General features: G+C 43.9%; 1 protein-coding gene across 1 annotated transcript; it reads left to right on the forward strand.

Annotated features, from left to right (window-relative positions):
• Positions 1 to 7015: 7015 nt before the first annotated feature.
• Positions 7016 to 49916, forward strand: LOC118247827 (neural-cadherin-like). The gene is made up of 33 exons (XM_035546127.1): positions 7016 to 7328; positions 12483 to 12677; positions 13107 to 13332; positions 14218 to 14422; positions 14806 to 14917; positions 17885 to 18134; positions 18326 to 18468; positions 19955 to 20127; positions 20446 to 20614; positions 21540 to 21710; positions 24717 to 24889; positions 25015 to 25182; positions 25858 to 26107; positions 28205 to 28332; positions 29202 to 29388; positions 29544 to 29687; positions 30415 to 30698; positions 31535 to 33152; positions 35044 to 35137; positions 35928 to 36112; positions 36722 to 36954; positions 37999 to 38276; positions 39290 to 39504; positions 39831 to 39958; positions 40813 to 40937; positions 41106 to 41238; positions 41321 to 41501; positions 44203 to 44369; positions 45122 to 45386; positions 46164 to 46344; positions 47741 to 47994; positions 48943 to 49097; positions 49515 to 49916. The coding sequence occupies exons 1-33, from the start codon at positions 7016 to 7018 to the stop codon at positions 49914 to 49916; spliced, it is 7905 nt and encodes a 2634-aa protein (XP_035402020.1).
• The last annotated feature ends 789 nt before the right edge of the window (positions 49917 to 50705 follow it).

Genomic DNA, 50705 nt, shown 5'->3' on the forward strand with positions numbered 1-50705 from the left:
TAAACCATTCTGCAAACGAAAGCTGCAAAACTCTCCCTACTGCATTTGTTGATAAAATGCGGCTTCAGAGATTTTGACTCTGACGTTATTAGGAATTGCAACATGTTGGTGTGTATGCATGATTTCTCTCTGCTCTATGCAGATATGTTTGTTTACTTTACACTAAGAGGTAGTGCTGAGGTTTTTTAAAATCTGTTATCACTGTTGGAGTGATTTAAAAGAGAAAAGCTTTATTGTTGTAAATGTCAACATGCCTGTAATCTGGTTTTTACTTTCAGTCATATTTTTAGGTCTGTGAGTCAGATGAATCCATTAAAAATATGGATGTGATCACTGAGAGAAACGTTTGTCAGTGTAACTGAGTTACAGGTTAAAAGTAAATATCCTTTTTGGGGATACAGCCACTGTGTTGAGGATAGCGTGTATGTCTCTCTGGCCAAGTGCAGTCTGCATTTATTTGCTTTTGCACGAGTGCATTTGTTTTACCGCACTGGACTTCAGTTAGAATATCAAAAGAGAAGCTAGTGTGTTAGCTTTGGCTATAGCAGGCATGCAGAAACCTTCTCTGTATGTGCTATAGGTTTAATATTTGGCAGTAATTGGAGAGTTTCATATACAATTTAAGTTCGTTTGAATTACTGTCAGGAATTACATGTCTGTGTGTCAGTCGTTTGCTCTCCTGGAGGTGATCGTTCACGAATATACCATTTCATAACAGCAATAAGGCGTTCCAGGTAGCAAATTTCAGGGTTACAGTTGCACTTGGGTGGATGAAGCCGCTTAGCTGCTGGCTTCCTGCCTTACAATGCCATGCCAAGATGCAATGCTTAACTATCCTGGACTGCCTGTTGTGTTTTACTGCAACGCTGGATGTATGTGTGACCACCCAGAACGTAGTTTGAATACTTAGACGTAGAGCACATATGTTAAGAAAAACACGAACGGGGCCATCTGTACATGGAAGGAAAACTCTGTTGTAGCACATTGGCCTTTATACATGTTTGAATGAACATGTTGAACTTTATTTGAACTATGACATAGTTATTATTAGTTCTGTCATAGTTTTAAAGACATATTCTTGATACTTCGATTGATTCTGCATTAGAAGAATCACGTAAGATTTTTAACTTGCTTTTTATATTAGAGAAAATTGTATAGCAGCATCATTGGCACAGCGGCCTTAAGTAACAGAGAGGAGCCTTTTAGTGGGAGCGACATTGCTGTCGTCCCAGTCAGAAGGCATCATTTTTAAACCAAGTGACTGGAAGATTCATATCTTACGAAGAAAATGATAAGCTTGAATTTCTTATCCAGTTATGGATTATCAAAAACATTGTCTGTTCTAATCTCTGTCTTCTGTGGGGAAAAAAAAGAAACAGACCATTTCATGATATCCCTCAGAAGGACAACAGTGGGGCATAATTACGTCCGACTTGTGCACACAACCCTACCTTGGTTTTCAACCCAGGTCACAGGTTTAAATCCCTGAGTGGGACGGTCGGGGGAATGTTTTGCAAGTTTTGATCTGTTTTGCTGTAGATGTTGCAGTTCAGTTGAAACATGTGCCTTGCAAGCTTTTATTAAACAAACAAAAAACTCAGTTGATGTTTCTTTTTGTGAAGATTCTTTTTTAAGAAATTCCTGTCCCTCCGACTTCTAGAGCTTCCGTTGTGTCCTCATACCCCTGCCTCCAAAGACGCTCATGCAGCAAGTGGGTGCAGCTAGGATGTATGCCAGCCGTCTTACTAACAGCTGTTCACGGGGAAGAATAAGAACTTGCATAGCAAATTGTGTTGTTATTTTGCTGGCATATTTCCTCCTTCGCCTTTCCAATTTCCGGTATACTTGGTTTTAGAAAATGCCAAAAATTACCTTGAAAGAATAGAATGAACATAGTATTTTCAGGCACTTGGCTGTTACCGTTAGACTTGTGGATTACAGTTTAATCAAACCACACTTAAACTGACATTTACAGTTTCGTCTTAATCTTTTGTCTTAAAAAACACTTTTTCACATGCTAAATTACCACACTTGAACGCAGTTGGTAGATTTGCAAGGAGGTATTTCAGACTAATTGAGTAAAGACTTTTCAGAACATAAGGGGTTCTGTTCATATTATCCTAAAAACGCTGTTTTCCTTTCTTCCCAAGAAAATGAAAATCTTAAATGCAATTTCCATTAGGAGTAGGGCAAGGGAAAATAAGTAAATTATTGAAGAAAGAGGGCCACGGTTTAATAGTTACTGAAAATTCTTCGAGGATATTTGCTCTGGTTGCATAACTGTTTACTGAAAGGTAGGAGGTTAGGGACCAAAGTTTGTTCTTACCACCTTATTTCTGATAAGTCATCTGCAAACACCCAAGTCGTGTGACCCTTCATCAGCTTTCCCGTGCAGTTCACATGAGTAGGAGCTGCAAGATCCAGTCGTAGGGATTGTAAAATGTCGTTGAAACACCTTCTAATGACTGTTGTTAATTAACTATAAGCTATCCTTCAACCAAAAGTCTAACAGGAGAAAGCATAAGCTGTTTGTGTGAGTGCGCGGGTGTGCATGTTGTGTTTGCATTTAGAGATGTCTGTTTTGCTGTTGTGTTTTGGAGATGTCACGAGAAGCTTCTGTTTATTGCTAGTGATGGTTGAGTCTGTATATCCCCTATATTTTGATGGACAGATGGACTCTACTATGGTATTAAAGATAAAAGAAAAGCTGAGTTTATTCCAGTACAAGCAATATTTCATGTGAGTAATACCTCAATGTCCGTATAATCATGCCTTTAGTACTCTTTTTAAAACTTCAGAAAAAAAAAAGTGAAAATTTTAAAACATGCAATGCATGTTATTTTAGTACTCATTTCTATTTTATCAGTACAGCTGAAATAAAATATCACCGTTATCTTGTTGCACTCTTCCTATGCCAAATGCGGGGCTTGCTATGCCTAAAGGCATTCTGAGTTGTTTGGTACCTCAGCTAGATGTCTAAATGTGTAATTAGATCTGGCAATGTTTTCGATTTCAGCGCAATTACATGTACGCAGTTCTGCCTTTCCAGTGATGCTTAAGAGTACCTATTTATTTGGTGGGAGAGAGGTGGGTGTTTAATGCCTTCCAAAGTTTCAAGCTCTGTTACTTCAGTAATGCGGAAGAATTATTGGTGATGCTGTACTTGTTAATGGTGACATTTAGTAGTAGCGTATATGGCATCTGGACATATCTATGTGCAGCTATTTAATAACGAATTGAAGGAATCCAATTCCTTTCATCCAGTTTGTTGTCTTGGACATATTTTTATCAAAATGATGTATAAATAGTACATATTTTTCTCCTGTGACAAACTTTTTCTGTGCAAAAAAAAAGTTGTAATAAAAGCCAAGTCCAGAAAGAATGGATTGGTTTGGGACAAACCGTTTTATGCTTTCTTTTGCAAACCCTGATACCCTTTCACAGGTGGGGGGAAGTTCATAGTTAATTAAATTCCTTTCTCTCTTGTGGTAATAAAACAATTTTTGTATTCTATTGTATTATTTGCATATGCAACGTTCAGTCAAGTTGAGACTTTATACCTCAGATATCTTGCCCAAAATATCTGTGCCCAAAATATGGGCAGAATAAACACTTTTTTACAACCCTTGAGGATTAGCAGCTCGTTCAGACTGAATCCACGTCATGCTGACTTTGACTACATGTTGAGACACGCCGGTATGAAGATGAGTGGCAGAACACCAGGTGCTTTGTATGGATTTATCGAAGTCTAACTTTCTTCCTAAAGATCCTCCCACAACAGGCATGTCAGCTGGAAATAAATTGCCATGTGACATCAGTGCTTAATGATTTAATTTTTTTAATCAACCAGTGTATCGTGTCTTGAATTTTTACAGATCACGATTACATGTATTGGAGCCTTCTTTCATTTTATAAGATGATAGCAGGAGTGAATGCTGACTATTTTGTAATAGTTCCCTATGTAATAATATGAAAACCTTGAGATTATTTTAGTTAAATTTCTAAAGTTGATAGAAATATCTGATGAAGTGCTTCTCAAAAAAAAATGGATCCCATGTCACCCAAAAATATGTATTTACATCTTTCATTCTTAATGTTTCCGAGTTCAAACAATTCTTCAGAATGTTTCCTGGCTCGTCTAAAAGGAATTTTAAAAGTTTATTTTTAAAAAGATGAAATGCACTGATGCTGACGTGTTCATGGTTAGCCGTGAATGCTTCAAGCACCCTAGGCTCTATGAAATGGGAATGGGGCTTTCTGGCACCATGAAATACATGCCGTTATTTCTGCACTCTTCCACATGTTTATCCAAAATAGATCGTGGTTACCAGCTGTGAGATGCAAAATATTCTATTATATATAGAATAGTATTTACATGTACATATAAATACATGTATATTTTTATATAAAGTGTTTGTGTATTTTATGTATGCACACGTGTATATATAACAGGATATATATTCTGATCCTAATCAGTGAGAGGAGTTAGGTAAAATTACTGTTGGTTTTATTTCATTTTGTTTCCTCTCCTTAAATGCTAGTTCTATAATCTGCCTCTAGGACCTAGTTTCCCAGATTTTCCAGTTTTTGCTGTGGCCCAGTCACGCACGCACTTCTATTCCTGTACACTTCCAGATTGCTTTGGTAACAAAGGTGTGGTAGACATTTTTGTAATAGTAATGAGCTGAGATGCATCTCATTTATTAAAATTCGTGTGTAAAATATAAAAATGTAAAGCAATATAGAATATTGTTGAATGGCTCACTAGGTTATGACACACCAGCAGTACATACATTCACCTACAGCATTCTGAACAGCTTCACAATGCCTTGGCATTTCTTTGGGTTTCAAAGTTTTGACTGCATGTTGACCATCAAGCTGATGTTACTATATTGACTGGTTGAAGACCAAAAACATGTTAAGGCTGACTTTTTGCTACACCGTTGCAATAAATACCAACCTTTTCTGTAAAGTGAAGATGAATATGAAATCCCTACGCCATTCTCCCCTCTGAAGAAGGTTGACAAAGGATGGGCAAGAATGAAGCTGTTTGGCCCTTCCAAGCCTGGCCACTGAAACTGTGGATACAGGAAAGAGCTCGTGTTGTTTCTTCAGCTGACCTAACATCAAATCTGGATAATAACGCACGGTTATACCGATTGCTTCAGCAGAAGTGATTGACCTGTTCGTACAGTTTTAGAAAAGTGAATCAAAACCAAGTATTGCTTTCATTTCATGATGTAAACTTACCTCGAAAGCATGCAGACACTAGCAGTGTAATTTAAATTTATTTCCACGTTACTAACGCTCGGATAAATGTACACTAGAGTAGAAGTCTTTGTTTTTTTAAAAAAAATAAAAATCAGGGGACTCATTTTGTAGTGATCTGAGCATTTCCCTGATGTGATGACCCCGTCCTGGGGCCTTGGTGCGGTCAGAGCAGGGCCGCTGGGCTTGCTGCTGGTTTGGCCTCACAACAGCAGGCCTTAGATTTACTGCTTGCGATCCGCGGTCCCCAGTTCACCCCATCAGGTTTGCTCGAGAAGAATCCTAAAAATGAGTTTCGCTGAAGCTGATGGTGTCTTGAAGATTTCTAAAGAGCTTGTTTAATATATTTCTATTTGGTTATTCTCTCCGTTGTTTCCTATCGGAGCCAAGAGCCACCTCCACTATTCCTGCTGGCGCTGCCTCTTTGATTAATGCTGGATCAGTCTCTGTGGTTTTTGCTTCAGTTTCACAGCAAGACTTGAGTTCCTTTGGAAAACGGGGCTATGTGGAAGGAGCCATCCAATTGTCTCGGCAGTGTCCTGCCCAGGAAACATAATAAACATAATACATTTCTGCCAACATGTGCCTAAATTTACATCATGAAAATCATGTTAGCAACATATTAAGAGTGCATGGGTTCACGCATGTGAGGGATTATTTGTCCCAGTAGTATGAATAAAATCCAGACCACGTCTTGATATGCTGTAGACAAAACTGTATGTTTCTAAATGTGCGTGAGAATATAAAAGACCAGAAAGTGTAGCGTGTCTTGCAATGTTACTAACATTGAGTACTTGATTCTCAGTGGGTTTTGCTTGTTAAGAGGTTGTGTGAGGCCAGTAGGATGCAAGGCATTAAAGAAGATGATCTGTCCATCTGTATCTCAGTTCTGACCTGAACTTTCCCTAAACTGCATGCTCACAGAATCACAGAATCCTTAAGGTTGGAAAAGACCACCAAGATCATTTTATGGTCCACTTATGGTTGGACCATAAACACCGGACCAGAAATTCCAGTGTTCTGGCTGGCTCAGGGTAGGTGTCATGATTTAATGATCTTTCCGGTGCCTTTAGGAGGTAGGGAATTATTCACATTTCATTTTTAGGTAGGGCACAAAGAGTAAAGGTGAGGTGTGAAAGCAAGTTAACCCTGCTTGGATCCTGATGGTGGTTTCCTGTTACTGGTAACACCCCAATGAGCAACGCTCAGGGTTTCCTTTCGGATGGGATGTGGCTCATCCCACCACCTTCCTTGGGGTAACGATGGGGGCCGAGAGCTTGCGGGAACAGGGTGCGATCTCCCCGTGCCCCGCCAGCTCCCAGCATGGCCTAGCAGTTGGCTGTCATCTTGATGTCTGCCCGTAATGCTCAACCAAAGCTGATCGGGATCGTTTTGGCCCTTCAGCAAAGTTTCCCTTCCAGCCCGGACGAGTTGTCACTGCGGTTATGGCACAGCTGCCTGGCCAACAGCCCCCTGGTAGACCACCGAAGCTGGGCTCAGCATGAGGAGCACTTCCAGCAGGAAAACCTCACCCCAGCTCGACCAGCGGGACGGATCGACTTGGCACAAGGGGGACCACGAGGGGGGATGCGGGCGGGCCGGGACTGGCACTGGGAGCACTGGGGACGCCACTAAGGGTGGCTTTGCCCAGCGCAGACCACCGGGGGTGCCCGCCCCTACCGGCCCTCATTGGCGGCGGGGGCGGGCTGGGGCTCCACGCAGAGGGAGCTCAGTGCCGAGCCGTGACATGCCGCGGGCTGCCGTGCTGCTGCTGCCGCCTCTGCTGGCCCTCTGCGGGGCCACCGAGGGGCTGGGGGGTCCCGGGCTGCCCCCCGGCCCCCGGCGGTACGCGGCCCGCCTGCCCCCGGGGGCGAGGGTGGGCGACACCGTGTTCACCCTGCCGCCGGGCCGGGAGGCGGGCGGCTGGTTCGAGATGGCGGCCCCCGGGCAGGCCCCGCTGGGGGTGGACAGGGCGTCGGGGCGCCTCTACCTCAGGGGGGAGCTGCCCGCGGGCGGCGGCGCCGAGGCGCTCGTCAAGGTGCACAGAGGAGGGGGACGAGGTAAGGGGGCGGCGGGGGGGGGCTCCGGGACCCTCGTCTGGGCGCTGCGGGGATGGGGATGGGGTCGGACAGGGGATGGGGATGGGGTCGGACAGGGGATCTGGGTGTACAGGGGATGGGGATGGGGTCGGACAGGGGATGGGGATGGGGTCAGACAGGGGATCTGGGTGTACAGGGGATGGGGTCTGACAGGGGATGGGGATGGGGTCGGACAGGGGATGGGGATGGGGTCGGACAGGGGATCTGGGTGTACAGGGGGTGGGGTCTGACAGGGGATGGGGATGGGGTCGGACAGGGGATGGGGATGGGGTCGGACAGGGGATCTGGGTGTACAGGGGATGGGGTCTGACAGGGGATGGGGTTGGACAGGGGATGGGGGTGCCACAGGCACCCCAAACCACACACGCACACATCCCCCGGAGCTGCTTTGCTCTTACTCGGAGTTTGTCTGACAGGGTCGCTGACAGTATTGGTGGATGTCATTTCTTTCTTTTTCTCGCACCGCTTCATTGCAGAGGGGGGTTGTAGGGCTTTCTGTAAATGTTTTATACAGCCTGTAATGGTCGGGAACTGTGTAACGTAGAGCTAGATGGAAAACAAATACATTGAAGCATGCTTGGGGCTGCGTGCTCCTTTCTGTCATGTGCAGGCTGCAAACCCCAGCGCTGTTTGGGAGACTTGTTCGTACAGGGGAGCGCTGGGCTGCGCAGCTGGGAAGCAGCACGGTGAAAATGCTGGGCAGTATTTCCAGCCCTGAACCTTAAAAAAAACCCTCTGACATTCAAGGCAGAACTTCTCAGTCAAGCCACAGACAAAGCCAGGAGGGTGTTGTGCTGCTTGACCGCCTTGCTTATCCCTAACGAAAGCAAATAACCTTGTGGGCAGTGTTGTATAAATCAGCCGTGCTGTCCTCTCCAATACAGTGCTGTACAATGTATTTTTTACTCCTGTCTGTGCACCGATAAAGTATTGACAAGAGATGAGCCTCAGGGAGAAAGGAATTCGATGATCAAGTGGGACAAGGTCATTTAGTTGCTCCTTTGAGCCACTTTTAAAATAAAAACTATCTCCTAAATGTGTACAGTAGTGAACTTGGGATCTCTTTCTAGCTGCTTATGAAGACAACTAAAGATTCAGAGGCTTCGAGCATCTTGTTCTCATTTGAAACAACTTGGTGAACTGTCTAAAGCCAAGCAGAATTAACTTGTGCCTGCTCCTCATTTCTCCTCATGCCACTTACCAAATATAATTAACAGTGGGTGACACAGCAGTCAATACTATGGGGCATGCGCCCAACTTTTTATCCTCTCATTAAACGAGAAACAAAGCCATCAGACCCTCACTAATTGCCATGTGTTACGTAAAAATGGTATGAGTGGAGATTTCGCGGGTGCTGCTTCTCCAGTGACGTTTGTGTGTTGGCTTTTTGTTTTCAAGGAAAAGGCGGTAACACAGAGCACTGTCTCACTGTAGTCCTAGAAGATGAGGTATTAGCGTTGAAATACTGAAATAAATGTGAGTGTGGAGTACTGCAGCCTCCTGAATCCTGACTTAGCAGTAGCAGGTGATGGGCATGGGATTGCCCTCATGGCTGAGAGGGCTCTGTGGACCCAATCCTCTGCAGGGGTGTCGTAGGCAGAGCCCGATAGGCAGCGAGCCGTGCGACTCACCGACAGCAAGCTACGTTTTTAAAAAGGCATCTTGCAAATCCTGAAGTTCCTGAAAATGCACCTAGACCACGTTGTGCTTTCAAACATCAAGCAGTTTGATTTCTTTTTGCTTTCTGACAGAAAAAACACATTCACCAGTATGCCCACCTGGAAGGGAAAACCATTTAATCCGCTTAATGCAGGTTCCGTAAAAGCTAATGAGTAACCTTGTACGTTGCCAGCTCTGATTTCCAGTGAAGATACAGCTTAGTTTTTTCATGCAAAAATGGCCCATTTCTTCCTGGCACCCCCTGACATTTTTAGAGCAAACCAAACCTGAGACCAGAAGCAGAAACCTGACCTGGCAGCCAGGACTGGAGGTCACGCTGCTGGTTTCTCTTCCCTCTATCGGACTGATTAAAGCCATATGTGGATGCCACTGCTATGCCTTCAAGTTCAGGTGCCAGCAGAGGAAAAGCTTGATTTGCTTGAACTGTAAAACCATTTTAATGGCCAGGGATCATTAGACAAAACAGCAAGCTCCAGGATGAAGGTTATTGTGTTACCCTGTCTGTCTGTATCTCTGGAAGAATCTCACGGTAAAAATATATAGTGACCCAGAGGCAATAAATAAGTGGTAAGAATGTGGGGTAATGTCTATAGATCAGAAACAAGCAAAAAACTTCAAAAGTGAAGAGGTAAATGTAAAGTTTGTTACTAGTATTCCTAGCAAGGTGCATAAGGATTTCTCGTCACTTAAATAGATGCCTTGTTGTAACAAGATAAAGAGAAGAGCAGAGCTCTCCAAAGGAAAATATGCAGCCCTTTATCCTTAACACCAGCCTGGTAACTCTCTTTATACAGCCTAGGATTTCATATTTCTGAAAAGTCAGTGTATTAAAGCAACAGGAAGGCACTTAAAATTTGTTTCAGACCCAGATCAAAGCTGCACCTTGCCAGAAATATCCCTGCATGCCCTCACCATTGCCTCACACCCCACAAGCACAGCGTGTGGCTGATGTTGGTGCTGCAGGATGGGATGCCCCAAATCCAGTTTGCACAGGTAGTTTGCCCGTTCCTTTGTACCTAGGCAAGTGTGCAAACAGATTTTGCTTTTGGAAATACAGTCCTGAAGCGGAGCTGATCTTCATCCCATCCACGCCTCTCTGCTCCCCTTTGAAGGCTGTCCTCACTCATGTGCTGGTGGCTTCCATGCAGGCGTTTCAGTGCAGGCATCAATGTTTCGGTGCCAGCACAGCAATTGGTGCATAAAAATTTAAGAAGCAACGTTTAAAAACATCACCTTAGGAAATGGGCTGGTGGAAAGGAGGAGGTTCTGCTCCTGTAACTGTGCTCTTCTTGCTTGCACACTGCTGATGGAAGGACCTGACAACAGCACTTGGTGCCAGCAGAGTAAGGAGTGCTTTGTGCCTACAACTACGGATGTATTTGCTTCACATCAGGTGGGTTGGCGAAGGTTTTGGCCGAGGAAACAAATGCTGTGTGTACGGAACAGACATCTGTTCCGATGGTAAGGCTATTGCCCTGCCTTCGAGATATGGCCATACCTACTTACTGCAATGGAGCCCAGTAGGTGTGGTAGTGTGTCGCGGGGGATATGATACCCCTGAGCGCTGTACCCAAACCTTAGGAGTATTTCTGAGGCACCAATCTCTTCACTAACAGAACTTTCACCCTCTACAATCTCTCATCAGTGTTCGGTGTGGAGCTGACCCGTCATTTTCGTGACGCACTGGAACTGCACCAGTCTGCTCATCGAGACCACGTGAAAACTGATTTCTCTTTTCCTTTCCCTCAGAGCGAACCATTATCTGGGATCCCTGCTGGCTTTCCTGAGGCTTGTAGGAACAAATCAGCCACTGGATTCAAAGGCCATTGGGGCAGGAGAGAGTGGGCACAGCTGGCAGCATGACTGTGTAAATACCATTTCTGTGGGCCCACAAGCATTTGTAAAACCAGCGATGAATGCTAGTTAAAGATTAATTATTCCTATAAGACATCTGTTATAAGTTTAAATACTCTTTAAATGCATTATTCCTATGTATATTGAAATTTGGGGGGAAATTTCTGAAAGGCACAAAAATACACATTGAAGAGTCTTCACAAGCCATGTCCGTATGTGTCTTAATTTTTTTCAGATCCAGAGCTTTTCTTCTAGGATGCTGTGTAGTTGGTGAGGACTGGGCTGCAGGTGTTTTGGTGCTAAGGGCTGTTTTAGAGCTGCTTTATGAGAATCTGACACCCATGCTTGGTCCATCCTTAGGTAGTACTGGAGTACCTGGGACCGATCATAACTGAAAAGCAAGGACTGGAGTGTTCAAAAGCAGCTGGAATGGTAAAAACAAACCAAACAAACAAACAAACAAACAAAAAAAACAATCTCTGTTGTTAGTCAAGGCTAACGACTAGAAACTGGGACACAGGAGTGGCTTGCAGCCATACAACATCTAGTTAGGAAAAAGTCTGCTAGGCCTGAGAAATCTGATTTATGATTTCCTAGGTGGTTTATGAGGAAGATGTATTACCAAATCTGAGTGAGAGAAGTGAACAGTGCTTGAAAGAGGGGAATAAAAAAAAAAACAAAAAACAAGGAGGATCTTGGAAATAGGCAGCAATTCCCCCCAGTCTTTGTGGTGATGTGTAATGTTAAAGACAAACAGGTTTTGTGCAAGCTGCCTGCCCGCCAGGCATTTTACCTTGCTGCCTCAGTAACTGCTGTGTCTGCAGGGAGGTCTACAACCTCAAGGCAACTTAAACCTAAAGAAATGAGCCCCCCCCTCGGTTTTTTTTCCTTTTTGTTTCTACCAAAACACACTGATCTTTTCATAGTTTTCAGTCGATTTGATTACATTTTAAAAAATTACTCTTGTAAAATGTGATTCATAAGGAAAATTGCAAATTTATAGCACAAGAATTTAGGGGCTTTCTAGAACCACTATTTTTTGGTATGATATTTGAGATGGAAGCTTATTAATTTATTCAGTGCACCGGGTGTTTCCTGGCAATTACTTCTTTTAATTTGAGGAAAAAACAGGTAATTAGAAACTAATTTTGTGTTTCAGTCTTGAAGATTACAAGACTTCCTTAGCCACGATTTGGAGGCTGACAGGAACTGCTTCTCGGGCACAGATTCCCTGGGCAGGGTTGAGCGGTGGGTTGGAGCTGCTGGCCCTGCCCTGCCCCTGTAACTCCTGCACCGAGAGCCCAGCGCGGCGCTGTGTGAGCATCCAGCCTTGGTGCCGTGGAACCGAGTGCTTCGGAAACATCCTCACATGCCGTGCTCTCTCTTCCACATTCATATGGTTTTGCCAGAGGGGATGTAAACAAAATAACCGCCATTATTTCCCAGGTGTGATCTTTAGGCATGTTTTTTGCTTCTCAGCTTCCCAAAGGTTTCCATTATAAACCCACTTCGGTCAGTGCAGTTCGAGTCCTCGTCTTGGGTCTGCGAACAAGCTGCCAGCAGCGTGTGCATCTCTTGCAGACAACGACTGGTACCTCTGCCACGTCACCCTGCTGGCCCCAGAGGAGGAGCTCCTGTCCTGGGCCATGTACCCGTACCCCTACCTGGCACGCGTTGATCCAGACGCCCGCAAAGGCACCCTCGTCTACCAGCTCGCTGCACGATACAGTACCAGCGAAAACACCAGCGCTGGCCTAACTTACACACTAGTTGCAGGTAGGTCCAAGCTGAAAAAATGGCAAGCATCTGCCAAGTTGCAGATTTTTCTTATCAGTTTCCCATTTTATGAGTTCAATCGATAGGTTTTATCCATTGTGGGGGGGACACAAGATACAGCGAAGGTGGGAGGCTTTAGGTAAAATAGATATGTGGAGGGGAATCTTCTTTCTGCCCCTCGCTTTGCTTTACTTCTGTTTTGAAATTGGTTGCAGCCTTACAGTTAGCTTAAGGCTCTGGTTTTTGTACGGTCTTGTCTCTTTTACTCTGCACCAGCCAACAGCACAGTGTAAGAGATAAGGAAAGGGAAAAATAAGCACATGCAAGGTTATAGGTAGACGATTTGAGGATAGCTCACCGTAAAACACTGAAGATGCAAACGCTCTTGCTGCGGGGCATGTTTCACACCAGCTTTGCGTACGTTGGCAGGTGGTGAGGAGCGATTTCAGGTAGATGCAGACACCGGGGTTATCAGGACGACGGGCCTGCCTCTGGCGTGGAACAAGGAGTACGTGGTCACCGTGCAAGCCTCGGATGAGTATGGCAGCAAGAGCCCCTATGCCTCCATCTCCGTCCTGGCAGGCTCCCGGCCTCCGCAGTTCACTAACATGTCCTACAGCGTGTTTGTCCCCGAAAATACTCCGGCGGGAGAAAAGTAAGTCCTGCTTTGTCAGGTGACCTCCCTCACCACTGTCTGGGAGGATCTTTACGGAGCCCAATAAAGGGATGTTTCCTGTTTTTACTTCTCAGGGCTATGCGTGTGCGTTTGTGTATTACAATATAATAAATGTGATGTGCTTTCTAAAATAAATGATCTTTTTTCTGGTGTTTGAGGGTCTGTTCAGCTGCTTGAGAGCAGCACGGGGTTTTAAGGTACCGAGCTGCAGGTGGAGCTGCACTGTAGGGCATTTAAGGAATAAGAAATCTCCAATTAAGCTGGTGAAATAGGAAAAGCTGCTGTAGATGTGCCACTTGCTCCTTAAAAGAGACCAAATGGGGTGGAGAGAAATCTGTCTCCCTCCCTGGAGCTTTCGCTAAGGCGGCCTTAGAGTGTTTTGTCATGCTGGCCAGAGACTTGTGAGAGATGAAGCTTCCGAGCATAAGTCATGGTAGAAAGACAAGCATTTATTTCATTGCCTGTGAGGGGGACACAGCAGCATATCTGGAAAGGCCCCGTGCTTACTGTTTTTCCTATCCATCTGAACCAACTCCTTTTCTTAATCTAAAGCTTCAGAGAAAGTCAGAAGTGTAGCAGTTATCTATACAACTGAAGCAGAACAGTAACTCCTGTAAAGCCCTGGAAAGAGTACATAGGGGAAGAAAAGGGGATTTCGTGTTAAAAGGGGGATTGAAAAGCATTTTATCCCAGCTCTGCTGTGTTAGGGATCAGCTTGGTGAGAGATGAGGGGGCTTCCTGTAGCACAGGCGCTTCCAGCCTGAATCCACCTTTTACCATCCACTCCTCACTCTTCTAGCTACCCACCTTACCCATCTTTCCTTGTAGTGTTGAAGCGAGGGATTATTCTCTCCCTCTTTACAGAATAGCAGTGGTCGAGGCTGTTTCCTTCCAGAGCCAGCCCCTTTCGTACTCGCTGCTGACGAACCCCAGCGGGCTGTTCAGCGTCAGGCAGGGGAGCGGGGAGCTCCACCTGAGCCAGCCTGTGGACTACGAGGGCGAGCACCACCTCTACCACCTCCTCCTGAAAGCCACGGAAGCTGAGAGCGAGCTGAGCAGCGTGACCGAGGTATGGGAATCGCTTCACGTGCCACCCGCTGTCCTGTCCAGCTCCATCACCTTATGAGCTGAATGAGTTACACGCGTGGATAGTCCAGAAAATTCATGAAGAGAGATGCTGCTCTGGAGGGAGGATGTCTTATGATCAAGGCAGAAGTCTGGGCTCTGATCTGGGGTCATTTAGGCTAAATGAAATACTTGTTTGGCTTTGGCTTTGCCTCCCATCAGCTTGGAAGTGGAGGAGATGACATTTCTCTGTGTTGTAGTGTGAGAAAATGCTTAATGTCCCATCCTTATACCTCCAGTGAATGCCCAGCCTATATCCAGGGTGAGGTGCGCATTTTCCTGAGCGTAGAAACCAATATTCCTTCTCAAGGTGGCCTTTTGTCTCAGGTTGTGGTCCATATCACGGATGAAAACGACTGTTCTCCTGAGTTCCAGCACTCCATTTACACCAGGGACAACATTCCTGAAACCGTTCCTGTCGGCACGTCTCTTCTGCAAGGTGAGCACCTTCCCGGTACCTCTCGCTTCACTCTTGTCTCAGTCCCATTAGCTGGTGTTACAGGTTCACATTTCCTCCATGAGAAAATGCTCTTCCACGGCGAGCTTTGTAAAATGTAGACTTTACTTGGTAAAATGTAGACTTCCCTGGGGTCTGTAGATGGCTTTTTTAGGTATCCTGGAAGTAGATTTGTAAGTGTCTTAAGGGGAGGATGGAGTTGAATGCATTGGTCCAGGGGCAGCTGCTGCAATCGGTGTGGGTAAGGGTCACGAGGCAGAGCAGCACCAGAGAGAGCTGGTGATGCAGCGAGATGCAGGGAGCCCTGAGCTGGTGCATCTGCACAAGGGGGGCAGAGATGCTGCTTTGGGAGCAACCTGGCCTTGAACACCTCCAGGATGGGGCATCCACAGCTTCTCTGGGCAACCTGTGCCAGTGCCCCACCGCCCTCTGAGCAAAGAGTTTCTTCCTTGTATCTAATCCAAACCCACCCTCTTTCAGAATATTATCCACTTGAAAAAATGGAGCTGTTGGAAATAATTTTAAACCCCAAGTTCCAACCAAAACTTCACAGTCACTTTCAAAATCCTGTGGCTGCACAAATAAGGACTGAACTTGGATGGCATTGCACCTTTTGTCTCACTTTATGGAGTCCAACAAAAATAGGAATAAAAGTCCATTTTCCAACCTGTTTTTCTGTTTCTCATCTTTGAAGATGTCTCCAGGTCTGACATAGCCCATCATGATGTGACAGGTGACACAGATGTGCTCTGCCTAAAACCAGGAAAACGCACGTGTGCTCGCTGTCAGTGTTCAAATCAAAGCACGGGCAGGTGCCAGGTAACGGGAGTGCAGGCTGAGACCTCACGGTGGTGATGAACTCTGTAAAATGGGTGAGCGCCAAGGCAAAACTTAGTGAAAATGTTCACATCTAGGACGTGTCTTTTGAAGACAAGGATGTAAGTTTCCTGAATTTGAAGCTGAACGTGTGCAGGACACAGGGGTGATAAGAAGCTTAGCTTCCCCTGCGTGGCGACATGCTGATAGCAGGGCTGCAGGGACTGCTTTCCCTGCAAACTTATCAAGAGAGCTCACCGCTTGCTGCAGCTCATTTTTTGGTTTAATGGCTGATGGGAAGAAATAAGTTGCCAGTTGATCAGAACAATTAACTGCTAGAAGTTCCCAAGCATGTGATTTTCTTTGAAAAGACGAATGCTGTTCTCTCCGTGAGACTTGTAAAGCTGATTAAAACTCACCCAACTGCGGGAAAAAAATGTGTGCCCCACATCCAAATCAAGCAGAATGGCAAAGCTCTGCAGTAAGGTTTATAAGCGCATCCAGCTTGGTTGTCTTGCCATACCGGGTAAATTATGGGGTATATTATGGTAAATACTGGGTAAAACAGTGATCTATGCCACTTGTTAAACCTGCGGATGATGTAAACGCAGGGTTTGGTCATCAAACATTTTTATTTCAGCACACTGGAAGGCTGGCTTGTGTGGTGTTTGTAGTGTTGATGCTCTGCTAACACAGTCAGTCTGTCTGCTTAGTCACTACAGGCAGATTGACGCTCACTGCACGTGCTTTAGGATGCCTGGATACAAACGAGGATGCTCTGAAAAGCACAGAGGTTTGTGTTCAGCAGGGGACAGTGAACTTCTTCAGCTGCGCCAGCAAAGCAAGGCTTAGAGTTGTAGCTGGCAAGTGTGTGTGGAAATACCAGGCTTTGGACTGTAGTTAGCTTGCACTGAGATAGCTCAGAGCACGGGCAGAGCTAGCACAGACCTGCTTGCGCTTGCTGTATGAGCCTCAAAATGCGTTTGCAGTGCAGGTCAGTTTGCAGGATGGAATGGAATGGGAATGGAACTCCCAGTTGCTATTGGGAAGCAAGGGATGGCTGTGTAACGTGCAAGCATCACATTCCCTATTTGTCAGGGGGAAAAAAAAAGATAAAAAAAGGTATGATCATTGAGCATGTAAAATGTGCTTTTGTAAATGGATTTGGAGATGTTAAACAGGAAATTAGAACCACAAGAATGACCTTTTATACTGAGATGAGTAACTTTCCAAAAGCAGAGGTAGTTGTTTTTTTGTTGCTGTGGGTTGTTGTTTGTTTGTTTGTTTCCTGAGTAACTAACACAGTATTTCACTGCTCTTTTTGAAATCTTGCTCTTCTCCCTTCCTATTTTGAGTTAGTATTCTGATAATTATGGGTCACTGATTCTTCACCTCATAGAGCTGTCTGTCAGGTTGTCCATGTGCTTGTTACATGCGCTGGCATCACTTCTGTGCCTTCCACAAGACTAATTTAGTGCTGAGATGGCCCTAATTGTATCCTCCTGGTCAAATGAGGAAGTGGTTTAATACCGGTATGAGGCGAAGCCTCGCTGTCTGGCTAGAAAAGTGGCAGGGTAATTGAAAAGGTGAGCTCCTGCTCTTCAAATCACTTTTGATGCAACATGTAAGCTCTCGCTCTTTGTTCTGCTGCTTTGCTGCTCTGGAGCAGATGGCACACCGTGGGTACTGAGCAAACACTTGTCGGGGAGGAATGTTTAAGCACTCTATACCTTGAAGCGCCAGGTAATTAGAAAGTACTTCAGCTATAACGTCCCCAGAGAGGGCGAGGACACAATTTGTGACTGATAATGCTCGAACAATGTGCATATCGATTGTGTGTTAATTACCAGTGCTGACTGCTGTTTGCACGAAGCAGGTTGCAGTGCTGGGATTGCCGTGCTCTTTCTTAGGGCACTGCAGCGAGCAGCCAGGCCGGGGTGGTGCTGTCTTGCTTGTTTTGTCCCAGGTTCCTGCCGAGTTCCCAGCCTCCTACTGCAAATAAGGCTTTTATGATGGCTTTTTACGAAATTTTGCATGATGTCTGTTCCAAAAAAAAACCTATCTGAAGTTTACTAGGTAGGAAATAGCATAACCAAAGCCCTGCTGCAGCATGTTAAATGTGTTCCCTAACAGTTCTTGCCACAGACTGCGACTCTGGCTCCAACTCAGAGATCTCCTACTTCGTCCAGAGCACTGATTTTTCCATCACGCACCACGGGGTCATCAATTCTAACCAGAGGCTGAACTTTGAGCGAGCAAACCATATGTATGAGTTCGTGGTGATAGCTGTCGATAAAGGACATCCCCCTCGGACAGGAACCGCGTCCGTGCGCGTTCGAATGGCCAACGTGAATGACGAGGCTCCTGTGTTCTCCCAGCCCGTGTAAGCCACCTTGAATGCCTGCTTTGCTTTTTACAGATTCAGTGTGTAACCTTGATAACACTTGGCTAAAGGTTTTTGGTTTTTTTTTTGTACATCGGTAAGCCCAAGTAAGACCAGAGGGTAATGTGTATGAAGAAAGGCTTTAGAAGCTGGAACTAAATGCCCTCCAATTTCTCCCTTCCGTGCACCAGTTACAGAACCTTCATCTCAGAAGACGCTGGTCCCAGTACCTTGGTGGCCACTGTCCAGGCCAAAGACCCTGATGGAGATGGGGTGCTGTACCTAATTGCTGGAGGTAACGAGGAGGGCAATTTTGAACTGGATAGTCAGAAAGGTAAGAAAGGTTTTACGACAGTTATAAGTGAATGCAAGTCTCTGGTTTATCTTCAGGTTACTCTCAGGCAGAGATTCAGAACAACTTTTAAAATTCCATTGTTAATTTTCCTGTAACTTTTTTTCTAAGTGCATGCCCTTTTTTCTGTCCCTTTTACAGCATTGGTCTACAGCAATTGCCTCATATATACAAATTTGGAAGATAAAATTGTATGTATTAATTCTAAGCAATCTCTTCTATTTTAATTTCCATACACCAAATTCAAGTTCAGCATGGGATAAAATGGATCCTAAAAAGAGAATGGCTTTTACTTAAACTAAATACAATACAGGGCTGCCAAGTGAGTACAGTCTAGTTTCTACTGTCTCGTAATAAATGGCATCTTACCTCAGCAGTAGTGCTGAAGCCACTTAGATCTTTGCATTTATTCATGAAGCATGGTACTACTCAATAAAAGAGAAGTAACTGACTGGCTTTTCTTTGCAGGTACATTTGTTGAATGCACAAAGCAAACACATTTTAAAAACACTGAGGGGAAAAATATTTTTTCACTACCTTTTCTAGCTATAACACTGGTTCTTAAACATGAGGACAGCCCCACTTGGCAACGTGGAATGTGTTCAGGGAAGACAAGATACCACAGAAAAACTCCACCTGGCCTCTGTCTCCCTCCTTTTATGTCCATTCTTCTCCTCCAAAGTTCTCTCCCCTGGCAGCCACACGAAGGGTGCAACATTTTCTTTCCTACAAAGAAAGGCTGAGAGAGCTGAGGTTGCTCAGCCTGGACAAAAGAAGGTGCTGGGGAGACCTTATAGCGGCCTTCCAGTACTGGAAGGGGGCTTATAAGATGAAGAGAGACTTTTTACAGGTCCTGTAGTGGTGGGACAAGGGGTAATGATTTTAAACTGAAAGAGGATAGATTTAGATTAGATATAAGGGGGAAATTCTTCAGTCAGAGGGCAGTGAGGCCGTGGCACAGGCTGCCCAGAGAAGCTGTGGATGCCCCATCCCTGGAGGTGCTCAAGGCCAGGCTGGATGGGGCTTTGGGCAACCTGGTCTGGTGGGAGGTGTCCCTGCCCATGGCAGGGGGCTGGGTTTAGGTGATCTTTAAGGTCCCTTCCAACCCAAACCACTCTGTGATTCTATGATACTGTCTAGTCTGTATTTACAGCTTCACCTGTATGTCAAAAGTCATATGGAATCACCATATTCATATAATCTGCAAGTGCAGATGCTTCGTATCAGCTAAAATTACCTCTTTGATATTCGCGGTTGACTTGAATATCACCAACATTTGGTGCCCTGGTCCCAGGACTGTGCGATCTGATGTGATGACTGATGTGATTTAGTGAAGACTGAATCCTGTACTTTGCAACCAAAATACAAACTGAACCAAAAACACAGTGGCAGAGAAATGTGATGCTCTCTTGATTTTGTTGGTTTGTTTGCATGGTAAAACAAAATTGCACTTTGCTTCCGAATTCAGGTATCATTAAGCTCCGCCGAAGCCCGCTGCCCAGCCTGAAAGGGCCGCAGTACGTACTGAACATCACTGCCATAGATGACAACATCTCAGGGGGGCCCACCCCTCTCAGCAGTTTTGCTGAGGTTATTGTAGGAGTTAATGACGTAAATAACAACAAGCCTGTCTTCAGAGAGGTAAGATGTCTTTCTGCAGATATTCTTTTCCCATCATAGCTGGACTTATAAATCCTTCTTGGCTCCCTATGATAGCTGGTGGGCTGAAGGGACTCTGTAAGGCTGAATGAATCTGTAATTGAACACATTTCTTCATGCTTAAAGAGCAAAGTCTTCATTCTCTTTTTTCCATCCTCTTTCTCCCTTAGAGCTTGAATTCTTTGTGACTATAAGTAATAGAAGTGATTTTCTTCAGAGTTCCCCGACGTGCTGCCACTGTGCAGCTAATTCACGCGGCTTGGTGTAATACATAGGACTGGATTTTGGGTTTATTTTTAGTGCACTTACTACAGTGACAGCACCTGGGTTCTGGAGAACCAGCCTCCAGGGACGTACGTGCTGCAGGTGAAAGCCTACGATGCAGACCTCGGCGTTAATGGAGAGGTGAAGTACGGGCTCATGCACCGCGACGGAGCTTCCCTGGGCTTCAGCATTGACCCAGACACAGGTCAGTGGCTTCCAGGTTACTGAGGTAAAATGAAAATGCTGTTGTATTCTAGTGAGAGTGCTGCTGTAGGTTAGCCATAAGAGCTTATAAAATAAATACTGAAAAAAAAAAATAGAGTAAGTGGGTAACCATGCATATAGATTCAGTTAAGACGATAGTGACTTAGATGGCAAATTGAGTAGGGTAACAAATCCCAGTTCAATGTGAAGGTAAAAAGCTATTCTGAGGACAGTGACAGTCTTGATGCATCTCAGATGAAGGAGCTATAAGAGTTGCTGATGTTCCTGTAGTCAAAACAGTCAAGTGGGATATTTGCGTGTTGGTGTCCAGGACTCCCCAGTAGACTGGAGGAGCCAGCAATAGGGAAGCAGAGTCCTCGTCTCGAGCATAGTGCAGACGGAGGTCTGGAAGGGGCCCCAAAAAGGCCGCTTCAAAGTCTCACAACCAGAAGAAAGAGGTGAGACAGGGAGAGACTTGGTAGTTAGAGAGAAAAAGCTGAAGACAGGGAGAAAGATGTTCGATTTATTAACTGAGCTACATGATTCTACCCTGTTTTAATCTGTTCAACAAGACAGTCTCTGGTTCCCGCTGTGGGGATGGCTTTGACTACATCACTTAAGACTCCTGTGGTGTGACTCTTCCCCAGAGCAATAATGAGCTATCTTTCAAATACTCAGTTACTTGGACTAGCAGTGCAATAGCCCTAAGAGATGTCTCTGGAGAAGGTTGCTGACCGCTGGTGCTGTCTGGCAAGCGAAGAGAGGAGAGGCAGGACTTGTAGTTGGTCTGGTCCGAGCCCTGCCTTGCAGGGTTGGCCAGGGATTGAGCTTTAGGGTTGTGCTGCGTGCAGTTGTAGCTCCCTCCTGAGCGGGAGCAGCGCTGGTCCCTTTCTGCAGGCTCAGTCCCGAGGTGTCTGTGTCCCCAGGGGTCATCACCACCACGCAGAGCTTTGACCGCGAGAAGCAGAGAGAGCACACACTGTCTGTTACCGCCACCGACCAAGCGCAGGAGCCGCTGATCGGCGTCTGTCAGATCACCATCTTTATCGCTGACGTCAATGACAACGATCCCAAGTTTGAGAACAGTCGCTATCAGTGTGAGTGATGTTTTTCCCACTACCACAACGGGAACCTGTTTAGTAGTTCCTAATAATGACGGTCAGTTTTTAGGTGACCAATCTTTGCTGCTGGCTAAGCCAGTTACTGCTTATCTCATTGTCAGTGGAAGAATGCAGAATTAATCAATGTCATCAGTGTCTTATTTATTGCAATACTCTTAGAAACACTGGCAGTTTACAGTCCTACGAACCAGGCAGATCTGATCCCTTTCTTTTGTGGCTTTTCCCTGCCCCATTTTTCTGCACTCTGAATTTTTATTCAGCATCCCCCGAAACAAAACATGACAAAAGCTGGGAATTCAACGACCCTGGTGAGAAGAGCAGTCATCATCTATGTCTCTTTGATACAGTGCCCCAGGTCAAATAGGTTGGAGTTGTGTTTATCTCTTGTCAAACAGCCTGAAATCCTTGGCTTATAGCCTGCAGTTGGCAGTGAGCCCTGATTCCCCTCTGTGCTCCTGAGCTAGTTTTTCCCATCTGCCCTGGTGCCATTCCCTTTTTCATCCCCATACGATGTGCTTTTCAACAGTCTTTGATTTGCCCTGCTGCTTCTCCAGTAGAGTCCTGCACTTCGGTACATTTCATGTCATCCACAAATGACAAGCGTACTTCCTAGCTGATGAACTGTGACAGGCTTTTCTTGCATAATTGCCTCGCCAAAAATGGCAAAAAATGGCTGATGACTTGTGTGACAGCAAGTCCATTTTGGAGGTTTTGACTGTTCAGTGGAAATGTCACATAGGGCAAAGCAGTGACCAATGTCTTATTAAAATGAAGAGGACTCATAAGTGTGCTGTCTCTAGCATCACAGGCCAGCATTTAAGGATTCAAAAAGAGGTTGGATGCTTGTACAGTGGGACTTTAGCTTGGAGAAGTGACCTACTAGGAAATAAATATATGCCTGTGCATTAGAGGTACACACAAAGACAGAAATGAATTTGTTTTACACCTGTTAGAGTGTCTTATAGTGACTAACATCAAGCACCAAATTGGTTAAAATGTGCCAACTGGGAATAGCAATTTCTGCATTTCCACCAGTGATTTCTGTAAACCTGGCTGTAGCAGCACGGAGAATTCAGGTGGGAGTGGTCTTTGCTGGGGAGGAACAGAGCAGAGAAGTTTCTGAGACAAAAGTAGTGTTTGTGCAAAGATGAACCTTTCTACTGTATCTTCAAGTATGTTCTTCAGGTGAAGCCGCCTGTGATTGTTTTCAAAAGAAGTGAAGCTGAAAGGTTGCATTTGGTAGTTACGATGACTTTGGGATTTCCAAGGAATAGGTGGATTTTTGTGGGATTTTTTCATGAACGCAGGAAACCTGCAAAGGTCCTATAGCATAGGCAGCCCTTTGGGATAGGGAAAATGCAGATAATGAGGTCACTTTATGTGTGGCACTTTTCCAGCATGTATACGTAAGTAATCAATGTTTGTACATCACAGAATTAAAAATAGCTTCCTCTCTAAGGAGATCAAACGCCATTAGTCATAGGTTCCTGTTCTTCTTGGAAACCGCTGGTTCTTGATTCCTGTGCACTAGGATGTTGGTCAAATCCCACATTTAAGCCATATATTTTATAATCTGCATGGAAAGCAGGCACTAAACAACTGCTTATCTCTATGCACGGATGGCATAGTAATTGCTAGTTATGCCAGCAGCAAGTAGAAGTACATGAAATAAGAGAGAATGACCCTTCCAAGTAATTGTGAATGTTTTGTTGTTTTTTTTTTTCACAATGTGATTTAACAGGATTTGACTATAAAAGTATAAATTTAAACACAACGAAAGGATATTTTACAGTGTTTCTTAGCAATAAATTCCATTTTCATTAATCTATTTTAATGCCAGTAAATCTCTTCTGAGAGTAGCTTTGGCTGTACTGACATGCCTGGGACATGAATCCTAGGCCAATTAAATGTCATGGGAATAAGAGAAGCTAATTAAAGCTCAACTTTGTGTTCACGGAGTTGTGGTGGTTTGCAGTTTTACTGCCCCGTTGCCACAGATTGTAGATATTAAGGGAGAAAAAACAGAAGACACGAGCAGAGCACTTTATAAATAGTGTGAAATGCTGATTTTCCCACCTCAAAAATGCTGAAGTAGAACTGCTCACTATTTCTCATGATTTTGTTGGCGTCCTTGCTAGGAATCAAGAAGACAAAATGAGTTACTCCTCTGGGCACTGAATACTTCAACTGTGTAGCTTTTTTGCTGGCTCTAACAGCAGGTTCAGTGAAGGGTTGGTCTGCCTAGGACCACAGAGTGAGACCTCAGGACCCAAGGCTTTATGCTCCGTGATCACCTCCTGCCTCCCCGTGGGGATGCTGTCGCTCACCTTCAGCATTGATCCTGATCATACAGAACCCCTCGTGATGCCAGACGTGGTCGCAGAGGGACAGCAGCACCCAGAAGCTGTCAGGGTGACAGTCCCCAGCTCTGCCCTGTTAGAGGCTAGCGGGGACGTGGAGCTGACGTGGTCATGGATGGCCTGCACCAAAAGATAAATTAAATGCCAGCAATTACTTAGCCATCTCCTGATGAGCATAATCTCTCTTGGCAAAACAACCTGGCATGGAAGGGGAACCTGAAAGAAAGAAAGAAGAATGTAGACGCTCTGTTAGTGACAATACTTCGTAACCTGCCTTGCTACAGAAACGTTTAATCTCCTGTGATGGGAATTATGAGGTTTTGTGTGTTACCCTGATTGAGAAAGCACTGGGAGAACCTGGCTTTGCTGTGAAATGAACTGCTCTGAAATGCTAGTTTGAGCGAGGAAGTGGCACAGGGAGGCCCACGTCCTCGGTCTCTTCCAGATTACCACTAAAACCTGAGATGAGAGTTATCTAAAGGGCAGCACTGTGCCGTACGTTTGGCATTGACCTGTGAAGATCTCTCTCACGTTTATTGATTGTTATGTGCAGGAGTGTTTCTGTTAAACAGCTCAGTAAATCACAACCAGACCTGCTGACAATAACTTTGTCTTCTCAAAGATTTCCTCAGCGAAGACACTCCAGTGGGGACGAGTTTCCTCCGTATTGCAGCTCATGACAGTGACCAAGGTGTGAACGCGGCCGTCACTTATTCAATGTTGGAGCATCAAGTGGAGTACTTCCAGATCAACCCCAGCACGGGCTGGGTGTATGTGAACCGCCTGATCTCCCAGGTAATGTCCCTGCCTGCTGGAACTGAGCAGCCCCAACCGCTCACACCCGTCACAGAGGGTTCATTGCAGTCTCTTGATTTGTACAAAATGCTTTGCAAATATCCTCGATTTTCTTTGTTTCATAGGCCACTCGCATTAGTTGCTATGTTGTAGCAACAGATGGAGGCAACAGAAGCAGCACTGTGGAGCTGACCGTAACCATCACCAGTGTGCTCAGCCAGCTGCCCCGGTGGGAGCGGAGCAGATACTGGGTAACAATCCCCGAAAACACCATCCGTGACACCAGGATAGTGGTACGTTAAAAGTATGACTAATTCCCTCCCTCCTAAGTTTGTTTCATCTTCTTCCTCTGTTGTGTTTTCTCTGTGTCTGCATTGGAACCACAGACCCACAGAATGGTTTGGGTTGGAAGGGACCTTAAAGCCCACCCAGTGCCACCCCCTGCCATGGGCGGGGACACCTCCCACCAGACCAGGTTGCCCAAAGCCCCATCCAGCCTGGCCTTGAGCACCTCCAGGGATGGGGCATCCACAGCTTCCCTGGGCAGCCTGTGCCACGGCCTCACCATCCTCTGAGTGAAGAATTTTTTTCTAATATCTAATGTAACTCTCCCTTCTTTTAGTTTAAAGCCATTCCCCCTTGTCCTATCCCTACACCCCCTGACAAAGAGTCCCTCCCCAGCTTTCCTGTAGCCCCCATTAGGCACTGGAAGGCCGCTGTAAGGTCTGCCCGGGGCCTTCTCTTCTCCAGGCCAAATGTTACAGGCAGGTAAATTTGCTGTCAGTTAAAGAGCTGCAGCAAGCCTAAATGTTGTACAAGGAAACTCAGCTCTTCAGAATGGAAGTAAACTGTTTGTCTCTTGTCTGTTATCATAGCCATGCATGCACTGTTCTTCCCATCAAACTGAACACTGCACACTTGCAACCCTGCGCTTCATCACCATATGTGGTGGCTCTTTTCTCCTTCAGACCATCAAAGCCACATCCCCTCTTGGTGATCCCAGGGTTACGTATAACCTGGAGGAGGGTCAAGTTCCAGAGACAAACATGCCAGTTCGTTTCTACCTGAAGCCAAACAGAGCCGATGGATCTGCTTCTATTCTGGTCGCTGAACCACTTGACTTCGAGACAACCAAGTTCTTCACCCTGCGAGTCTGGGCACAAAACGTAGCGATGATGCCTCTAGCTTCCTTCACCACTGTTTGTGTTAATGTAACAGGTAAGCCCTGCTGTTGTTAGAACAGCTCATTCAGAGCAGTACTGTTGTTATTTTTACTGTAACACCATGAATTAAGGTAACGTCCATGAAATTACAAAACACCTATAAACTCTTTGTGCATTTCTGTGCTGCAAAAGGAAGTTGTATGGTCATTAAAAAGTCTGTTTGAGACAGTTTCTAAGTATAACTAGGAAATGTGGAAATGTGATATTGTAAAAATGCGCTGTGTGAATGTTTACACAATCCTAGTACCTGCTTTTATAAACATAAAAACGAAGATTTCATTTTGATAGGAGGAGAAATCTAGTAAATGTCCCCAGGCTATGGAAAGGAGATGTGTATCACTGGAAATTTTCTGTGCTATAGAAAGAGAAACAGTACAGATAGCTTGTTTTTGTGGTTGATATGTTTAGGGTTTTTTTGTTATGTTCAGAATTTTCTATTTAACATTGAGGTAAAAACCGTAGGAATGAAAATGTTCTTACAACAGGTAGAATTTTCTAAGATTTGACCTAACTCACCTTCCAGTGAAATCTCTTTGTAAGGCTCTACTCCTGTAGAACCATATAAATAAAAGTCCAAATTTAATCTCTGCCTTTTGAAGCATTAGTGGAATTTCTGTGATACGTTGTAGTCATTTAGGATCAATATAAGAATAAGTGAAGTCTTTGGCAAAAACATTTGTCTCTGTCACCACCATTGAAATGAAAGACCTAAGTGGTAATTTGAATAGGAATCTAACGCTTTTGCTTCACTTTACCACAGCGTTGTCCTGTCCTCCACAGTCCACTAATGCAAAAACCCTTCTGTGAGGCAGGAGTGCTTAAAGACAGGGCCTGAGCCTCGTTGTAGATTGTGGACCCTGTCCCAGAATATTTTTCAGACAGCGCTGTTATTGGTAGCAGAATTTATTAGAAACTTTGTTCTACTCACAAGCAAGAATGCTTCTTAAAATGTGGCTGTTAAGGAAAAGTGCAAAAAGGTTTAGGGGAATATGTAACATTTCTGGGTGTAATTCTCTTACAAAGAGTAACACCAGTTGGATTTGTCGTGGGTTGACCAAGTCAGTGCTGTCATAGATCCCCTGCCTGTTTCTTGTGCTCACCTCTTCCTACACAACATTTCTAGGGAGAAAATGCATCAAAAGCTGGCCCGTCAAATTACTGAACGTATCTTCTCCAGTTTAGCTCTCTCCAAGGGTCAGGCAAGGAAGAAAAGCAAGACCAGCACTGATAAAAAGACAATGCAGCTTTGCTTTGTGTCCAATCTGATCTGGCTGCAGATGACCACTACCAGGGCAGCCCTTTCTTTTCTCCAGGCTCCTTGCCACTCTTCCGGCACTGGATCCAGTGATTAGCTGCTACAGTTTGTTAGCTCACCTAGCCCCATTCTCTCCAGAAAGTCAGTTTTCTGTCAGAGCCACAAAACAAGCACTGTCAGCACACGATGCAGCTGATGGGAGGGAGCATCCCACTGCTTAGAGCAGGATGACAAGAGTGAGAAGATCAGCATTGGTCCTGTGAACATCAGCCAGTGCTTAGGTGAGGGGAGGCTAATGTGCAGCTGCCTCCTAAATAAACATTAGATCCTACAGCTTAACACAGCTCTGGCTGTCCTGCCCCGCAAAGACCAAGAAAGACTGTCTGACACACATTCTTTGTCAACACTAGACTCTGCAATTTGAATTTTCTTTGTATGTCAATCAACACATAATAAAATGCTGAAATTAACTACTCTGAGTGGTTCTGCTGTAGGTTTCAGTAGATAACCAGCTCTTTACAGACTGGGAACAAAAGGCCTCCTGGTCCTGGCATTCATGGATTTATTATAGTAAGACTGCTGGTCAAATTGTTAGCTAGTATCTTATCTGAGATTAGGCCAGTCTCTCTCAGAAATCGCTCAATGTCTGTAAAATGCCTTCTGACAGCTGCCATGAAAATGGGAAGAGCAAAAGTAGGATTGCTTCTTACTATGAACAATGTGAGTTCTTTTTCTAAGCAAAATTATGGCTGTGGGAAAAAACAGAATAAACAAAGATGTTGTTCTAAAAGCCTTCAAACATTTCCTCACCGTGGTCCCAATCATCTTCTTTTGCAGATGTCAACGATAACGTGCCATTCTTCATGTCTTCCAGCTACGAGGTGTCCGTGCCAGAAGGAGCTGATGTTGGCACATCTGTGGTTCAGGTTTTAGCTACAGACTTGGATTCTGGTCTACACGGAGAGGTTTGACCTCACATCCAATTCTTTTCCTCCCAGTAGGCAAGTTTTAGTATAGTAATCAGTGAGAGTGCACAGTCAGCAGATGACAGGGAACCTCATTGTCGCATTTGGCCATCATTGTTACAGTGACCTGGCCCTAGAAAAAAGCAGTGTTATGAAGGAATCATGCATTTTCAGTGCATTTTCCTAAGCCTTTTCCAAAAATCCTATAAAATCTTCTGAGAGAGAATTCTGGATGGTAGAGATCTGCTGGTTTGTAACTAATTTTGCAGCTCCTATGGAGTAACCTATGTGGTGGAACTGTGCCTGGGTGGAAATGTTTTGGTTTTTTTTATCAGAGGAAGAAGCCAAACCTTTGCTAAAGGGGAAAAAATGGACAGCTTTCATCAGTGAAGGTCTTGATTTGTTCATGTTTGAGGGGTTTTTTTTGTGGTGGTGGGGTGATGAGGCAGAATAACCTGTTGAACAGGACCCAAACTGTTCTATCAGTTAGCCCCACTTCTTTGCCATCAGAAGCACAGTGGGTTGCTAGAAGATGGGGAGGCAACAGGGACCCCCAGGTCATTCCCCACTTTCTCTGTCTTCATGATCTTTTTGAGCTGTCTCCTACTGACCACAGTTGGAGATGAGATACTGGTTTGATGGGATTTGATATGACTGGTCTGGCTGTTCTTTTGTTTGAGAATTCTGTTTGTTTTTATTTTGAAATGGGCAAACAACTCCAAAAATTCTGTCCAGACAAACTTCCTTCCTAAGAGTGTTGCCACCTTGTGGAGAGGCCCAGGAGGCTACTGGGGAAGGGAGAGGTCGCAGCACTCGGCCATACAAATGAAAGAGGAAAATGCAACCTCCCTTACCTATTTACCTTTTAGGTTCACTACTTTATATTGAAAGATGCTAGTGAGGACTACAGGTTCTTCACCATTGAGCGCAAAACAGGAATTATTTCCACACATGCGTCTTTTGACAGAGAGGAAAGAGCGTCCTACTTGATTGAAGTTCAGTCTCAGGACTCTTCAGAATCTGCTAGGCCTGGTGTCCATGGGCAGCCCAATACAGGTAAAACTAGTAACAAATTATGTATTTGGTAAAAGATATCAGAGACTGAATTCCTTAACTTTTCTAGACTTGGGGATGCGTCAGCTGTCTGGAATATGATAAGGTGTTCCACCCTTGCCATTTTTAGTCTACATGTTTGTCTTGCATCTCCTTAGACACAGCCTACGTAAGGATTTTTGTCAGTGATGTGAATGACAACACCCCGGCATTTCCTCAGTCGGTGTATGAGATCAGCATAGATGAGGACAGGGACGTTGGAAGTCCTGTTGTGACGGCAACAGCAAATGATCAAGATGAAGGTGAGCTGACCTGCCCTCCATGTCTTTCTTTGTAAGTCCTCTTATTATCCCTGTGTGTTGTATGTACGGTTACCTCCCTCTTGGGCAAACAAATCTCTGCGTTCAGGAGACAACTGAGCACTTCAAACGTTTGTAGAAGTGAACAGAGAAGTAAACCTGAAGCACCAAATGATTTTCTTTTTTATTCCTAAACATTTTTCAGCAAACAACTACTATTGTACAGGGAGAATATTCTTCTCAGACGGATTCTCTTGAAGTAGAGCAATGCTGTTATATTTTAGCACCATCCAGTGGTAAAAAACTTAATAAAATAAAAAGTTAAGGAATGTTGGCATTTGAGGAAGGAGGTTTAGGAAACACAAAGTAAAAATAGCTTTTAATATTTTAATAGTATGTTACTTTTTTATTGTTAGCAAGTGAATGCACAATATATAAGTTAAAGGCACACGATTCCCTCATTACCAATAAACAGGGATTTGTCTGTGACTACGAATTATATTTGTGGACACAAATGCAGACCCTATGCCCAATCTACCATAAACAAACCCGTCAAATTACATATACGGCTCATTCGGTTTGTATATGTGTCTGTTTTATCTCCTACACGTCGTAACAGCCTGCTCTGTTCCTGGTGAATAAGGTTGCTCTTGGATACATGTCCACCATGTACAAGTGAATTGAACATTCAGGGAGCGTGCAGGTTGTGGTCATTTGCTTTCTCTTGTAGGTGCAAACGCCAAACTCAGGTACCAGATCACATCAGGAAATGCGGAAGGAGTTTTTGATGTGGAACCTGAGGCTGGAACTGTCTTCATTGTTCAGTCACTGGATTATGAACAAGAACAACGTTATGAGCTCCGGCTTGTAGCATCTGATGGAAAGTGGGAAAATCACACTCTTATCATCATCAATGTTGTGAATAAGAACGATGAAGCACCAGTCTTCACTCAGAATGAGTATTATGGCAGTGTCCTGGAGGAACTCACAGATCTGCCTGCGTTTGTTCTAAAGGTAAAGTGCTTTTCATGCAGCAGAGAAAAACCTGATTTTTTAATTTTTTTCGCAGGATTGAGCCACCCACGCACACAGAATGGCTCAGTCCCGTCCATGCACACAAATCCAAGGAGACAGTATCATCAGAGTGGGTAAGCCCTGGTATTAGGATTTGCTAGCAACTTTCTGTAAAGAAGAGAATAGAGTCTGGCTGAATTTGTGTGATGGACTCCCTTGACCAGCAGAAATGTTGAACAGTAAGTTAGCTTCCCTCTACAAAGCAAGGGAAAGTGTATTTGAGGAATTGTATACAAATAGTGTGGTTAGCATCTGTACTTCATGTGTTTAAGTTCACAGACTCTTCGGCTACGCTTATACTACCAAATAAAAATAATCAGGGATGCTCTTTGACTGTGGAGCTGGGAGTCCTCTGTCCCGTGCTGATAATCAGCTTGGATATATGGCCACCCTGTTCCCACAGCCTCCTGTCCACTCTGAGAGAAAGTCCCTCTTTGTCTTTGTATTACAGCTCTGAAGAGTTTCATAAGAAACATATGCTCAGCAGATCTGTTGTTATTATTCCCACTTGCTTCTTTCTGAAGTTATTTCCTCTTCCCAAAATATAATGGGAAGAAGAATATATTAGCCTGTCTAAACATGATCTTTCTGTTTCTCTAGGCTGTGCATTGATGTTTATTGAGAGTACTTGACCTGAGTGACTGAAACCAAGAGATGTTTGTTGTTAAATTTCATGCTATTTTTGTAGCCTGCACAATACCAGCTGACATCAGTAAAAGAACAGCATTTTCCTGGTTTCCGTTGCATAAACACTTCCCTGATGTGGTTTCTTCTAGGTTTCTGCAACAGACCCCGACCAAGCAGCTGATCAAAATGCCATTAGCTATTCCCTGCACGGACAGGGGGCCGGTAGCGAATTCAGCATCAACGAGAACACGGGCGAGATCAGCACAAGCAGAAGGTTGGACCGCGAGAAGCGATCAACATGGCGCTTCCTCGTTCTAGCAACAGATGAGAGTGGAGAGGGACTGACTGGCTTCGCAGATGTTATCATAGAAGTGAGGGACGTGAACGACAACGCGCCCCTTTTCCTCTGTGTCTCGGATAGTTGTTTCACGGGTCACATCCCTGAGGATTCCCCAGCAGACACGGCTGTTATGGACATGACCGCAGTGGACTTTGATGACCCAAAAGCTGGCACGAATGCTGTACTAACCTACAGAATCGTTCAGAACGTCCAAAATGAAATTAACCTGAACTTGTTCTCAATTAACTCCGTTAGCGGCACCATCTATACCATGCTTGGCTCCCTGGACCGGGAGAAGGAAGACAGGTACATACTGGTGGTGGAGGCCAAAGACGGAGGAGGGCTCACTGGGACAGGCACCGCCACTATTTTGGTGACTGATGTGAACGACCATGCTCCGGTCTTCCTGCAAAGAATCTACACGGCATTTGTCTCCGAGAACGCGAGCATTAACACCGAGGTCGCAGTGGTGTCTGCCGTGGACAGAGATGAGGGGGAAAATGCCGTGGTGACATTCAGCATCCTCGACGGCGACAACGACCGCAAGTTCTCCATGGAGACAGATAAAGTCAACAACTGCGGGTTCATCCGGCTGCGAAAGCGGATTGACTTTGAGAAGCCTCACGAGAGGGTGTTCAATTTGACTCTGAAAGCAGAGGACATGGATTTCTTCAGCATCGCTCACTGTGTGATCTACGTGGAGGATGCCAATGACCATGCTCCGGTCTTCTACCCCCAATTCTATGAAGTGGCTGCTCTGGGGGAAGACGTGCCTGTAGGCACCAAAGTTGTTCAGGTGTCTGCTGTTGACTTGGATTCTGGCCTGAACGGAAGGTTTTCTTTCCACCTGCTGAACAAGTCTGACCCAGGTGGCCAGTTCTCTGTGGCTAGTGATGGCTGGGTGGTGGTTGCAGGACTGCTGGATTATGAGGCAGTGACGCGGTACCAGCTCATCGTTATTGCCACAGATATGGGGCAGCCCCCTCTGGCAGGCAGTGCCACTGTTCTAGTGACTCTGCGGGATGTAAATGACAACGGGCCAGAGTTTGAGGCTCATTATAACCCAGTGGTCTGGGAAAACACAGCTTCTCCTCAGGTAGTCCAAATGAATGAGACGTCTGCTTTGCTGTATGCTAAGGACCGAGACACTGCTGCTAACGGAGCACCCTTCTCCTTCCATTTACTCAGCAATTTTGATAGTCTGGATAACTTCCACTTGCAGGATTTCCATAATGGAAGTGCCCAGCTCACTGCATTGCGTACCTTTGACAGGGAAATGCACAAGGTCTTCTACCTGCCCATCCTGATCACAGACAGCGGGATTCCACCGATGAGCTCCACCAACACATTAACTGTGAATATTGGGGACCAGAACGACCACCCGCATTCTGCTGGTTACATGGAGTGCCTCATCTACAGCTACGATGGTAAGGCGCTCTCTGATGCTTGCTTCCAGGTGTTACGGTAAGGCCAAAGGAACAGCTGTGAGATTCACAAGAGGGCTCTGGCCTCTTCCACATAAGATCTCAGTAGAAGTGCTACTGAAGTTTGCTCGAGCCCGCACAAAGAACAGTAGGTGTGCAAGGCAAAGGACTCTGGGCTACTTGGTTTGTGGAAGAAGCTGAGGCAGCCTTGAATTAAGAGGATAGCTGCCTGCTATTCTATGCATGTTTCTGCCAAACTTGAGTAATGATCCCTTGTTTTCAGATGCGGTTTTCCAGCAAAGTTAACATTCCAGGGGAAAAGAAGAGAAAAGAACAGAATTCAGAATGTTGCTGTGCTGAACCTGAGTTACTCAGAGAACCTTGTTCCCTGCACAGACTGAATTGAATAGTCAATTTGGTATCAATGAATACTCTTAACTTGAACTTGTGTAAATTGTCTGAGACATTCATATCAGCCTTCAGCTGACAAACGCTGTTCTGGAGGGATTTTCTGTGAACGCTGGCTGCAGCAGTGAGAGATGCCACGTTTCCCTCCTTGCTTTGGAAATTAGCTAGCAGTTCTCTTGTGATCCGGTGCCCAACAGCAAATTAAACCACACAGGTAAAAAGCTTTTAGGTTGCTTACATCATTTAGGCTCAGGTAATTTCTTCCTCCTATTTTTCTTTGCCATATAACCAGTGGTTCAGTAACACATTAAATAGCATGTCTGTTGTGGGACACTAGAAACTATTTCTATGTACATGCTGTTGACCATCTGTTTGTGTTGAAACATTCTGCCTGTTTTGTGCTCACTCTCAAGTTCAGACCTTGCTGCTTTTTGCTGAGAAACTCTAGCCAAGTACTGAGAACCTCTGCCTGAGTACAAACTAGCCTAAGTACCAGATCTTTTTATAAAGTCTGAATTCTCTTTTAGTTGCTTTTTTAAAGGTTGAAGTCATCTGTCCTGCTAATTTCTGGGAGGGAATAGCAAGTGTTTTTAAGGTAACAGAATCAGAAGTCTACCAGTGTGTTGTGTGCTACATTCATATGATATAAGAGTCAAACACCAGGGCATCCCGCATGCAACAAAATATCAGATGAATGTTGTCCCAGCTGCAGGACACATACAGTTGTCTCTCCTTGTTGCATGCAGCCCTCAGATGTCAGGGTTTGTGCTGTTCCCTTTCACAAGGTGAAAGCACAGCTTTTGCTCCTTGTGTATCCTTGATTCTTTACTCAGTAGATATATGAATCGAGATACCTGTGGATCTTTCCTTCAGAAATAGCTTTTGGTTAAAAACAAGCAAATAACAACACTTATTTTTGAGTTTTTCTCAGAGCGTTTAAAAACAGCAGAATACATGCTGCTTTCCCTCTCACCCCAAAGTCTCACCACCTTCTCCAAATAAGCCTGGTTATTGTGTTTTGGACATCCTCTCTATCTTGCTGTAACTTCCTCCAAATTGCTATTGTTTTTTGCCCTTTGTCATCCAGTCAATATTTTGGTTGTTCTGCCAAACCTCAACCCCTGTCTAAACCACTCTGTAAGTTGGTTGGGCACGGCAGCTAAAATAATGGGAAGAATTATTCTGGCATTGTTTCTGAATTTCTTTTATCTTTCTTCAGAGGTGGCTAGCTTTTTCCTTCCTGACTGCTCTTCCATGCAGCCTCTGGTTGAGTTTAATCTCTGCAGCCATACAGCAAACACCCATTATTACCCACGTAGGACAGCATGTGGTATTTACAAACTGGTGCACATCTTCTGTAAAGAATCATCACAACTATTTCTGTAGAGGTTTTAGGTTTAAGGCAAACCAGTAAAACTGGAATGGCTGACCTGTTTGCGTAATGGTATTGTTCTGACTATGCCACTTACATGCTATGTTGTTTTAGGTATCCTACCCATGACCATCCTGGGACAAGTCCGTGCCCCTGATAATGATGATTGGGATCGCAAAATCTACCAATTTGAAGGAAAAACATCAAGGTATTTAGAGAGAAAAATGGATATTGGGTAAAATGTGTGGAAAACTTGCCTGGATGCTAACACACGGAATGTACTTAAACTGTCTTGTTTTGAAAACAAGTGTGCAAAAGCATGTTGTTGGTTAGATGCTTGTGCGTAGCTCTCCAAAAACCTCTCTGAGTGTGAAATGACAGTAAATAATGCTGAATGCCAAACTGATCCATTTCCCATTGCCTCATAGAGTGCCCTATCTACTGGGACACCATTCACAGTTGCCCGTTTATAGTCATATCCATAATATCAATGGCCCACTACAGAAAAAATACCCACTGACTTCCATCCTCTTTCCTCCAAGCTCCTGGAACTTGGTATTTCAGTGTCACCACTGTTTTTAAAATGTTATGTGTATTGGAAGTGTTCCCACCACAGTGTCTGGATTATGAGCGGGGTTGAGATTTACATATGCCATTCGGAGGTGGGTTGTGCCTGCTCTGTCACTCTTGATGAATGTATTTGAACTAGGAGTTCACACGGTTTCCAAAGTTATGCCTGTAGTAGCCTGAGTCTTTCTACATAGTTTCTATGGCATAGAAATAGGAAGAAAACTCAATATACTGGTGGAGAGTCATCAGGAGCCAACAGGCAATGTGAAAATGATCTGTTCTGCACTGTCCCTTCATGAGGGACCACATCTGCTGTCTTTGGTAGCTTTCCCAAAATAAAGTGGATCAGAGGAACTACCAGTGATAATAATTACTTCTTAGCTCTTTAACTTCTCATAGCTTGTTCCTTGGCTTAACTCTTATTACAGGTACTTTATCCTTAATGATAACTCAGGTTTGCTGACTATTAAAGAAGGAACCCCACCAGGAACATACAACATAAGAGTTAGAGTCATTGATGGAGTCTGGCCAGACGTTGTCTCAACCGTAAAGGTTACGGTGAAGGAGATCAAAGATGATGCCCTCCGTAATGCTGGTTCTATACGAATAAAAGGTAAGCAAGGTGATGAAGTATGTTAGAATCGTAATACTGAAATCTACTTCTTTAATGTTACTACTGTGTTACTTAGAATTCTAATGCTCTTAAACTTAGGAGCTAATGGCCTGATAGATAAAGGTTTGAAAATGCATCTTCATTTGCGCGGTCCTCTGACATGTCCTTACTGCATGTAAGGCACATGTCTGGAGAAAAGTCGGCAAGAAATGCTTGTCTGATGCTGAAGAGAAGATACAAGATTTCTACACCGACTTTTCGACAAAACAGCAATTTATGTTTCGGAAAAAATCCTTATTTGAACAACTGGTTCCCTGAAATTCACCAGATTGTTTCAATCTTTGTGAAAAAATAAAATCTTAACCATGTTTCTGATTTAAAAGAATGAAAAAAAAAAAAAGAAATGAATAAGAATCAAAAAGCTTAATTACACAAATCCTAAGAAGAAGCCAGCATGGAAAATTTCAGAGCCTAAAAATGAAAACACTCATAAATTTACAATTGAGTGCATTTTCTGCAGCCTTAATATTTGTTCTGTCCTGCTCCCCTTTTCTATTGCTACAACAGTTGCAAGATAAGTGTTTGTCAGGTTTTTAAATTCTGTTACAGGTATCACCCCAGAGGAGTTCATATCCCAATCCCCTGAAAAAGAGAGTAAATACAACCAGATGAAGAAGCTGCTTTCAGAAATCATGTCTGCCCCATTTGAAAATGTTCACATTTTCAGTGTGTTAAATAGCCCAAGTCAAACCCAAGGCGTTGATGTTTGGTTTGCAGTTTATGGTCCACCCTATTATAAAGCAGAAAAACTTAATGGCAACGTTGCAGCCTCCAGAGCGTGGGTAAGTGTATGTATACTACATATGAAAGCACAGCATCTTCGCACTGTGGCTACTCAGATAATATCCACTGCCTAGTGAATGTGCATATTTAGAATGACTAAAGGAATAATGTGTGAGAAAAACGGATAATTTTAATCAGTAAAGTCAAATAGTCCTTTAACATTTATATTTAAAGTTTCAAATGTGAATGCTTTAGAAGCCAGCCTGTAAATACAAATTGAATCACCCAAACACAACGAGCAAACTTTTAGGAATGTAAACATGTTTTTCCTATTGAAGAGGCTGTAAAATCCTGTATAAAGGATGTGTTTGGCTGTTACCTTTGTACATGGGGTCTTAATATTTCAGTTTATATTCTCTTACACAGAAATGTTCTGTAGCTGAAGCTCAGAAACCTGTGTTCACTCAACAGTTCCAGCTTTCTGAGTTAAGAGGGCAAAGCAGTAAAATAACCATTACCCAGTGGAGAAACAGGTTAGAAATGTGCATTTAAAATCTTACAAAGTTTGTGTCCTCTTGCAGGAAAAAAAAATAAAATTCTGCTATGATTTAAATGACTTGCTCTGTTGGAAATGACTCTGTTCTTACATGTAGGCTGACTCTGTTCTTACACGTTTATAATCAGTGCTGCAGTAATAACTCACTGTTGCCAGAAAAGGTATTTCTTCATTGCCAAGGCCAGTTCACCCTTCTCAGTATTAAGGCACAAGTCCAGATGAAAAGTACAGCTCAGATTCTATGTAAAATAGTCCATCAGAACTATAAGTGAATAAAACTTATCCACTTAATGTATGATGAATATGACAATATTTTTGTCTTCTAAATACTCACTCACACTATAAATGACTTTATATAACAAGGCTTTTGCCTTAACAGATACCAGGCTGAACTGCCTTTGACTGGACAGAGTGAGGTAAATGTTGGAAGGAAATGGCACAGCAACCAGTTTTGAGAATAAATAAGACTTGGGCTTTTCACGTCTGTCATCTGTGAGCTTCCCCTTTGTGGAAAAGTCAGATGAATGCAACTAATTGTTCTCCACAGCTGGAAAACATCTTGGATATAAATATCACCCAGATTGGCATTGACGAATGTGTGACTGCAAACTGCACTCATAGCAGCGGATGCATCAGCAAGTATGAGCAGAGTCATGTGCCAACGATAACCACAGCTGGAAGTGTTTCGCTGGTGTCTGTGACAGTCCTGAGCAGTGCCCTGTGTGGCTGTGCAGCTCGGGAGAGTTCCCATCTCTCCTGCTCCTCATACAAGACGAACCCTTGTCTCAACGGTGGCACGTGTGTGGATACTGATTTGGGCTACAGGTTGGTGGGGCTTTGCCTGGGGTGCAGGCAGAGTGCTTCTGCTCGGTCTGTGGGGAGGAGGACAGGAAGGTTGGGGAGTGTCATTGCATGGCTTCTCACTGTGGCAGGTCTGACTGTTGTTGTACTTCACACAGGTCCTGCAAATAAACCTCTGTTTTCAAATAGGTACTTTGGTTTGTCGTAGTCTCCAGGAAAACCTTGGGAATTTTGCAGGCAGTCATGGTTCCTTTAATGTCGCCCTGCAAAATGTCTTTGTTTTGCGCAGCCTACCTCAATGTTATTAAACATTTTAATCATGTCCCCATGTTCCTTGCCTTGATTTTTTTTCTCCAAAAATTACATCTCGTAGAGAAAATAGCATGAAGATGAAAAAAATAGTGGGACTGTGCTAGCTCAGAATGAACCTAGTACCCTTCCAGAAGGGAAACCTTAGGCATGTTTGCTTGAAAGCGGCCATCCCAGCATAGGAAGGCAGAAACAACTAGCCAGCCTCTTCTGAGGAGCTCTTCTCTGAAGAGCCTTGACAGGGGAGGTAGGACTCAGACTGAAACTGCAGAAGCCCTGCTGACAGTGAAGACCTGAGCCTGACAGTGCTGCTCAGGTGTAATCAGGTAGGGAAATTTTGGTGCCCGGGAATACTGTTATCCTTGGTAGCGCTCTGCCATGTATTATCTGCTCAGTTCTGAGGCTCCTTTACTTCTGCTCCATTTTCACTGGTTTTGTGAGGGGTCTTTTAGGAAGGCTCCTTCATTTACACACATAATTATCTTGCTTAATATTAGGCAATTAATCTTACCTTATACGATTTAGATCTAAAGATAAATTGTGTTTGTACAAACAAGTAAATGGAGTACATTTTATAATGGAAGTTTTGCTAGTGCTTATTCAACTGTCACAATGGCCAAGGCATCAGAGGCTCCTATGATCAGATTGGAGAGTCCTGCTGTAGGATGAGCCCTTAGCCAGTTCTGCTTGCATGGTGGATTTTTTTTCTTATTTTTTATTTTTAATAGATGCAAATGCTCTCCTAATTTCCACGGACCAGACTGCCAGCAGACAAAACACAGCTTCAGAGGCCACGGTTACGCCTGGTTCCCTCCTCTCAAGCCTTGCTTTGAGAGCCGCATCTCCTTGGAGTTTATCACCGAAGTCCCCGACGGCCTTCTGTTGTACCAGGGACCAGTAGCACGAGGGCAGCCTGGAGAGCTGAAAGATTTCGTGGCGTTGGGTTGGTAACTTCACGGGTACTTGTTCTGTGTGGTTGCGTAAACATGAATTACTTGCAGTTAGTAGTATTGGTGGCTTTTTTTTTTCCATTTAAAAAATAAAAAGGTTCAGAAAGTTACTTTTGGAGGATAAGGAGAATGCAGACCAATTTGCCACCATGCCCGGTGTGTGTCCCGTCACCGTGTTAGAAGCTGGACATTTTAAAACTAAGTTCCCTCCACTGGCTAAAGAGCTCCTCAGACTAAAGTTTGAGGGTGACACAGGGTTCAGCTGGGTGCGTATAGGAACAAGGTGGGTGCTTATCCAGTAACGGTCTTTTTTCTGCAGAGCTTTCTGGTGGTGTCCCATCGCTGACTGTCAGCCATGGCTCTGGCGAGCTTTTCCTGCAGCTGTCCCCAAAAGTTAATGTCGCAGATCGTCGCTGGCACAATATAAAAATTATAAATGATGGAAAGGCAAGTGTAAATATGGGCAATCCTGGTAAAGCACTAATTCCTGTATCTAGAACCCCTTCAGAACCCCTTTTTGTGCCTGTAGAGATTTTTCAACAATCATCCCATCACTGCAAGGGCAGGGACTGAAGTTTGTCAGCTCAGATATCCCTTTAGTCTTGAGGCAGTCAATCAGAACAAGGCCTTGAGAGGTCTGACCCAACTTTGACGTGGGCCCTGCTGTTTTCTTTGTTTAATGATCTATTATCTATTATTATTATTATTATTATTATTAATTATCTATTAATGATCTATTGCTTAGACCTTGGATTTATGATAATCCAGGGGACGAGATGCTTCCTGGGCTGATGAAGTGAAATATCCTTAATTTCTTGGAGTGGGAAACCCTGCCCCACCAGGTGACTCACAAAGAAGATAGAAATGCTTTTGTGTAAGGGGAACTTCTTGCTGATGTAACACTGGTGAGGCCATCTCCTAGGTTGCCCTTTTCTCTCCCCCATAACAGAAAGCAGTGAGCATGTCAGGATCTGGAACAGGGAACCTGGCAGACCGTCTGCTCTGCTAGCTTGTCTCTTTGGGTTCTGATTTGGCAGCACACTCCAAGAAAATACTGTCTTCTCTCTGCCCTGTCAGAGACTTGGCCTGGTCATGGTAGAGTCAGATTTTTCTTTTGTATGGCTCCTTAGTTATATGCCAACTCTCCAGATTAGTGTATAGAACTGTTTTAGTATTTTAATGAAGTCTCCTACAATGTAATCACTAGTTAACATCCCCCTTCTGCTAAGTGAAAGAAAATGTGTAATTAAAATGTACGCGTGTCTCCAGATGCAATTGTTTTAAATAATACCTTTCTCCAGAAAGTGAAGCTGGTTCTTGACCACTGCGTAAACATCATTAGAGATAGCAACAGCGTTGTTAAGAAGATGTCCCCAGTGGATCTGTCTGCCTGTGAAGCCTCTGAAGAGACTGTGGAAACTTGGAGGTAAAAAAAAACAAACAATCAAACAAACAAAACAAACAAACAAAAAGCAAAGTGGAAACATAATAGCTCAGAAGATCTAAGGAGAAGGAAGGGAGAGGAGGAAAAGAAAATTTAGCAGATTGTATTCTTTCTTTCCACTAATTCTCTCTTTCTCTGTCTTCCCCTCAACATGGGTAGGCTCTTCAGTGGCCATCAGCCCCTACAGCTGGGGGGCGTTAAGAAGACTTTGCCTTACCACACCTCACAAAAGCACTTCAAAGGGTTTGTTGGCTGCATTCGCAACGTTGTCGTTGACAGTAAGGTAGGGCTGCTAAAACTGATCTTGGATCTACCAGTGTCAACTGTGGACACCTGATGTGATGCTTCTCGTTGTCCTTGCCTAGGTCTATGATTTAGAGCACCCTGCAGAGTCCTTGAACAGCGCTCCCGGGTGCGTCCTTACGGATGAAATGTGTCAGAGCGCTGGGGTGGCCTCCTGTGGTGTCCATGGCAAGTGCGTTGGTGGCTGGGACTTCTTTCGCTGTGACTGCTCCCCAGGATATGCTGGCCCAGCATGTGACAAAGGTACTGCAAGTTCTAGGGAGAAATTCATGCAAGGATCTGTGGGAATAGTATCAAAGACACAGCTCTGTTTGCCACCACTTTGAACTGAGGAACTTAATAAGACCATGCTGCTTTCTGGGAATGATTTAGATCTGCAGCAATGTAACTATCCTTCTTACTCTTGTTGAATAAAGGTGACGTCACAGATGGGGATCTTGATGAGACCTGCTTTACTTTGTGAAGGAGGCAAGTGGTCACACGGGCTGATTTGCCTTTTTTTACACAACACCTTATTTCTCAGTGGAGAAAGATGAAACATTTTGCATTGTGCATTCTTCCTCTGACCATACTGATCAAAAAAGTCAGTTTAATGAATATGGTGCTGTTCGTCATCTTGCAGTAGTCTTAAGAGTGATTAGGTGCCAGCTTGGTATCTTCTGTCTGTAAAACCTGGGGACACAACCCTCAAGTCCTCAGGTCCAATTTTCTATCCATAAAAGGGGGATAATTACATTTCCCTCTGCCACTGGAATGAATTGAAGGTTGTGCAATGCCCTTAAACTGCAGCGGTGGGTTCATGTGGGGACATAACATGAGGCCAGCTCTGGCAAATGTGTTATCCTGTGCAAAATCAGCATGAAATGTGCATCAGAGAACAAAAGCATGCAAGGGGCTGTAATGAAAACCTCAGAGGCATTGTAAGAAATTACAAAGTTTTAGCACAATTCAAAAATCTAAGAAATAAGTTCTTTAATGTGTGAAGCGCTCCTAGTTGCCCGCAGCCCTGTTCAGGGCACACATGCTTGAAGTTGGCTCTGGCCTGCATATACCTTCAGCAGCCTGTGCTCAGAAGCAGAAAGCAGACACAAGTTACAGGTGTTTACTGGGACTTTACCTGCCCTGAGTCTGCTTGATCCCTCTAGGTACAAGGTAGGAATGATGGGGTTGGTTGTAACAGACTATGAGTACCAATGCCCCATAACATCTGGGGCTTTGCGTAGCGTGAGAGGAGAATTTGCTCCCTCAACCCCTTAATTTGAGTGAGCTACGGGAGTGGATGAGCAGCAGTGATCAGTTGGAAAGGAGCACGTGCTAGGTAGCATTGAATCAATGCGTTGTGATTAATAGACACAACTGGTGGCGTACTGCACATATCCTTTCAGCTTAATGCTCTTACTTGTCCATCTTGCATACAGAACAATAACACCCTGCAAGCAGCCAGACCCTTTCTTTCTTCCTCCGTCTCCCACACAAGACTTGAAAGGTGACATTAAATTACCCAGTGGAAGCCTGTCTGCTGTGGTGAGGACTGGAATCACAATTGGCACATTCTAGGCCTGGAGCCTTCATTGTTTAAGTGTTTATAATGACCACGTAAGTGGTCAATATAGCTCAGTTATTTGTATTAATGTTCTGCAGACAGATGATGCTGGTTTATAAACATCTGCCTATATTTAAGTCTTATTCTGGTTTGCATTATCTTGGGATGCTGGTTCATAAGCCCAGCTGCTTATTTGGGACAACTGTATTGATTCCTACCCCACACCACTGTGTGAGAAACCAAGTGCTCAGAAACTAAAATCCACAAGTCACATCCTGCTGTATTAGGAAAACTCCGATGGGTTCCGGTTTCTTCTAATATTTTGGGCTGTAGATACTGGTGTTGAGCTGATGCTTTACAAATGGCAGAGCCACACTCACAGCAAGGAGCAGACAGCTAGGGTCAGGAATCACTGTAGTGTCCCAAGAAAGTCCATCCCTGCTCATCAGTTCGAGCCTGTTGCTTCAGGGATATTGAGCAAAAGAGAACAGTGGGGTAGGAAGAATAATATGAGGCAATAAGTTAAAGGAGAAAAGAAAATTAACTTTAGGAAAGAAAGAGATAGGAGAAACAGTGAGAGAGAAAGAGAATGCAGAAATTAAGTCTCTATCATATGATGTTTCATGTCCTGGGAACCAGCCTAAGTGCCCCACCACCCACTTTTTGGCACTTTTTGGATTTTTATTTAAGTGACTCTGACCTCAGCTTAGGTGTTGGTGACTCAGCATTCTTCCTGTATAGCCATGAACTTGGATTATATCTTTACTTGGTTGGAAGAAATTTCTTTTTTCAACTAGGCTGTGTCCAGAACAAGGAGACCTAGGACTGCTGTCAGGTAATGAGACTAAAGTGGGAACCTGCTGCATAAAAGCACCAGGCTCTGGGTTTAGTGATAGCTGATCTCCACAAAAATGGAAACAACTTCATCAAAGACTTCTGCTGGAAGGCTCTCAAGTGGATTCCCCAAGGTGATAGGAAAATAAGGATTTTTGTCTTCGGATCATTTCCAACTACTTTACTGGAAGAAATGTTTTAGTTTTAAAAACAAACAGACAAAAAAAAGAGGTTTGGGGCTCAGTGTAGGAATGATTGGGTAGAATGTGTAGCCTGTGATGAGCAGAATGTCGAATTGTCCCTTTGCTACCTAAATTCTGTATTCTTGGTTTGTTCTTTCTCTCATAATTTCCTTAATTAAGGGGGGTGCATGCATATGTGGATTTAATTTATTAAATTCTTTGTGTGGGGTGAGTGCTTTCCATGATGCTTCACTATGTTGTCAAAGTTTCTTAAGAACTAAAACTCCGACGTTCAGAACTGGTTAATTCTCAAGCAAGGGAGATCTGAGGGAGCAGCTAGTTCTGAGATTTCCTCCTTGGTTTTGTGTGTGTGTGTTGTGCTTAGTTCTTCCAGAGTGGGCTTTTGGAAGGGACAGCTGGATCCACTACGAGCCGAGGAGCACTCGCAGCACTCGGAGCACTCGGATCCGGCTGATGGTGCGCACCCGCATCTCCCGCAGCACCCTGCTCAGCTTGGCCTCTGCAGATGGGAGCGGGTACCTGCGGCTGGAGGTGGGTGCCCCAAAAGCTGTTCTGCTTCAGTCTTCTTCATTTGTCATGGAGTATCCCAACAGGAGATGTAGATGCAGTTCCTGGTTAAGGACGCCTGTTTTTAACTTAATAAAGAGCAAGAATTCACCACATGAGGGCAACTGCTCTTATTTGCGTTGTCCTTCCTGAAAATAAAGCACAGCCAGAGCAGTGTTGCTTAGTGGTGAGACAATACAGCATAAAGTCTAGTTGTTTCACTGCCAGTAAAAGTACTGGTGAGCACACGTGATACACGTGAATGGGGAAGATTGTTTTGTCCTGTTTGCCTTTTCCCTTTGCTTTTATCTGTCTCCGGCAATAAAGCTTCCCTCTACATTTTTGTTTTTTGCTAAAAAAAAAAAAAAAAAAAAAAAAGCTGTCTGGATTATATTAGCCAGGCAGAGGCTAACTATTCCAGTTGTAAGGGCAGGGTCAGATGGGAAGACAGAGATCGGTATCACCAGGGAGAAGACCGATAAAAAGGTTCATCTGAGTTAGGAGAGAGTGGCCTGCAAAAAAAGGAACTGATAATTCCTGGACCTGAAGTTTTCTCGTGGCAATTTTCATCTGTGAATAAAGACTTTTTCACACCCTTAAAAGCACGAGTGACATTTCAGTTTTAAAAGCTCAGGTCTGTGTTGGTTTTTTTTTGGCTTGGTTTGGTTTTGAGGCAGGACAGTGCAATAACACTCACGGGTGCATTTCTGTTACTAAAGGTCTTTATTGTCTTTTAGGTGGATGGGGGGTTTTTTTGCGTTAACATCAGCTTGGGGGACAAAAATCACTCTCTGAGAATGAAGACGTTACGTATAAATAGCGGCCAGTGGGTTCTGCTGACCATGGAGCGCTACAACAACGAATTTACTCTGCGTGTTAACAGTGGTGGAGGTGATCAAGAAGTGACCTCTGTTTTGGGCACGAACAGATGGTTTGAAATGGATTGGGCAAGCGTTGTGCTAGGAAACCGCTTTCCCAGTCATTCAGAGAGCGATTTCCAAGGTAAGTGATGTGATGAACTCTCAAAAAGAAGGCAATTACAACCTAAAGGTGTCATCTTTGAGTACAATGGAGAGTCTAAAACACAAGTAAGAACTCCCACACGGACTACTGTGCCCATGAAATCTCACTTCCTCTGCTAGGGAAGTCAGAGCTAGTGTTCATCTCTTTATATACCACTGTATCTGCTCCTAGTGAAGATGTAGAGCCCCTGTAGCACTTTGTATTTTCATTTCCAATGGCAAATGTTGCAAGTAGGGAAATCGTGCTGTGATCTTCAATCACTTTACCCCGTGGATGGGTTTAAGGAACAGACACATGTCCTGGAAGGAAGAGAAAGACTTGGGAGGCAATATGTGGTGCTGTCTCTGTTTCCTGGGGCAGGGGTGCTAGGACTTTGAGACTGTGCCTCTCTAAAAGACTGCTTTTTCCAGTGTGTTGCTTCTCATTCAGCTCCACATCTAAGATTTTAAGTCTAGATTAATTTAGGGGAGCTGTTCTGGTCCATAGCACAGCTCTGATAAATTGTTACATTGGTACAATCAAGCTGTTCTGGAGAAGTATTGTCAATCTCCAGAGGGACTAGGGCACATGGGCCCATGTCCTGTATCTTTTCTAAAATAAAACAGATAAGTCATCTAAGGATCATTATAAAATTTGTTATTTTTTCTCTATATTTCAGCATGCCTTAAGGTCTCCTGCATACAAGTTGAGGGCAAGGAAGGTAGGGAAGTTGCTAACTCAACGTATTCCTATGTGCATTCCCCTTCTTTAATGCAGGTTGTTTACGTGATGTCCAGCTGAATGGTCAGCCACTTCTCGTGGAAGGCAAGAGCACAGAGTTTGGCTTAATTCTGAGGCGGCAGGGTGTCACGATGGGATGCCATTCCAGTGCCTGCAGCAGCCAGCCCTGTTACAGCCCTTTCCTTTGTGTAGACCTGTGGAGAAAATACGAATGCCGGTACATGCAGCTTTTGGTTTTTTTCCACCCGGGGTGGTTGGGAAGCTCTTTTTTTCCACCCTAGGTCGGGCAAATTGCTTTTAACAGTGAAACTCCCTGCTGCTTCTGACCAGAGGGGGCATCCCAAGCACATATCCTGCTCTTCATCTCATCTCCTACTGCGGGCCAAACTTGCCTTTTCCTGCAAGTCTGACGTGGGACCAACCTACTTATTCTACCATTTTTTTCCCATGGTGAGAAAATCACAGGCCAGTGTGGAAATGAAATGCCCTTTGATAAAATCTGGACTGCAAAAGCTTTGTTTTCTGCCAGCCTGTGTGAAAATATGTATTGTATTAATACAATGTATATATAATGTGTATACATTATATATAGAGAGAATATATGATATATATGTTTTGTAAAGAAGCTGAAGTTGGTCATACTTTGTATGAGGCAATGAGACTTTCAAGATCAGACTGTCACAAAACTGAGTTCTAAAATTGGCTGCCAAGTGTCAGAACCAAAGCCCACCAGCCTGGTATCCCATGCAGTTAGTTCCTTGCAAAAGAGTCAGCTCTTAAAGAAAATATCCAAAAATTACATTAAAATGTGCAAATCAAAATACAAGCATTATATTGCATGCTCAGAAAACAAAACAAAACAAACAGCAACAACAAAACACCATGCAGGAGCAGGAGAAGGTACCACTTGAATTCCTTCAATTCAGCCAAACTTTGTACTTCTGAGGCCTAGCAACGCATTGCTGAAGGAGGCTGTGAGACGGTCCAAAGCGTGCCTCGGGACCCTCCTTTCTTCAGTGCTTTTGTAAAAGAACAACGTGAAGGCTCTTCTATCTATTCATGAGTGTTTTTTCATCGGAGTGCAGAGAGCAGGTCTGTGTTCCTCACAGTATTCCTGCGTGGCCTCTCCAATTACACATCAGAAGGAATTGCTTTCTCTGCAGATCCAAGTCCTGAAAGACAAGCTGGGTCCTTCCGAGCAGATCAATGGTCATCTCTTTCCCAAAGGTCCAAATGAACATTACAAAGTTTATTCTAAGTGTTCGCTAGCCCTTTTCCCATTAATCTCAGCTATCCATTTCCTGCTACGGATTTTGAAGACCTCTGTAGAAAAAGGGTTCAGAAGCTGATAAATCCCTTTTTTAAGGCAGGAGTGAAGCTCTTGTGCAAATCTTCTGGACGGGGAAAGCTGAATATATGTTCACATTTTCATAAGCCTACTGGCTCACTGTTAGATTTTGCATCTATTTGATGCTCTCGATGCCGACTTGTGGTTTGCTTGAGCAGACTGTAATCATTGGCTTTAACGAAATAGTAACAAACTGTGCACAAAACAGCATGCAGCTCCAGGTGCATCACCTGCCTTAAAGATCCCTTGTGCTTCTGTTGACCAGGTGTCCAGCTGGGAAAGTGGAAGTGGTTGATAGCCTTACTGGGCTCAGACACTGTACCTCCTCAGCTTGCGGACACTGGACCTGTAGGAATGGAGGTACCTGCGTGGCTCAATCCCAAGACAAGACCATCTGCCAGTGCCCCGAAGGCTACAGGGGAAGATGGTGTGAAATTAGCCAGGTGAAGGCTGGAAGACCTGTTGGACTCAGCTCTGGCTCTATTCTGGCTATCAGCATGTGTCTCCTTGTCTTCCTAGGTAGGAAAACAAGTACTTGTTGTTGTTTTACTATTTTTTTCTTTTCTTTTTTAATCTTGTACCTTGCTCTTTGTTTGAATCAAGTCTGCTTTACCCTCAGATGTTGTGATTAGTGTTTCTCCTTTTCTGGAGATCACAAGTTGGGAGTTCATTTGAGGATGCTAAGAGACAGGCATCGATACATATTTACAGTTTACTTGCTTGAAGTCACTTCAAGCAAATTTAGGACTTCTCTCTTCCAGAATCACTTGTTCTCAGTCTTTCTTAAAAAAGGATTTTCCACCAACATGTGCAGCCCTATCCATCTGAAACTCCCACCTGCCCCGAGCCAGTGCTTTTGTATTAGGTAGGACCTACAGCAGGCATGTGTTACTCACATATTAGGAAGGCAGAGACCTTCTCTTCTGTAAAACCTCTAGAGGGTTTACACTCCCAAAAGCAAGCCTAAATAAGAGTGCAGGGCAAAAAGAAATGTTCACAATGTGTGCACTTTTAGGCCCACTTTGGCCAAAATGATAGTTCACTGTAAAACTGTGCTTCTCGTATCAGTAAGAAAAACTGCATATGCATCTCAGAACAGTAAAGACTCCAGTGATTATATTACACTTGTAACCTTCATTAAAACAGTGTTTTACTTACTGTGGGTATCTTATTTACTCAGGATTGGTGAAAGGCCAGAGACTGGCCAAAATGCCTTCTATTTAAATGGATTCCTTTAGGTAAGTAAAATACCCTTTTAATGAAGTTTATGATGTAATACACATAGATGACTCTTTACGTTCCTGAATATAAGCTCTTTATATATTAACAATTACACTTTTCTTCCGGGTAGTTGTTTGTCAGATTAAGAGGTGATTTAATACCTCAGGAGTCACATAACTGCCTGTTTATCATGCATTGTATTTTGTCATCCTTCATAAAACAAATATGTGTATTTTTTTCTTCCAGCTCTCTTGGTCTCTTACACGGTGTGGAGTCAGTGGGGAAGTTCAGGGTTTCGGAAAGGAGGAATTTACCACATTCCTGAAGAGCGTGAAAGCTGGGAGGATGTTAGAGAAAATGTCTTAAATTATAATGAAGAAGGAGGTGGAGAACGTGACCAGGTATGATGCAGTCTCAATCCAGTCTTTGCACATCTAGTTTCTACTCCTCTTCCTTTTCCAGGCCTTGTATTTATTTTTTTTTCTTTATTGTCCTTAGCCAATTGGCCTTTTTTTTAATTCTTTTTTTTTTTTTTACCTGAAGTACTTCTTTGAGTTGGAGGTTTCTATCTTAACACAGTCTGTACTTTTCATGCTGGTTATTTGTGGCCACTTTTGAGAGGGCTGCTCTGAACACGGCATTCTTGATTTAGCTGGAGACTGACATCTCTCAAAGTGTGTATCTGAACTTTTCTCTTTCTTTCAGTTTGTAGAAAACTCACAGAATACAGTTTTGTGTTGCACTGGTTTTAAAACATTTTTGGGAACCTGTTTCCTCTTGTGTTGTTTCTTTCTGACACTTGCATTTTTGTTTTCCAGACTGCTTACGATATAAATGAACTGAAGAAACCTCTCCGTAACCTTCCCCACCTGACCTTGAGGGCAACTTCTCCATACTCCAGGACACCCACTGGCCGAAAAAGAGACCCAGTACCAAAATGTGCACATCAAAAACAAGCAACATCAGCTGTTGGAAGTGTTCCAGACTTCAAGGAATATGTTTCTCAAATCATCTGTGATGCAGACAATGATCTACAGAGTTTCCCAGCTGACACTATTCATTTTTACTGCCTCGAAGGAGAATGCTCTCTTGCAGGGAGCCTTAGTTCCTTAGACTCCATTAGTGATGATGAAGATCTAAATTATGATTGCCTCCACGAGTGGGGGTCAAAGTTTGACAAACTTAAAGAACTCTGTGAGCTCTCAGATGAACTTTTTTAACAGCAGTTAAGGTAACTCGAAGTGTTGCCATGACACGTGGACACTACTTTTAAAAAATGCCCTTTTTTATGCATAAGGTACCTCAAGTAACTTGATGCAAGTTTTTAGTTACAGTGGTATGAAATACTGTTCCCAGAAGTGATAATCTGAGCAGTCCTTTTTATAAGCACTGTATAAATTGTTATTTAATGGCAGAAGCGCAAACTTTTAAAGCATGAATTTTCTTGAAAACATCGAAATGTAAGATTTGTATAGAATAGCATAATAATATTTCTTTTAGTTTGTGTAGACCACAGTGGGCTACTAGAATTGTCCTGGATGCAAGCATTTGAATTATTTTCTCCCTGGTGTTAACATGACTTGTATCAGGCAGGTAGCAACAGGTAGGGCATTTTTATTTTAAGTTACATTCATTTTAGATGGTAAAATAATAAATGTTAAATATAAAACATTTTAATTTTCTCTGTTTTTGTCTGCTTTTTTCTTATCCTCCTAAACTGTAATCTCTCTTCATATGACACACAACTCTCATTCACTATTACATGCTGCCCAGCCTGTAAATGTGAGACTTTTTTCTCTGAAAAAGTCCTGTTTTTCTCTGTTTTCTAACTAAATCTAAAGAGGGGAAAGCAGTGAATACCTCTTTACTTGTGTCAAGAATTTTACACAAGTACATAAGTGGTTGTCAGACTTCAAAAACTTTCTTTTCAGCAAACTTTTATTTCCAACTTTGCTTTCCACATAGAACCCTGCTTCCAAGTCAGCAGCTGGAAAAGAGGACTAATAAAA

Source organism: Cygnus atratus, chromosome 2, assembly GCF_013377495.2.
Source record: "Cygnus atratus isolate AKBS03 ecotype Queensland, Australia chromosome 2, CAtr_DNAZoo_HiC_assembly, whole genome shotgun sequence".
NCBI lineage: Eukaryota > Metazoa > Chordata > Aves > Anseriformes > Anatidae > Cygnus > Cygnus atratus.

Excerpts from the sequence above, each read along its gene's own strand:
- LOC118247827 (XM_035546127.1), top strand. The coding sequence starts at position 7,016 with ATGCCGCGGGCTGCCGTGCTGCTGCTGCCGCCTCTGCTGGCCCTCTGC. Across the intron at positions 20,615-21,539 it reads CAGCATTGACCCAGACACAG|GGGTCATCACCACCACGCAG; the intron begins GTCAGTGGCTTC and ends CTGTGTCCCCAG. Across the intron at positions 36,955-37,998 it reads TTGCAGCCTCCAGAGCGTGG|CTGGAAAACATCTTGGATAT; the intron begins GTAAGTGTATGT and ends TGTTCTCCACAG.